This window comes from Notolepis coatsorum (assembly GCF_963971535.1).
Source record: "Notolepis coatsorum genome assembly, chromosome: 2".
In the NCBI taxonomy this organism is placed as follows: domain Eukaryota; kingdom Metazoa; phylum Chordata; class Actinopteri; order Aulopiformes; family Paralepididae; genus Notolepis; species Notolepis coatsorum.
In genome coordinates this window covers 165,280,834-165,352,922 of record NC_140166.1, presented here as the reverse complement: position 1 = coordinate 165,352,922, position 72,089 = coordinate 165,280,834, and the positions used below count along the sequence as shown (strand labels likewise).

The 72,089-nt window shown below is 43.9% G+C and overlaps 2 protein-coding genes across 2 annotated transcripts in view; one reads left to right on the top strand and one right to left on the bottom strand.

The window, feature by feature from the left end:
- Positions 1-10,303, top strand: part of LOC311223125 (protein shisa-like-2A) — a gene marked incomplete at both ends in the record, with an annotated part of 53,450 nt that extends 43,147 nt beyond the window's left edge. The window contains 2 exons of the mRNA XM_084307875.1: positions 3,922-4,058; positions 10,116-10,303. Coding sequence (XP_084164001.1) covers positions 3,922-4,058; positions 10,116-10,303 — 325 coding nt within the window. The remainder of the gene's footprint in view (positions 1-3,921; positions 4,059-10,115) is intronic.
- A 15,609-nt stretch (positions 10,304-25,912) lies between these two features.
- Positions 25,913-56,037, bottom strand: gpx7 (glutathione peroxidase 7). The gene is made up of 3 exons (XM_084309338.1): positions 55,830-56,037; positions 45,877-46,138; positions 25,913-27,182 (listed from the first exon to the last, which is right to left on the bottom strand). The coding sequence occupies exons 1-3, from the start codon at positions 56,031-56,033 to the stop codon at positions 27,019-27,021; spliced, it is 630 nt and encodes a 209-aa protein (XP_084165464.1). The 5' UTR covers positions 56,034-56,037; the 3' UTR covers positions 25,913-27,018.
- Between the last annotated feature and the right edge of the window lie 16,052 nt (positions 56,038-72,089).

Genomic DNA, 72,089 nt, shown 5'->3' with positions numbered 1-72,089 from the left:
GGAGATTGCGTTCGTCACCAGCCCCGGAGCTGAGCTGGATTTGCCTGTTCGAATCCAGCTCACAGCTCCGGGGTTGTCACCAGCTTGGCTGGCCGTCTGCACTGATACAATTGGCTGTATCAGAGGGTGGGAGAAGCTGGCGGGGTGGGTCCGGGTCGTTGTAAACAGCAGTTCGGTCGGGGCGCCTGCTAAGCGCGGATTGGACGTGAGGGGGATAGTGTGGTCCTCCCACACGCTACGCCCTCTCAATGAGAATCCGCGCTGCCAGGTGAAAAGAAGCGGTGATTGGCTGGACGTGTGTCGGAGGAAGCACATGGTAGCCTCCACTCTCCCAGATGATCTGACTGTGGGGGGTAAGTGCGCAGCGACCAGGAAGGGACTGGGAATTGGCATACGACTAACATTGGGATGGGAGAAAATCGGCGGAAAATGGAGGGGGAAAAAGACAAAAAAAAAAAAAAAAAAGGAAGGATGGGGTGACAGGGCTCCCCGCACCCCTTGATGTGGGCTTACGGGTCCTCAGGGGGTACATTTGTCGGGTCTCGCGTCCGCTCTTCCCCATATCTCATAAGACTCAGAGCGGGACGCGAAAGCAAATACGATACGATAGGTTATGTAGATAACCTAGTTATATTAGTATTGGCTGAGCGTCCCGCTCTGCGTGGCCCTGAGTTCCCTCTTGAGGGATCTTTTCCTGGGACGGGATTTGGCGAGGAAGGGTGTTTTGGTGACCAGAGTCGCGGTTATATGGGCGGTGCCACCATGGGGGCGGGGCCCCATACAGGTGGGTGCATGTAGTTGTTTCGTTGGAGATACAGTAGGTATCATAGGAGATAACGGGTATCTCATAAGGCTCAGAGCGGGACGCTCAGCCAATACTAATATAACTAGGTTATCTACATAACCTATCGATATCAGGAGCTATCGGTAGCTAGCTGGCTAGATAACGTTAGACAATGCCTCATGTATTAAACTAAAAGTGAATAGTTGACTGGGCAGGGAACAAACTTTTTGACTTACCAGCCATTTGGCTGGTAGATTTTAAAAACTACCAGCCGGGCAGATTTTTTACCAGTCAAAAATCCAATTAGTATTTATATTGTAACGTTTGGCCACTTTAAATCATTGAACAGAGAGAGAGGTAGATAGATGGATGGATAGAGAGAGAAGGCAGGCCTGAAAACCTACCTGTTCAAAAAGGCCTTTTATTTAAATTTTATTGCGCTTTTGTTTTTAAATTGTCTGTTTATACTATGTTTTTAAATGTTCTATTTTTATCTTTTTATTCTGTATTTTATTTTATTTGTTTTACTAATAACTATTTTATTTCTATTTTTTTAACTGTTTTAACCATGTAGTGTAGCACTTTGGGATCCCAGTGAACAAAAAGTGCATTACAAATCCAATCTATTATTATTATTATTATGTGTGGCTGCCGCCCTGGCGGACATCTGTGCTCTACTGAGTGCACCTTTCTAGTCTAGAGAGATTCTCCTCTAGAATCCTCTAGCGCTGGGCAGGGTTGCATTTTGTCAACACAAGTTGGAACCCTGGAGGAAGCGATATAAGGAAACGAATTGCCAATAAATGTGAAGTTATCTTTGAACCTGTTGCAGGGAATATGCCTCCACATATGTGCCCAGGTATGGACTTCAGGGTCATGTTGAGGGATCTTCATTTTTTTTTTTTTACATATTATGAAAGTACAGATTCATACCTTCAAAATAAGCCATCACTTGAACATTTGGGTGGGATACTTTGCAAGCTACTTCCTATGATTCATGGTGATATCACAAAACGTATTCAGAGATAATAGCCTTCAAGAGACGAGCAGGCTATTCGGTGACAATAGTGAAACAACTACAACACTACCCAGAATTCATTGTAATCCATGGCCCCCCTCTCTCTAGGGCAATTAACACCTGGCTCTGTCTGGTGACTGCAAACACAACACCCAGAGGAAAAAGGAAAAGTCATGATAGTTTATTAAAAAATTTGTGTGGTAGTGAAAGGTTAACCTTCTGTAGTGTGGTAGTGAAAGGTTAACCTTCAGTAGTGTGGTAGTGAAAGGGTTAACCTTCTGTAGTGTGGTAGTGAAAGGTTAACCTTCTGTAGTGTGGTAGTGAAAGGGTTAACCTTCTGTAGTGTGGTAGTGAAAGGTTAACCTTCTGTAGTGTGGTAGTGAAAGGGTTAACCTTCTGTAGTGTGGTAGTGAAAGGTTAACCTTCTGTAGTGTGGTAGTGAAAGGTTAACCTTCTGTAGTGTTGTAGTGAAAGAGTTAACCTTCTGTAGTGTGGTAGTGAAAGGTTAACCTTCTGTAGTGTGGTAGTGAAAGGGTTAACCTTCTGTAGTGTGGTAGTGGTAGTCGGGCACAGGTGAGTAGGACGATGGTGAGGCGAGAACAGGAAGAGGTCCATGTATGGTCATGTCTGTTGTGCAAAACAAGAAAGGGGCCAAAATACTGTTATTTCAAATGAACAAGGTGACTTTGAAGCAGTTATACTGTATGTGAAGATGTATCCGATTTTTTAATCACATCTTATCAAAATAACTTTATCAAAATGAATTTGTTAACATTCAAAATTATTTTCACGTTTTCATTATTTTCAAAACGTGCTTCATCAACAAAAGCAGGCTTCTCAGCTTCTCAGCTTCTCCTCACTCATCAGAAAATCTTCCTATGCTGCAAGGCAGAAGCTAACGGCAAAACAGGAAGCAACCTGGTTTATGGGAAATGTGGTCATGAATAGGGATGTCCCGATCACGTTTTTTTGCTCCCGATCCGATCCCGATCATGTGATTTTGAGTATCTACCGATACCGATCTTTCCCGATCCGATCCCAATTTTTTTTTTTTTAACAAACATGAAAGGCCTTAGTTTTGGTTTTAAATTGCATATCATCATTCATTTATTTGTTGTCACACAGAGCAGAAGAATTTTGCCAAAACAAACCAATAGTATCCAGCTGCAGAACGGCAGACCAGCCACACTCTCAGACCCAAACGCATTTCCTTTGATTTAATTATACATCAAATGATTTATGTCAAGGATTGCAATGCCTCGCTTGAATGAAGTAAACTTTTCACCTGGATAACGTCAACATTCAGGGTGAATGTAATGTGAGAAATTGGGATTAAAAAAAAATTATTAATTAATTTGGGTCTGAGAGTGTGGCTGGTCTGCCGTTCTGCAGCTGGATACTATTGGTTTGTTTTGGCAAAATTCTTCTGCTCTGTGTGACAATAAAGAAATGAATGATGATATGCAATTTAAAACCAAAACTAAGGCCTCAGTATGAGTTTAAGACGTGAACATGGTCATGTTTGTTAAAAGAAAAAAAAAATCCTGATCACGTGATCAGATCAGGACATCCCTAGTCATGAGGATTAGGCTACCAGCTGTTTCAGCAACGGTCGCATTTGTCTACTTTATATGAAGATATCATAACCAATATGACAATGATATATTAACAACATTGTCTGTCTCTCTGCGTGTGTGAGATTGTGTTTTCAACAGTGAACACATTATAGTTTCAGTGTAGTTTTCTCTCAAACTTCAGATTCTATTTGAGTTCACTAAAAGGTTTTTATGAGCCTGTTTTAGCTAATTAACTATAATGGCAATACACCCTGATTTCCAGTAAACTAGTGGTGTATGAATACTACTATCATATGTCTGGTAAATATAATATATAGTAAATGGTGCATTTATATAGCGCTTTACAATTTATCTTCCTCACATTCACCCATTCAAACACCGACGTTAGAGGCAAGGTGCCAACCTGCACATCGGGATGTGCTGCTTGGGAGGAGTGGGAATCGAACCGGGAACCGTCTGACTACCAGACAACTGCTCTACCTCCTGAGCCACTGTAGTGTTGATATATGACTGTTACATCCATTCTGTCTTTTCTCTCACAGCTTTGGAGCACTCGTGGGCCTGTCCATAGCAGCTGTGGTTCTCCTTGCATTCATCATCACCCTATGTGTCCTGTGCTATCTGTTTATAGCTATCAAACCCAAAGGTTTGGACAACGGGCTGCCCCTCAGAGCACCAGGTACTGACTAACTTTTTTTTTTTTTTTTACTGTGACCACCGACCAATCAGTGTATACATTGTCCCAATGTGTACATTGACCGTCCCAAAATATACATGTATTTTATTATTTACTATGTTTATACGTAGGTACTTCGTTTGGTAGTGTTGTGTGAATAAAGGACAACATAGGTAATTGCACAGTCTGCTCTTATCACCAGTGAAGTGCAGCAACATTATGTTACCAACATTAACGGTTGTTCCCTGTTGGTAATGTTATTGCTAGCTTTCGGAATCCTGTTAACGTTAACCAACCTAATCAAACATCAGGCTATCCAGCCCATTAGCAAATGCATCAGGCATGTTTTACAAAATATTAAATATCTTCGGAACAGTTTGTGATAAAGCTTTGCTTTAAATTGTATCTGAATCTGGATATTATCTTGTTTGGCTGAGTGCGGAGGTTCAGCTTAGAACTTACTAAAATCTTGAAACATCTAGATTGGTCTTTTTCTGTCTTCCGAATGCAGGCTAGTAAATCCACTGCATATATCTATCTCTCACTGAGCCTTTAGCCTATAGCTAAAGGAAATGCTAGAAATGGTCACATGGGCTGGGAGGACCAATGGAAAACTCATATTGTTTCTCCATACTCCAGCTCTGCGCTCTCACAGATCGAGCCAATTGGTATAGTTTCACATTTCACACGCCCAGAACAATATGGCCGTCACTCACTGAGGGAAAGGTTTACACCTAAATATAATTTTACGTGTTGAAAAAACTAAGGGTAGGTTCCCCTGAATAATAAAAGGTATAACACTTGATACTAACTCAAAGAACAAGTTCAGAATTGGCCAAAAATATAACACTATGTCCAGGCGAACCTTTGTCTATGTAGGCTTTAGAGTGTTAACTTCGAGAAGCCTATAAGAAAAATCAATGATTGTTAAAAGGAAAAAGTATCAAAGTACACTCCACGTCAAGAGGTTCCTTGGCAACATCACAGAGGTTGACTCACGTATTGGAACAGCTGTACAGAAGCTCCCAAAGGCAATTGATTATTGATTTTCATATGAATGGATATTTCTTTGGCCTGGCGGGGGTTCTCATTGGCCTAGTGGCCTCCCAAAATGTTTTAATACAAACAGTACTTGCTGACTGCTCCGGTCTGCTCATGAAGGATGCAGGGGACTGACCTACTCCCGAATGGTGTGTGTGGGGATAATTGCAGAATGCCACATCTTTGAGTGGGGCACAAAATATCTCAATTAAATGATCACTGCCAGTGACATCTCATGAACGTTACTATGGCGCGGCTCAGGTTAGTCGCCATTGGTTTTGCTCCGCAACGATTGTGCTTACTTTTAGTCATTATGTTTATTTTTACTACTTTTTTTATGGAAACAACACAGGGACGGCCAGTCACTTATTGACCTAAACTCCGGACTTAAAGAGGAGTTTAGAGACACTTTATGCCAAGATTGGCCACCGGAGATCAGGCAGGACAGAGACAAAGAGAAATGCGGCGGCAAGAAGAAGCATATAGGCAGGAGGAGCGGAATCAGATTAAGGTTAAAAAGATCTGCTTACCGTCCGGCGATCCCATCCATCTTTCTGGCGAATGCACGTTTGCTAGAGAGTAAGATGGACGATTTACGGGCGCGGGTCCGATTCCAGCGAGAGGTGAGGGACTGTAACATCATGTGCTTCACGGAGACATGGTTGAAACCAGCGACTCCGGACCACAGCGTCTCTCCCTCAGACTCCTTCACCGTCTTCCGAGCGGACCGCACAGAAGCCTCCGGCAAGAGCATCGACAGGGGTGTATGTCTCCTGACCAACAAAGGCTGGGTAAGCCCCAAGGAGATCAAGATACTCTCCCGTTCATGCTCCCCGGACATGGAACATCTCTCCATTCAATGTCGCCCTTTCCACCTTCCCCGAGAGTTTACCGCGATCATCATGACTGCGGTGTACATCCCTCCCCAAGCGAACACCGCCAGCCGCCAGGGCTCTGGCAGAGCTACAGTCGCATCTCAACATCCACCAGATTAAACACCCAGTCATCGCCGGTCATCGCCGGCGATTTCAACCAGGCAAATCTGAAGAAAGTGATGCCATCCTTTTTTCAGCACATCGCCTGCTCCACCAGAGGGGGAAACACGCTCGACAACTGCTACATCCCGCTCAGAGCCGGCTACAAAGCTGTACCGGCTCCTCCATTAGCGGGAGCTACAAGCACATCTGATCATGACTTCATTTTCCTCTATCCTGCTTACAGGCAGAGATCACGTGACGCCGTTGTGTCACGTGAGGTAAAGAGATGGTCCGACCAATCAGAGGCCATGCTTCAGGACGCCCTCGAAGACGTCGATTGGGATATGTTCGAGGGAAGCGCCAGTGACGTCAGCGCGTTGTTAGCTTTATAGCAACCTTAGCTGATAGTATCGTCCCCACAAAGAAGGCGAGGGTCTTCCCAAACCAGAAACCGTGGGTGGACAGTACTATCAGAGCAGCTCTGAAAACTCGCACAACTACGCAAGGCTGTTAAACTTGCCAAAAGGGCGTATGCTGACAAAATGGAGGCACAGATGGCACAGAATGACACAAGAGGCTTATGGCGGGGACTGAGGACAATAACTGACTACAAAGTCAGCGCCCCCTCAATGGGGAGCGACGCCACCTCTCTCGCGGACCAGCTCAACTTCTTTTATGCGCGGTTTGGTGCAAACAGTGGCGCCGCTAGCTCAACGGCTAGTGACGTCACTGGCGCGCCGGCTGTTGTGGAGGGGGGCATCCGTGGAGGGGCGGGGACGCTCTCTCATTGACAGTACACAGTGTGAGAAGAGCATTTATGCATGTGAGAAGAGCATTTATGCAGGTGAACACCAGAAAGGCTGCTGGCCCAGATGGAATAACAGGACGCATACTTAAGTCCTGTGCTAACCAGCTAGCCCCTGTGTTCACCACCATATTTAATCGATCCCTGGCGGAGTCAGTGGTCCCTGCCTGCTTCAAGATGTCTACCATTATCCCGGTACCAAAGAAATCCTCCCCAACAGGTCTCAATGACTACAGACCGGTGGCACTCACCTCTGTGGCCATGAAATGTTTTGAGAGGCTGGTCAAGGATCACATTTGTGCCTCCCTCCCCAGTGATATGGACCCTATGCAATTTGCATACAGGCCAAACAGGTCCACTGATGATGCGGTCTCCCAAGTACTGCACAGCACCCTCTCTCACCTAGACCGTCAGAAGGGGGGCTATGTGAGACTGTTGTTCATTGACTACAGCTCAGCGTTCAACACCATAGTCCCCACCAGACTGGTGGACAAGCTGATCGAGCTGGGTCTGAGCTCCGTTCTGAGCGCCTGGATACTGGACTTTCTGAGTGAAAGGCCCCAGGCGGTCAGGGTGGGGGGTCAGACCTCCAACACCATCACCCTGAGCATCGGGTCCCCCCAGGGCTGTGTTCTGAGCCCCCTGCTGTACTCACTATACACACATGACTGTGTGGCCAAGTTCAGCTCCAACTCCATAGTGAAGTTTGCGGACGACACAGTGGTGGTGGGGCTGATCTCGGACAATGACGAGAAGGCCTACCGGGAGGAGGTTGAGGTACTGGAACGCTGGTGCCAGGACAACAGCCTGCTCCTCAACATTGGTAAAACCAAGGAGCTGATCGTGGATTTTAGGAGGAGACAGCAGGAGACACACACACCACTGAGGATAAACGGGGCTACCGTGGACAGGGTGAGCAGTTTAAGTACCTGGCGGTCCACATCTCAGAGGATCTGACATGGACACCACACGTAGACTCAGTCGTAAAAAAGGCGAAGCAGCGCCTCTACCACCTGAGACAGTTAAGGAAGTTCAGAGTATCTGGGAAGATACTCCAGTCCTTCTACTCCGGAGCTGTAGAGAGCATCTTGACTGGAAACATCACTGCCTGGTATGGAAAAAGCGGCACAGGACAAGAAGGCCCTACAGAGAGTGGTGCGCTCAGCCGAGCGTACCACGGGTATTGCACTACCACCCCTGCAGGTCCTATACAACAAGAGGTGCAAATCCAGAGCCTGCAGAATAATGAAAGACCCTCACCACCCCAAAAACAGCCTGTTCATGCTGCTGCGGTCAGGCAAACGCCTGCAAACACCAGCAACTAGGACAGAGAGACTTCGGCTCAGCTTCTTCCCCCAGGCCATCAGAGCCTTGAACACTGAACTCTCCACACACAAGCACACACACAACACACACACTGTACACGCTCACACACTAGCAGCCACTTTAACATGAGCACACACACTCATGCTGCACACGCTCACACTTATGGTCACTTTACAAAAGGAAAGGTCACTTTAAGAATAGTATAACTTGAGATTGTATAATATAGCATTGTATAACAGTGTACATAAAGACCCAGTGCCTCATCCGTAGCTAACAGTGTATTGCACTACCACAGGACCTAGCATGTCCTACCATGCTCTGTAAATAACTCATGTACATATACCGATATGCCCTACTTTGTTTACTTGTTTTATTGCACAATGTCGTTCTATTGGATTATTATATATTACTATTGTATTATGCACATCGTTGCGGGCAAGACCCCCCGCATTTCATTGTATGCCGTGACAAATAAAACTCTTGACTTGAAGCCGCAATACTTGAATACTATGAATTCAGGAAAGCACGGATGATGAGATGGATGCAGATTTTTCTTTTTTTTACAGAATAAACTTGTTATTATCCTGAAGAAAAAAGGTTTATGTCATGAACTCCATTGGCACAGCACAGTCAGCCTAGACACCACCGCGTGTTTAGGAGAAGCCCTGGTCTGTTATGTTGGTGTAAACATGGTCTAATGTCCTATTGTGGAGCAAGCAACATGCTGGTGAAATTTATAATGAGATCTGAAAAAAACATCACACATCCCAGCCTTGAAATACAAAACGGAATTAGGAGACATTCGATGAATACAGTATGCAACCACATTCCTTCGATTTGGGGATGGTTCCTCAGCAGTTTTGGGACAAATATAACTGTAGTTTGGGACGGTTCTGACCAGGACATTGGGGAAAAAATATATACAGTATGGTTCCTTGTCTGAAGGAATCATAAATCAAATGTATTTGTATAGCCTGAGATCACATGGAATAGCCCCCATGGGCTGTACAAGTCAAGAAGAAACATCACAAAAGATCCACAAAAAATAAAAAATCCAAATATGCAACACTCAGACTTTCCCCAATGAAGATAAAAAAAAAGTACCACAGCCGGCGTGGAGGAGGGAAACCTCAGGTGGGCTGTTCAAAGGGGATCCCCCAACTGGATGTCGGTGATAATATAGTGTTGCAATGGAGAATAGAACAGGTGAATAATTGGTATGAATGTATTATTTTAGGGCTGTCAAAATGAATACTTTAACTTTGGAGATTAATTTAAATTATTTAAAGCATTAAAATAAATTAATCTAGATTAATCTATGGAGTGAAAAATCTTCAATCTTAGCGCCGCAGATATAAGAGAGGTCTAGCTGAGTCAATGTTGATGGTTTTGTTGAACATTTGTATTTCACAGGAGAGAAACTGTATTCAAAGAAAGCTATTAAAATAGTATTTGAATCTAAATATACTTTCTTTGTGTTGATTTTACATTAATTCCATGATTTTACTCAAGTAAATATCTGTTAAGCTTCGGTCTTAAGTAGAAACAATTTATTATTAATCTAGATTAATTACAGACTTGTGAGATTAATTAGTAAAGAAAATGTAATCTATTGACAGCACTAGTATATTTACATTAATTGCAATGGGCAGACATGGAAGCAATAAATTACTAATAAATTATATGCATACATAGTAGCTATAGAATCAAGGTATATAAGAAAATTATTAAAGTAATAAATAGAACTAAGAACAAAGAGGCAACTCAACTGAGGGTGACGTAGGGTGGATTCATCTCACCTGTGTGGTAGTCGGAACCGGTTTGAGGATGAATAGCCGCTGCAGTCATCATTTGTGAAATGCATTAATTTTCCAATTATGATGAAGAGCCTGAATCACTGTCTGTTTTCAGGCTCTGGAGGCAGCCCACAGGAGGGACCGAGCCGACCCAGTGCCCCTACAGGGCCCCAGGGCTTCCGGAAGCACTTCCTGAGGGCCAAACTGGACTGTGAAAACCAGCCACCACCGGACCCTGATCGACTTTTCCAGCGCTGCTTCATGGCTACTGTCACAACTATCAACGTGGAGGGTCCTGCATAAACCCTCACAGACGCCCCCCAAAAGGGGAATGGCACCCGTTTTTACAAATTCACATACAGTATGTGACCCCCGTGACCCAAGGGCAACCACTCTCTCCTAAAGCTAGGAATCAGACCGAACCCTCTAATTTTTTATGTCACCTGGATGTACAGTACAATCCGGGGCTGCTGTGTTGATAATGAATGGAGTTACTTGATACTGACTATATTGGTGTGAGCTCTCACAGCTACACGTGGTTTGTCTGTGGAGCAGCAGCAGAATTTACATCAAGGTAACATCACAGATTGGAGGGCTCCCTCTCTCTTAAAATTGCTGGTTGAATTTAATTCAAATGTTCTTTATTGGTATGAATGTCAAAGATTAACAATATTGCCAAAGCAGTTTACAATACATTGCAATGTAGAATGATTACCGGTATATCAAAACAAAACACAGCACATGTCGTTATTTGGCTCAATCACAGAACCACTGAGGATTCATTATGGGTCTAAGTATCCAGGTTTGATTGATTGAAAACTTTATTAACAGATTGCAGAATGGGTACAATACAGTACGGCTCAATAGACACAATTGTTAAGGGGATGCAGACCAGAGAAAGACTTTTGTCTTGTTTACATCAGGGTCCCCCATTTTCTATTCATCGTCACATTACGACATAAAGATACAGTACTGTTACATCCAGACATTTGACATACAAGATTTACAAATATACAGTACTGTTTAAGAGACCGAGTTTATAAAAGAGAGTATATACATTTGAGGGGGAAGAAACTACATTGGAGGGGTTTGGGTGGGGGATATTTACAGGGGCCAGTTTCGAATAGCAGCCTCCCGTAGGTGCTCTTTGAGAGCGGTTTTGAAGGTGGGTAGGGAATAGGGATTCACATAATTTTACGGCTGTGGGTAGGGCGTTCCACATTGATGTGACATCATTTCTAAACGTGTTTAGTCCCTTGTTTGTGCCGATTCTGGGTTGAACATGATTTGTGGAACTCCCTCTGGTGTTGTGGTTGTGGTATTCACTGACCTTTGGGAAGTATTTCGATGTACATGGGTACCTTAGTGGTGTAGTGTATCTTGTAGACCAGGCCCATTGCAAGTTGCTGTACTCTGTTGTGATTTGAGTGGTTCAGTGAATAGTCAAGTGCATAACAAAGGTTGGTAAACTGGTTGATTACATGAGAATATATAAATGAACATTAAGTCACAACACTGTCCCTCAGGCTATGGCATGCTGACTCATACTGGGCAGCTAGTCCAGCAGTGCCTCCCTCCCCAAGGAGAACTTGGATTTGTTCCTCCTCTCATAACGGAGACAAGTTTAGGATCTTTCTATAAATGTTAACATGAATGACTCACAAATGTTAATTGTTTCAGAGGTGCAGAGAAAGTGAACCTGGTTTTCAACCTCTCTCTCTCTCCCTCCCCCCATTAGGTTTGAGGGGTCCTGTTTGTTCTGTGAGGCATCTTTTGTGCTCTTGTAGCGCTCTGTATTGCAAGGGTCATATCTGCCATGTTCAGTCTAGGCAGAACAGAGGCAGACTCATCACTTGAAGGATCGGGAAAGGATGGACACGGTTTGCTAAAAGTCAAAGCACTCAGCCATCCTCAGTAAATATTATCAAACTCCTCTGACCTCCTCTGGTCTTTAAAAAAGACCCAACATGGCATGCAACAGTAATATATTTGTGGAAAAGGCTCTCTCTTGTCTAGTAATATTACACTCTTATACTAAACATGTAAAGGTACCTAAATTTGGTACCGATCGATCTAGCGTGAATCAGTATTCGGTAGTAGCAATGTAATTCGGCTGGTACCATCAAAAGTATAGAGTTCTGTACCCAACCCTTAACAAGTGGTAGGGGTTGACATCTTTACCTGTTCCATCATCAGCAGTAAAATTATTTTAAAGGACTTACATTATTTCTGTAGTGATATGTATATTTTGTAGAAGAAAAGATGAACCCCTAATGAGGAGTGGTAACCTCTGGTTTGTTCGGCTGAGCAGTTTCCTCGTGTCTGATCATTAAATCGGACCATCGTGCCCACCGTCAAAACATACCTATGGCCATTAATCTTTTCTTGATTTGGAGCGGTGGAAATATTTGTAATAACTTTTGGAACGGTGTGCGTCTGGAGAAAAGTGAAATTGAAAAAAAAAAGCCATGCAATTCAGTTTTTTTTTCTCAAAGGGAAAGGGTTTAATGTTCCAAATCTTCATGTTAAGGTTCCAAACCTCTGCTCTGAAACTGCCAACTCTCTTAAAAAAAACAGGACCAAGCTCTGTACCAGGGGAGATCAGGCTTTCTGCTCGCTCGCTCCCAGTCTTAGGTATTTATTTTATTACCTGTAGCACTTTGAGATGCCAAATATAAAGTGCAATACAAATAACATTTATTAAAAACCAAATAGGCTGATATGTAAAAAATATACACATCACTACAGAAACGTAAGTCCTTAAGTCCTCCCTTCTACCACGCGACTCAGTATCTGAAAACACTCAGTTTGGAGAGCCAGTTGGAGGGATACATAACCACTACCTAATAATAATAATAAATTGGATTTATAGAGAGAAGCGCCTTTCTCAGACTCGAGGACACTTTACAATGAGAGAAGCTATATAAAAGAGGGTACAAAGAACACACTGCGGCCTTGGTTATAGCACAAAGCGTAGAACAGAGTACGTCATCGACATTGATTGATTGATTGAAAACGTTATTAACAAATTGCAGAATGGGTACAATACAGTACAGCTCAATACAAACAACTGCTAAGAGGATGAAGACCAGAAAAAGCCTTTTGTCTTGTTTACGTAAGGGTCCTCCATGACAAAAGATGTTCTAGCTAGCAAGCACACGAACTATTTACCTTATTTATACAGGTAAAGTTAGCTAAACCAAATATGGCTGCATTTTGCTATGATTCTATCAAATTCTCTTTGGAGAGGTGGAGAGGGTGTCGGCATGGGGCTTGTGGAGGTTGTTCACAGTGGAGAAGAGGGCATGGGGGTTATGGCTGGAGTCATTGATAATGGTGGAAAAATAGGCAGTTTTGTAAATGGTGAATTCAGATGCACATTTACAGGTGGGTGAATAAGTGTGAATGTTAAAGTCACCACACAGCAGTAAACGTGAGGAGAGAGATGAGTGTGATGAGTTCAGACAGATCAGCCAGGAGAGATGAGTTAGGTTTGTGTGGCCGGTGTAGATGAGGAGGACATCATTGAGCAACAGGCTTTAAATGCAATTTAATTCAAATGATGAGACTGGGGAGAGTTGGCTTTCTGTGATCCTGAAATTCTAACTGAATTCTTTTTACATTTAGTCACTTTGCTGGTTTTATCCAAAGCGAGTCAGCAGGAGGGGTACACCTCTGGCAGCTAAGAGTCAGTGGCATTGTGTTACACTCTGAGAGTGTATAGTAGTACAGACCACTGCACTTCCACGTTACATTGAGCTCATGGAGGAGAGAGCAGCGGGAGAAAATGAATGAATGTGGATGAGAGCCTTGACATTAAGTGGTTGTAGCTACGGCAGAGAAAGTGCCGATCGACTTGGAATTGGTCCCGCCGTGTTCAGGAGACTCTGGCGTATAAAAGTATAATGGATCATGTCTCCAGCACCCCCATAGCCATAGCTACAACCACTTAATGTCAAGGCTCTCATCCACATTCATTCATTTTCTTCCCCCGCTCTCTCCCATGATTTCAGAATCCCAGAAGTGTTGCGGTGGTCTATAGACATATTACAAGATGGGTAGTAGTCTATAGTAAAAGACAGTAAGAAGTTAGTTTTCTTTTTTTTGTATTTCAGATATTGTTTGAAGAGATGTGTTTTTAGTCGACGGCGGAAAATTGGCCGGGTTTCAACTGTCCTGATTGTGGTGGGGAGTTCATTCCTCCATTATGGAACGAGGACCGAGAATAGCCTGCTTCGCTTTGATGACCCCCCAGGAGCTCGGATAGGAGCAGGTCTGAGGCGGCCGGAAGATGCGTAGGGTCTTGAGGGTGTGTAGTTAGTTAGAGACCATTCACCCACCAGAATCAAACGGCAAGACCGCCTCCACAACGATGATACTGTGAAAAGCCGTAGCAGAAGTGCAAAGGGCTTAGTGGATGACCGAGAATGTGACCTCAGCTCAGTGATGTACTGTATGTTATTTGCTCTCTCTCAAAGTGCCAAAGCAAAATTAAAGTGCTCTTTTCTCCTCCTTTTGTATCAGTGTGCAGTTTAAAGTCCCATGACTATATTGATATGCTTGATATTTGTACATTTTGTTTGTTAGTAAAAAATAAAAAAGTTAAAAATCTCCAGCAAAAAGCAATTCTGCAAGGCTATATTGACAGATAGTCCACAATTGTGTGTCAAGATAGATACCAATTTCCTCTCTGTGCATTCAGTAGAAAGCTTTCCACCTGCAAGCTAGCCTAGCATAGCACAAATGAATGGAAGCGGATAGGGATCAGCTAGCCTAGCTTAAAACTCCGGGAGAGGTATTTTTGGCCAACAGCTTGGCTAGCTGATCCGTATCCACTTCCATTCATTTGTGCTGAGCTAGGCTAGCTTGCAGCCGGATAGCCTTCCACTGAGCGCACAGCGAGGAAATTGGTATCTATCTTCTTGTCTGACTCTGGATAAAATGTTAAGTGCATTTCCCATAATGTTGGCATGTTCCTTCAACATGTTGTGATTTTCAGAGTGGAGTGTCATGAATACCAACGTTTCCCCAGACACAGGGGTAAGGGGATTATTATCTACCCCTTAGATAGGACCCTTTCTCTATTCCACCAGGGGCCGCTTGATTTTTTTATCAAGTGCCCCCTGGTGGAATAGAAATGCCTAAACTGCTGGGAGGACCACACTGTGATTTTTATATATTTCTTTTAAAGAAGATTATTATTTTGTTTATATATTTCATCATGCTATTTATCGCTGCCGCCAAAACTAGCATTATAATTAAATATTGTGTGAACAGAATATTTTAAAACATGTGATTTGGTTGTTGCATTTGAAGCGTTCTGGGGGGGCTTTGTTTAGGTCCAACAAAACTAGGTCCGGCTCTGGTTCAAGATTTGTTACCACATGTGTGCACTTACAACATATTTTTCTTCGATTGAAAATAAAGTGAAATGTGTAAAGTATAACTCACGTTTGCATGTTCTCCCCGTTTTTGCATGGGTTACTACCCTCAACACCAGAAATACACGCAATATTAGGTACATACCCCTGCCGTGGCCCTTGACCAAAGTACTGGCGGTACAGCTGGAGTTGGTCGCCGGGCACCATGTTTGTGACTGCCCACTGCTCACCGGCTCAGTGGCCTCGTGGGTAGAGTGTCCGCCCTGAGTTCGGGAGGCTGGGAGTTCAAGCCCCGGCCGCTTGTATCCTTTCGGCAAGCAACAAGCCCTTCCGCGTTGCTCTGATTGGCCGAGCGCGCGCATGCGCATGAGCCGCGACAAGCTCCTCAGCCAGGCAGGAATACTAAGCTCCGCTTAACGCAATTTATACAAATGGAAGTATTGATTTCGCCGTAACGAATCATTAAAAAAATATACCGTTAACACTTTAATCGCCATGGGTTAAATTCATAATTTACCATCCCTCGCCAGCTCTATTTGTCTATGGAGAAGTTCCCCTTCTTTGCAGGGCTATAACTTTTTAAATTCTATTGCTACATTGCCATTATTATGGCCCATTCAATGTCCTATATGTATTGTTCAGGGTGTAGCAACGTTAAACTTTTTCATTCACATATTCATACTAAAATATGGTCTAAAGTATAAGTATGTTTTTATCGTTTTCTGCAGCTTTCTTCAGAACGTGATTTATAGCCCTAAATGCATTATATTGATGATCAAATACAGTTTGGTAGGAATCTGTGCGAGATAAAAAGTTTCAACTAGACGTGGTTCTAGAAGTTTCTACGCATCATCTGATGATGACCGGATGGATCGTTTATAATTCCGTGGGCAGCGTTAGATGATTCATCCAGAGTGGGTCATATGTTCATCCGGGCCCTGTTTCATGTACGTGGTTCAACTAAGTCGATCAAGATGTCCATTATCCAGCTTCAGTTAACCCGATGTTCGAAGCCGGGATTTTCCTGTTTCACAAAGGTGGATTCAGTCTCGTTAACTCAAGCCAGACTTGCGAGTCAGGCTAAATGCGCGCGGCCGTTTTAGGTGAAAAGCCAGCACGTATCGATGGCAGAGATCCTGATTCTCAACGGCATTGATTGATTAATTGATTTAAGACTTTATTGACAGATTGCAATACGGCTCAATCGCCTCGCCGACAAGTTAAATGCGTTATCTATAGGCTAATTCTAAGTCCCTCATTACCTCAATCAATCAGATTATATTTCTTTAAACTTGCCTGCTGGATTGAATAATCAAATGAGATCTTGCTAGCGAAAATTATTAGTTAACTGTTATACAGAATTACGATACGGCTCTCTTACCCATTGATTGATGTATAGTCAATCTTTTACTTATCTTCTCTGTGGTGTAACGGGTTCTTCTTTTGACTTTCACACGGACGACCGGGGTTCAAGACCCTAGTCTTTTCCTTCTTTTTGCAATATAGGAATAATTCAATTTGGTGCACGTTGAGAGCTATATAAAGAATGACATCCTCAATGCATGTAGATTTATAATATTTTAACTTAAAACCAGGCTACTTTGGCGTATAATCATTAATATTATATTCAAAAAAATCATATTGGAAACACCGGGATTTGAACCCCGGTCGCTGGATTGGCAGGCTTGAGCACTACCGCTGGGCCACTGGGCCAGATGGGATAAATTCATTGTTTATACATTAATGAACGAGAGACCCGTGTTTAGAATATCCTTTGTTTTGAATGAAGTTTATCTCTTTATCCTCATTCATTAATGTGACGTCAACGGCTCGTTCAATTTCTCAAATCCGTCAAACAGCGCATCTCATCAGACATCTTAATCCCAGTTACAATTAAAATAACCACATCATGTGTACATCGCACGAGCGAGCGCCACCGTCGCCACGGTATATATAACGTGCATTATTTAGGACAAAGTGAATTTAATATCAGCATTTTGGGTCTATTTTACATTTCAAAAGCCCCCTCTGGAAGAATGGAGCACAAAAACGTAATTCAGAATGGTATAATGCAGATCGTAGACTGTGGGAATAGTTTCAGGAAACGGGCTGTCACTTCTTTGCGGGGGCGTGGCGATAGTTCAGGCTAACTTGAACTTGAACTCTGCTTTCGACCAGGCTCAAACTTTTGGATATGTTGTCATGGTGATTTGGAAAATCCAGGTACATGAAATCGGAAAGTCCGGCTAACCCAGTTATCCAGCTAAAGTTATCCGGCTAACTCAGTTATCCAGGTACAAGAAACAGGGCCCAGATCAGTTAGTATAGAATACGTTAGAAAATAACGCTGAATCTTACCGTGGCTTCCTCGCGCCGCTGGCAGATGAGCGTGGAACAGATTTTTTTCTATTATGGGATGTAGAAATGCCCGATCCATTTCCAGGTTGTATAATAGTATATACGTCCAAATAACGTTGTTTATTGAGTTAGGGCGAGCGATCTATTATCCAGTGTTTCAAGATGGAGTCGCGGGAGCTATAGCGAGTGGCCGGACCACATTTGGATGAGTACTACCGGTTCAAAGGTTAATATCCGGTTGGCGATCTGCCGATCGGCCACCAGATGGCGCTCTTGAACCGCTAGAGAGTTGAGAGGAGATCAGCAGTGTGTCTCAGGGCTCCGGAAAGGAAATATGATTTTTGAAATATTGACATCAAAGACGAGTTACGGCGTCTTCGGCAGAATGAGCATGGCTCGGAATGACGTGAAAACTCGTTTCCGGCGATCATAGTGTTAACTGGAATATGTTGTTTCTTTACACATATGTTGGATTATGTAATTGGTTTGTCATGACAAACCAATAAAAAATCGTGAATTAACCGGTGGCTACAACAACACACAGTAACTACATGCATCATTGTTTACAATGAACGGTGGGGCTAATCGAAAGGACTAGTCACGGACAAGTTAAACTAACCTAAAGTTAGTTGTTCACCAACAATCTACAGACACAAACAAACACAGAACCGGACTGTTATATTAAATTAATTGATTGCTGTTTAACGCGTCCGTGTCCAGTCCTTTCGATTAGCCCCACCGTTCATCGTAAACAACGATGCATGTAGTTACTGTGTGTTGTTGTAGCCACCGGTTAATTCACGATTTTTTATTGGTTTGTCATGACAAACCAATTACATAATCCAACATATGTGTAAAGAAACAACATATTCCAGTTAACGGTATATTTTTTTAATGATTCGTTACGGCGAAATCAATACTTCCATTTGTATAAATTGCGTTAAGCGGAGCTTAGTATTCCTGCCTGGCTTGCACGCGCTCGGCCAATCAGAGCAACGCGGAAGGGCTTGTTGCTTGCCGAAAGGATACAAGTGCCCCGGCCGAGTCATACCAAAGACTATTTAAAATGGTACCCACAGCCTCCCTGCTTGACACTCAGCATCAAGGGTTGGTTTGGTGGGAAGTCCTTGCCACATACTAGCGTCATGTCCAAGGGGTGTACTTGTACATCAAGCTGCCTCACGCTACGGAAACAGGAGATAGGCTCCTGCCCCATGTGCCGTTACGGCTCGAGAACCATTGGTTCTCAAAGGCAAAAAAAAACTGCTCTTAGGAACACGCCAACTTTTTGGGAAATGAGCTTATTTGCCATCTACCCTGGAGTTAGACAAGCGGATACATACCCTTTTCTTCTCTGTACATGCATTAGGCTTAGGGAACAGCCGCACCGTTAGCCTATAGCTTAGCGTCATTCACTGGAAGTAGGTTTGCCAGTGTAGCCTAGTTCCCAACAGTCACGAAATACACTCCAAATACAACTCCAAAACTCACCTCAAAAGCCCTGTTTTCTTTTTTAAATATGGCTTTTGAGGTGATGAAATCACTGCACCCAGGCAACAGTGGTTTGGCAAAAAATAAATCTGAGTATATTATCTCATATGGTGATATGTATACCTGTTCATCTTGTGTTCTAATGTATATGTGTTATTCCATTCTAAACCAATAAACTATTCTATCTATCTATCTATCTGCTTAGAAAACGAAAATGTCTATTATTTTTTATTTCTCCACGTGGTAAATACACAGGTCACAACATGTTTACAGGAATGTTTTGGAGTTGTATTTGGAGTGTATTTCGTGACTGTTGGGAACTAGGCTACACTGGCACACCTACTTCCAGTGAATGACGCTAAGCTAGGCTAACAGTGCAGCTGTTCCCTAAGCCTAATGCATGTGTAGAAGGGTGGATTATCCCTACTTTATGAGAGTGGATATGAACTGTCACCAGGTAGTGGGAGCACAGCAGATCTGGGTCCGGCTGAGCCCCCGACTGTAGTGTAAGAGTAGTAGAATTGGGATTTAGCAGAGGGATGGATGGGGCCTAGGGTTTACTAACCTAGGGGTTCTACGCTGGTCCTTCTTGCCCTCCCGGGCGACCGTAGTATTTCCTTAAACACCCGCACTTCCCTTAATACGTCCCACACCCTCTCACACCCGGTGGCAGTGATGGTAAATAATATAATTTCTCCCCAAAGCAGTACCTTTCCTTGTTGACTGGTGAAGACCTGTACAGAGCACCTGCCCCAATTGCACATAGACCGTAGGGAAGAAGGGGTTAAGCAGTAATACACATTCACAGTAATTGACACACAATGATCCCATTTCTACGCCTCTCCTTTTATATAAAGCGGGCATGCATTCAATACACGGCACAATGCATGGCACTTGGATCTTACACTCCACGGTAATGAAACAGGTCCCCGTAAGGGTTAATATTCTTTTCATTCACCCGTAGGGAGAGAGAGGGTAATGGCGAGCTCCGCGAGCTATTCAATGGGAAAAATTATCAATATACCTTAGTGCTGTCTGCACAACTTAATCACACAACACATGTAACCAGAAAAGTAAGTGGGCCCACAGTTGAAACAAAAAGCCTATCTAAGCCGGCATTACCTAAAACAACAAACGTTGGGGCGCCCCTAGTCACTGGTGCACGTGTCCGCTCAAAGTATTTATTCTCTTCGCCCTTAGAGGGCATGCTCTCGAAAAGGGGAATGTTCGCCGATAATGTTCCAGAGCACTTGGAGCGCTAACAGTACCTGGTGTGAGGGTACCAACCGAGTGCTGTTCCGTCCCCACAACGAATGTTTGGGGCATGGGTTGGCCTTCAAACGGCCCCGCGTGATACACAGGAGAGCTGGCTGGGCTGGTGGTAAACAGGTGCAGGCTGCAGGCGAGTAGAGCCCCGTGCCGTCTGCTTCGAGGGCTGGAAACGGCGTGGCGATGCGTGGAGCTAACCAGGTTACTAGTCCTATACTTGAAGCTAAGCTGTGGTCAGTGCGACCCCCTAGTATTTCGCCTATACATTCCTAAACGCAGCGCGTGGCATATCGACAGTACAGTCCGGCAGTCGAACGTCTTCTTCTTGGTTCAAACGTACCCTAAGCACTATACTGGGAAGCTAAACTTTCGCATACGACGTTACTATCCCACCCCGTGGCAGGACTCGTATTTCGCGTGTCTTTATTATCAGGAGCTCTTGGTCCACACGTCTGCTTCCTTCCCTGGAAAACGAAGAGGTCGTCCCGCTGTATGAGCTCCTCCTTCAGCCAGCCTCTTCTTCACCTGTTGTCACCAGGTCAACGTCGCACCAGCTCCCCCTGGCGATAGTCCAGCGCTATGTCCCACTACTAAATGTCAATATTAGGATATGGAGAATCAAGACGGGTCAGCGAGTTACACAACGTTATCATGAACACAGTAGAGTACAAGGAATTAGAGTTAGACACATTGAATTACGGTTGGACATATTCACGTGTCTACACATGCACAGAGAAGAAAAGGGTATGTATCTGCTTGTCTAACTCCAGGGTAGATGGCAAATAAACTAATTTCCCAAAAAGTTGGCGTGTTACTTTAAGTCCTTAGGATGGATTGAATGCAGGGGTTCCCTTGATTCCCCCCAACTTCTTTTTTTGGAGCAACAGCACTTTGCTCATAATTGCATCTTCGGTGAGACTCACAGCTGGTAAAGAGCCATGATGATAACTTTTTTCAATGTCCTAGAATTAGATGCAAGTGTTTTGATTGAGACTGTATTTACCCTGAAGCTTTTTTTTTTAATGTTACAATGCTCTTTGGAAAGGTTTTTGTTTTGTAAAAGGGGCAGGTGGGAGTAAAATTATTATTATTAAGATTCTGTAGGGGATGAGATGACACGTTAGACATGTGCAGTTTGCCATGTGCAGTTTGCCATGTGCATGGAATGTGGAAGGATCCTGTGTGGGTGGGCAGGTGGATTGCCTGCTTCCACACATACTTCCGTCTGTCTGACCTTGGGCACGGTAACACTAATAGCAACATACAAATGAAAAGAAACTTATGTTCAAAATGTGGTCCCTTTGGGTGGGTAGGTGAGGTGTTTATATATATATACACACAAAAAAAACAGACCGCTTTTTTTACTCTTGTTTATATCACACAGCCTGACTGACAATAGCAAGGGGAGAAAATACTTACGACCCTGGCTCAAAGGGACGCAACCTATGTGCAAACAGACACCAAAACCCGTGTTTAACCCAAAAGACTACTCTAACAATGAAATAATGATACAAACTAAAGAACAAAGAATGGGAGAACGTGACAACTCTCTGTTTCCACACACTCCTCTAGCCACAGTCAGAGTGCATGTGTGACTGAGGGACTGGTTTTAACCTGCCAGCAGGTATCCAATCAGCAGCAATTAGCTAATTAGCATCCCTCACCTGCATGCCCAGTGACACAGGAGTGATCAAGCTCATGGTACATAACAAATATAATGATATATCAATATATATATTAAATGGTAAATGGTGCATTTATATAGAGCTTTTATTTTTATCCAAAGCGCTTTACAATTTGTTCCTCATACTTTACCCATTCACTCACACATTCACACACAGACGGTGGAGGCCAGCATGCAAGGTGCCAACCTGCTCATCGGGAGCAGTTAGGGGTTAAGTGTCTTGCTCAAGGACACTTCAACATGATGCACGAGCGGGAATCGAACCGGGAATTGATCCGGATTACCAGAGGACGGCTCTACCTCCTAAGCCACTGTCGCCATATAACAATATGTATATATACATATAATAACTGTTTTAGGTGAAAATCCCCAAATCCATCCTTTAAAACGGAAGTTGTTGATGATTTTGAACTGATTAGAATTATGTACGTGAAGTGAACACAATGCCAAAGTAAGGCCGCCCACTACTTGTGTGCTTTTGTTGAGAGACACAGGTTTAGGTATAGCTGCTTGTAGAATTTGAACATCAATAATTCTGCTGCATTTGTATGTTACCTTGAAAAAATAGGAACTTTTCGGAATTCCGGTAGCGTTCGTGTATTCATAGATTATCTCCCGAGTTGGTGGGAATTCTGCCGGATTGCTTTACATTTTTCAAAGTGCACAGTTAGTTACAACTTCATCAGTAAGTCATGAGGGAGCAAAGGGCTCATGATAGCATGATGTTGATTACAGACCATAATTCTACTGATTTTGATAAAGTTAGCACTGTGCTGGGGTCCTACTAATCACCACAAAATACCCCAAAATATAGCCCAATATACCCCAAAATACCCCCAAAGTATCACAAAATATGCAAATGGAAAATGGACTGCACATATATAGCGCTTTCCTACTGTACCTGCACAAAGAGCTTTATAATTGCCTCTTTTTCACCAATTCACACATGCACTCACAGAGCAATGGCAGCCAGATGCCATGCAAGGTGCTAGCCTGCTCATTGGGAGCAATTTGGGGTTCAGTGTCTTGCCCAAGGACACTTCGGCATGTGAACAGAAGGAGCTGGGATTCAAACCACTGACCAAGCGATCATTAGTTGACCTGCTCAACCTCTGAGCCAGTATTTTGTGGTACATTGAGGTATACTTTGGGGAACTATGAGGTTCTTTGGGCTATTTCGTGATACTTTGTGGTATTTTAGGGTATACTTTGGGGTATTTTGGGGTACTTTGTGGTATTTTGGGGTATTTTGGGGTATTTTGTGGTGATTAGTAGGACCCCTGTGCTGCATCCTCTCACCAGGCTCCGGTAGAATTCAATGGGGCCAGTGTTTTAGCTGTCAAAAAACACAATGTTTTTATAAAATAGGAAGCTTGTACATTGTCATAATGCGATTCATAGTTTCAAGGCAGTGATACACAATAGTCTAGCCACCAGTGTACATTTAATTGCATCCTTGATTGATTGATTGAAAAGTTTATTAACAGATTGCAGAATGGGTACAGTACAGTACAGCTCAATGCATACAATTGTTAAGGGGATGCAGACCAGAGAAAGACTTTCGTCTTGTTTACATCAGGGTCCCCCATTTTCAATTCATCATAACATATGACACACACGACATATACTGCTACATCTATACATTTATGACATACCAGATCTGCAAATACAGTACTGTTTGTGATACAAAAAGTGTCCAGAAAAAGAGTGTATATACATTTGACGTGGAAACTGTACATTGGAGGTTGGGTGGGTGGGGGGGGGGGGCTGTACATTGGAGGTGGGGGGGGGGGGGGGGGGGGGGGGGTAGGGGGGGGACACTGTACACTGGAATACTGACAAAGCCATACTTGGTCATTTACTGTACAACTGGGTTAGGACATTTGTAGGGGCCAGTTTCGAAATGCAGTCTCCCGTAGGTGTTCTTTGAGAGTGTTTTTGAAAGTGGGTAGTGATTCACATTCCTTTACAGCTTTGGGTAGGGCGTTCCACATTGATGTGGCATAATTGCAAAACGTGTTTAGTCCCTTGTTTGAGCCGAATCTGGGTTTAACATGATTTGTGGAGCTCCCTCTGGTGTTGTGATCGTGGTATTCACTGACCTTTGGGAAGTATTTTGACATGTACATGGGTACCTTGGTCGTGTAGTGTATCTTGTAGACCAGGCCCATTGCAAGTTGCTGTACTCTGTCGTCTACTCTAAGCCATCCTAGGTTGTCAAAGTGGGCAGGGGTGAGGTGGGTTCTAGTCAGGTCAAGCAGTAGTCTGACTAGTTTGTTTTGAGATGTTTGTAATTTGGTTTTTAGTGCCTTTGAGGTGCTTTGGTACCATGAGGTGCAAGCATAGTCGTAGTACCCTTGAATGAGTGCTCCTGCCAGTCTTCAGGGTATTCTTGTTTACCAGAGAGGAGATCCGGTACAAGAATCTAGTTCGTTGGTTGACTTTTTTTTATTACATTGGATGCCATTTTGTCACAGGAAAGATTAGCCTCTAGGATGGAACCCAGGTAGGTAATTTCATCTTTCCTTGTGACAATATTGTCACCCACTGTAACTGAGAAGCTGTCGGTCTTGCTGAGTTTGTTATTTGAACCGAAGAGAATGAAATGTCAAGTTAGACCGCACTCTCAAGATTCGACACTGGGTGCTGAAATCCCATTAAGTATTATATAAAAAAAGAAGCAGTGAAGCTAGACCAGCACTCTCAGGTTCAAGTATTTAATGGCAGCCTGAAACAAACATGTTTCGGAATTACATATTCCTTCGTCAGTGTTATAGCTAGTCAGTGTTATAGCTTGCCAAGCTATAACACTGACGAAGGAATATGTAATTCCGAAACATGTTTGTTTCAGGCTGCCATTAAATACTTGAACCTGAGAGTGCTGGTCTAGCTTCACTGCTTCTTTTTTATATAACCGAAGAGAATGGACATATCCTTGACATAGGATAATAGGGAATAGGATAATAAATGATGTTGTTGCTGCAAGTAACCAACTACTTTTATTCATAGGTACCCTATAGACAACAATTCAACATTCATAGAGTCCTGCTTCTCTGGCACAGTTATCTAACATAATGTTTGTGCCTGATAATTAAAGGTGCTGTAAGTTCCAACAGCCGTCACTGATATAGAGTGTTTGGTCGGTAACATGGGTGTCACAGTCCTTCCACTCAGCACTAAACAGAAAAATTTATTTTCTGGTATCCCATTCCCACTTTATCCAATCAGGAGAGTTCCGTGAGGAAAAAATGGTCTGACAAAAATAAGAAATCAATTTTTTTTTAAGCAAATAGCCGCTTGAAACAAGTAGAATCATCTGCACATTTGGCTTGGCAAGATTTCTTGAAATAAATATCTAGGGTTCTCTCTCCTGATTGGGTGGGAATGGGATACCAGGGAATGTATTTAGTTTTTACTGCAGAGTGGAGCAACTGGAAGACCCATGTTACTGACCAAACACTCTATATCAGTGATAACTGTCAGAATATAGAGCTATTTAACACTTATTTTAACCATAAAATACCAATTACAGCTCCTTTTAACAAAACACAAACTATTAGTACCCTAAAACAGTGTGCCTCATAGATCCACAATGTCACTCTGTCGGCCCCTAGTGGCGGCTGATATGCATGGCACTTTGACTCACGTTGAGAGAATGTGGCCTGATGAAAGTAAATTCCCCAATTTAATACAGTGTAGTGTATTATATCAACTTGACAGATACCAATCTCATCACCGTGAGGGTTTATTTCACAAAGAAAACTGATATGTCATCAACAACAAACACAACAACATGACAAAGAAATATATCAATCACACGGGTGACATAACCAGTTTGGATGTATATTGTGGCTAACAATAACATAGCCTACGCATGTCAAGAAGCACAGGTGCTAAAAACATTTGACTTACATAGTGATTCAGATTCTGTACATGAGTGGTACAACCTGGTTTTTCTTTTTCATGGGGGGTGGGGTCTTGAAAAGCTATAGAAATACATGATCATGTTTCTAATGTTTGGTATAAATGTTTTTTCTTTCCTCCAATAATTGAAGGGCCACTTCACCAAATAACGATGCCGTTAATAACGATATTTATTTATCATCTCACGCACATCCCAACAACTCAACAAAAAAAATTGCACACATTCATTTCATTTGACAGTTATTGAGAGTACATTTGTTTGACTATGGCCACCAGTGATGTCATCAGGGACATTTAATCCTTGTTGTGTTAATTACAGCTCAATGAAAGGATAAGGTAGCAGTCCCTAAAACAAGGTATTGCTATGTTTTCATCTACATCATTTCACGGAGCTGTAATTAACACAACACACAAGGATCCAATGTCCCCGATGACATCACTGGTGGCCATTTTCAAACTAATTTACTCTCAATAACTATCAAACTAAACAAATGTGTACAAAACAGAACAGTGGGAGATTATGTACAAAATAAACCAGCATTGTTTTTTGGTGAAGTGCTCCTTTAATCTAGTAAAACAGCCTGAAAAGGGGAAATAAACATCATTATTTCATGTCAAGGTTCAACATTCTGTCTATGGGGGTCGCAAACAGGCATCCCCTCTGTTTTTAGGAGTCACAAACCAAACCGGTTGAGAACCACTGCTGTAGGTATTATTTTCATCAGTGCTTTCGAAAGGAAAACTGCCGTTTTGTTTTGCTCTTACACAGGTGGAGTGTACAAAAGAGGGCTTGCGTGGGTCCGGCATGTCTAAGCTTCTCTCTCACAGCGTCCCGATTCATCCTCAAGTGTGTCGGACACCATGTGCGTGGTGCGAGAGTAGGATCCTCTCGGTCTCTGGGGAAGACAAGGTTAAAGCTCTTCTTTCTTCTTCAAGATCAGCTGCCGTACCATTTCGGCTACTTTGGGTTTGACTTCACGGACAGAAACACTCGGTCCCCAAGCTTCAACTACTTTCCCGTTGACATCAATGAGATACTTCCAGAAATTCCAGTCGGGCTCCTTTCCAAAGGACTCTGCAAACAGGAACAAGAGAATTTCTCATGAAAACTCAGAATATCCATAAATACTGAAGAAGCCCATATCAAGAGAGAGACACCTTTTGAGTTTTAAAGCACTCATTCAAACGGTTGCATCGTCACTTTGATCTACGTTGACTTTCTCTTGACCACAGCTAGATGGCGTAGTTGTGGCTTCCAATACTTTTGCAGTATTGAAAAGTTTCAACGTCGGTTGTTCCTGCGTTGGTAAATCCACAATGGTTTTCTTTTGTTTGTTTGCCTGTTCTAATTCTCTAATGCTGATCTTCATTCTTTCAATTTACAAAAAAACAAAGAATGAAGGACGTATGGCATGTATATACGTTATTGTGTCATCTCCTGTGGCCTCATCAGGAGGTGTGCGAGTCACAACTGCTTTCATGCAGTTTATGGTTTTCATTGAGATTGATGTGAAAAAAGTTGTTTCCAATAGGAAACGCTAGCGTTTACGTTAGGTAGTCCACATGCTGTGGCCTCAACCCTTAAATCCTTGGAATCACTGCCCTCAGATTCATCACTAATGATAGATACGACACTCATCACTGTGTCCTTTATGAGAAGGTTGATTGGTTCTCGCTGATGGAGAGGTGCAACAAATACTGGTATTTGTTCTATTTTAAAGGCCCTTATTGGTAAACTACCTCCTTATACTACATCTGTATTGGAATGGAATTTTGGTACCTATTGAACCCGTCCTTAACACTTTGAGTGCCAACGACGCTATATGTCGTTAGTTCATGCCGACCATTGAATGCCAGCGACGACATATAGCGTTTGTTTGTCGTTCTTTTTTTTATTAGCGATTTGAATTCATATTTCATCAATCTAGTCTCACGTTAGTGCTGCAACCTCTCTCTGAGCTCCATTGGGAAAATGCCGCCCCCTATCTTCTCTCCCTGTTGTACTGCACCCCATTGGATTAGACTGATGGGGGGGGAAATCCAGTTTCCTCATTTTACTTATCCGGCAAGCCATCCGAAGAGATCCAAGTCTGTATTTCCAGTACCCAGCGCTGAATCAATAAACGCGATCGATATTTGGAATGGCGATCAGGAATTGGAATAATCTTTTTGGAGAACATCTGATCTGAGGTAAGGAATCTATTTTACCAGTCTTAGGATAATCAGACCTGTTTTCACAGAGATATCAGCGTGTGCCATGTGTGTGTGTGTGTGCTGATCAGGAAATGAGAGAATAGATTTCTCAGCTCGCTTCTCTAGCGTGCATAAGTACACATAACTATCGATAATCTAGCGTTTATTTGAAAACGTTTTTTGCGTATTCCAGAATATTCCAGTAAAGGCCGTTTATCACAGAATCTTTATATTTTCCTGAAACTTTCAAGAAAACAAGGGTTTTTCAAAATGGTATAAAACGGAAATGAACCGATTAAAAAACAATCCGTTTCGACAATGTTGACTGCAAACAAGTCATTGATAAGCGACGGCCAGATTAGACACATAGCCATAATTTAAGACATAGTTTATGCGTTCACAACGCTATCATTGAAGTGGGTGCTGGCATTCAACCATGTTTTGAGACGGGGACCCGTGGCAACCAAAGTGTTAAGGTCGCCTGAGTTTGATCTGAACAGGGTAAATCTGCATTTAGCTATGATGCCTCTAGCTCATGGAATGATCTCCAACAGTCCTCAAAGCTTGATATTCTCCTCTTATCTCTGTTGCAGAGTTTAAATCTTTGATCTCCAACCTTTGAAGGCGGCACAGTGGTGTAGTGGTTAATACTGTCACCTCACAGCTAGAAGGTCCAGGGTTCGATTCCCGCTTGGGGACCAGGTTGCCACGGTGCCAGTTACCCAGGTGGGGTATCTCCTGGGCCTTTCTGTCTGGAGTTTGCATGTTCTCCCCGTGCTTGCAAGGGTTTCCTCCCGATAAGATAAACATGCAGAACAGATCACCAACGCTGTCGTGTCCCTGATGAAGACGGACAGGAAATAAGTGGCCTGGCAATCTCATTGGGAAACCCTTATTTTGCACCTGCAAATGTTGTCACGTCACAAATCGCGTAGCTCCGTTTGAGAAAAAGCTGTATGCGAACAGTGATAAGATAATAAGATATTCCTTTATTGGTCCCCTTGGGGAAATTCAGGAAATGGAATTTGTGTTTACCTTTTTCACGAGAAGAGTCCAAATGAACGATCCACTGATGTGGTGTTCACAACGTTGTAAGTGGAAAATCCATTAGCCTCAGTGGCTTCAAGACACATTTCCCAGTTGCCTAGTGCCGGTGTCCTCACAACTTCAACCCACTTGATCACAAGACTTGCGAGTTCCATTTGAAGACAGCATTGAACCGGAAATGTTTTCATTAGCAAGGTTTTCGTGAAAATGTATGCGTTCATGAAGCACCGAGCATACAAATGGGTGAATGAGACTTGGATTATACGGCACAAGTTGTGCGGGAGTTCGTAAACAGATGTTTTGATATAGTTTTGCTGTTAAACCAAATCTCCATCAAATTAAATTCATCAAGTATTTCTACTGTCTTTGGGGGGGGATTCTACATTCATCGTGGAGACACACGAGAAGAAGAGAAACAAATCTTCATGAATCCAAGCCATTCTTAGTTTCTGCTTTTCTCCTTTGATTTATTCCCTACCAAAAGAGCACCTCCTTTCAATTTATGCACAAGATGTTTATACTGTATCAAGGCGGCAATCGTCTCTCCACTTGTGTGGTCTTAAGGTCAACTGCTGATTTCCATATCCAGAAGAGAGGACGCTACAATCAGTGTGACATTTATGCAAAGCGTGGGATTCTCTTCATCCCCGGTTCCAAGGAACGTTAATCAGGATCCCCATTAGAATAAGACAAGACCATAGATGGAAGCCTGCCGTTTATGCATACTGTATGATAACCTGAAGATGAATGCACATGCATGAGCACACAGGCGCTTTGTGTATGTGCTTTGATTGGAGGTTCAGTTTGTGAGGTCACAAAAGGTTAAACATGCATTACGTTGTTTTCAGAGAGTCAGAGAAGTCGAAAAAAATTCTATAGTATATATTTCATAAACAAATAAACACAAACATGTAGACAGGCCCGGACTGGCCATTGGGAGCACCAGGAGTTTTCCCAGGGGCCTGGCCTTCTAAGTGGCCTGCATGCCCCAACGTTTAAATTTGTTTACTCAGTCAGGCCAGTGTTTCTAGTTGCGATAGTGAAGATGAGTTGGTGGACCTCTCAGCAGACCCAGACTGGCCATTGAGCTGGTGCAGTGAAAGCAACACTGAGCTTCAGCTTGAGGCAGAAACAAGGCAGCCAGCCAGGAATGGAACGACGGCTGCAGCTCTTGTGTCGTCTCTCTCCTTAACACATTGAGTGCCAGCAGGGGGCGCACTATTTATCGCTTGAATGCCAGCCTTTTGGGACTGATTTTCCGATATTTCATGATTTTCGCGGAGCTATTTCTATATTCTATATTATGGCTATGTGTCTAATACGCCTGTCGCTTATCAATGACTTGCTTGCAGTCAACATGTACGAAACAGATTGTTTTTTCATCTGTACATTTCCGTTTTATACCGTTTTGAAAAACTGAAGTTTTTGGAAATGTCAAAAAAAAAAGATTCCGCAGGAATCGCCCTTTAGTGGAATACACACAACACATTGTCATTTTTCGGCTGATTTTTTTTTATCGTTTTCAAATAAACGCTAGATTATCGATAGTGTACACGCCAGGGCTCCAGACTAACTTTTTTCACCACCGTCCCAGAACCGTCCCAAAATACAATTTTAACCGTCCCAAAAATCAAATGTCGTTTCTTTACTTTGGTTTTGTCGTCTATAGTTGTGGTTTTGTCGTCTATAGTTGTTATTGCCATAAGAAACACCATTCAGAGAAGGGGAGAATAAATTGATTTAGTCAAAAGGCTCCCAGGTGGAAAGATTTCACAAGAATAATTATGATTAAAAATAAATAAATATATATATATAAAAAAAAAAGTGTTTAACAAGGTGCTAGTATAGGGATATTTGGTCACGGTGCTGTTATAGTCAACCAATTGGAGCCATGTTGATTATTCCTTCCATAGGAAAATATATTTAAATGTATTTGTATTTTATTTCGTTTTAGTTTTTTTTGTTATTACAAATGTGTGTGTTTATGGTTGAAAATGTTAGAGATAAATAAAGATCAAATCAAATCTAACTGAATAAGTTATCCCTCTTCTAACAAGAAAGAAAAACGTAGTTTAGCTTTAAACTATATAATGTCATTGCGTCCAGAGATTCCACCTTTGATAACTAAAGTAATGACACTTGACTAGTAATGAAACATGTCCCTTAGATCGCGCTGTCCTCCTGGTCGATATTGATAACTGCTGCTAAAATAAAATAAAATAAGTCCCGAGTCGAGACTCCGTGCTGCTCCCAATAGTATGCAACTGCAGAGCCGCAGAGCCAGGGGCGCTTTCAGGTCCGGTCACAGGCCCGCTCAACAGCGCCCCCCACCCAACGGCTGAATTGCCAATGGCTGAATTGGAGTATTGCACAGTGCAATACTCCAATTCAGCCATTGGCAATTCAGCATGCTATTCGCAAATCCAGCATGAGCCAGCTCCCGCTGCAGCCGTCGTTATCAGAACACTACACACATATCATAATGTTTACAGCAAACTGTAGTTGATCACCAGGTATGTTTTATTAACGTAGAATAATTCATATATATATATGCGCGCACTGACAGTCGGCTAATTGACATTTCCTGTGAAAAAATTTAAATCCTCTCCGTCCCGTTTGCGTCCCAAAAAAGATTTCTGTTAGTCCCAAATCAATATTTGATCGCCCCGGGACGACGGGACATCGTTAGTCTCGAGCCCTGGACACGCTAGAGAAGCAGGCTGAAAAATCGATTATCTATGACCTGGTCAGTGCTAACGTCATATACACACATAGGGGACACGTTGTGAAATATGTGAAAAAAACATCAGATTACCCCAAGACTGGTAAAATAGATCCCTTACCTCAGATCAGATGTTCTGCAAAAAGATTATTCCAATTCCAAATATCGATCGCGTTTATTGATCCAACGTTATGTACTCAAAACACATATGTGTCACCTCACAGCAGTTTGTGCCAGATCTCTACATTTTCATTTTTCAGATTATTCCAGATTGCTAAAGTACAGAATCTAAGCTTTCAAATGATGTGTCATATGTTGAAATCTGAGAATTTTTTGAACACGATGTGCTCAATTATAACTTCTAAAACTGGCTGTGTTCTAGAATACTTAAGAGGTGAAAAGGCCTCTCAAAGGAAGGCCACTTTTCACACTTCAGACAGTTTCAACTGAACAAAACCCCCTCCAGCAACGCCCCTCACCTGAATAGCATTAACATAATTAAGTGCTGTCATGACTGTGAAAAGCCTACATGACATCCATCCTCGGGACCCTGATGTAAACAAGACGAAAGTATTTTTCTGGTCTTCATTCTCTTAGCAGTTGTTTGTATTGAGCTTTATACAACGGCATGCAAATTTCTCGATTCTGATTGGCCATTAACACGTCTTTATTGGCAACAATCCACGCTGCTGGCCCAGGACCCGCCCACAACCGACCCACATCACATCACTCCGCCGGATCACAAGAAGGTGGCCAATAATTTTTACAAATGGATATGTTAATGGCGACTAAACGACTAAATATCAAGCGATTCTGTCACAGCGAATGTGTTAGTATTTTAAACAATGTTGGATGATGTAATTGATGGGTCTTGACTCAATCTAGAACAAAAGAAAAATCGCGGATTGATTGATAGATTAATTGATTGATTTAAATTTCTTCCTTCCTACTTTCTACAGACTGCAGCGTTCTCTCTCACACACTGTCCGACGCTGGCGTACCCACAAACACACACACACACATACACACACACACACACACACACACACACACACATACACACTGTGACACACACACACACACACACACACGCACACACACACACACACACTCCTGTCTGCAACAGCGGGGGAGTCAGACTGAGAGAGAAGCAGCGCTGTTTTAAGTGAGCATGGTCTATTGAATTGATTGATTGGTTGATTGCTAATTTTATTACTGTACCCCTGGTTTCCAACTGGTTAAGTTTAGGCTAAAAGAAATAAATAAAAAAATAGGGCGAAGAAAACGTTTTTTTCCTCTAGGGCAAAGAAAACGTTTTAATTTGTTTTACCTACTTTATATTCTGCATCTGGTAATAAAATTTTCAATCAATCATTCCAATAATACACAGTTGGATGTGTTAGTTGGTTGGATGCACTTCAAGCTGCTTCCACATGAGGCAACTTCTCTCAATCATTCCAATAATACACAGTTGGATGTGTTAGTTTGGTTGGATGCACTTCAAGCTGCTTCCACATGGAGTTGTGGGAACTACTTTTTCTGGCGGATGGTTTTTTCAATAAATCTTCGATTAATGTGTGTTTATTGTATAGAAATAAGGTTGGATGAATCTGGCAGTTGTATAAAAGCTTTACACCACGTGCAGTCGTGATTTGTGACCAATAAACCATGCCTAGGGGGGTCTAACGACCCTCGGCTGCGCCTCGGGCCTAACAACCACCCCTAGGCATGGTTTATTGGTCACAAACCACTCCTGCGTGTGATGTAATGCTTAAGTACTGTATTGTACCCATTCTGCAATCTGTTAATAAAGCTACACATACACACAGTCCTCATATCCCTCCTAGTTATACACACAGTAACACATACACGCAGTCCTCATATCCCTCCTAGTAACAGTTCTCATATCCCTCCTAGTAACACATACACACAGTCCTCATATCCCTCCTAGTTACACATACACACAGTTCTCATATCCCTCCTAGTAACACATACACACAGTTCTCATATCCCTCCTAGCTACACACACACACAGTCCTCATATCCCTCCTAGTTACACAAAGTGCTCATATCCCTCCTAGTTACACACAGTCCTCATATCCCTCCTAGTTACACACAGTTCTCATATCCCTCCTAGTTACACACAGTGCTCATATCCCTCCTAGTTACACATACACACATCTTAAAATAGCTGGACTCAGTGGTTAAGAGGTGATGATTCATCTTAAACTAGCTGGACTCAGTGGCTAAGAGGTGATGAGCATCTTAAACTAGCTGGACTCAGTGGCTAAGAGGTGATGCAGCATCTTAAACTAGCTGGACTCAGTGGTTAAGAGGTCAGTGGTGCAGTCGCGGTCACACCCGGTTACACGCCGTGTTACCAGATCACTGAGGCAGAAGTACGCGCGATCGCGCACGGATGTGTACTCGCGTGTACGCGCACACAAAAATGCGCTGTATCCATTTGTTGTGACTAAGTACCCGGCCACCGTTTTACATAACAAAAAGCGCAGGTAGACTAAGTGTCTGGGTGTTGGCTATCTGAATGCATCTCCCCCTTCATTCTGTGTGACACAGGCAGTGGAGGTGAATACTAATGTGGCTCGGAATTCGTGATGGGGGTCTACCTGCTTATGATATTGAATCAAGCGTCTGTGCTGCGCGCCAGCTTTCCACGCGCACATTCACACAAATAGAGAGCAAGAAGAGCTTGTATGATAGAAAGATTGCACTTGCGTATATGCGCTTGTGTGTGTGTGCGTGCGTGTGTGTATAAATCAGTTATGTGCGCATGCACGTACCCGCGCGTGCACGTGGCGTGGCGTGTTACCAGTTCCCATATTAGGACTGCACCACTGTAAGAGGTGATGATTCATCTTAAACTAGCTGGACTCAGTGGCTAAGAGGTGATGAGCATCTTAAACTAGTTGGACTCAGTGGCTAAGAGGTGATGAGCATCTTAAACTAGCTGGACTCAGTGTCTAAGAGAGCTGATGAGCATCTTAAACTAGCTGGACTCAGTGGCTAAGAGGTGATGCAGCATCTTAAACTAGCTGGACTCAGTGGTTAAGAGGTGATGCAGCATCTTAAACTAGCTGGACTCAGTAGCTAAGAGAGGTGATGATGCAGCATCTTAAATTATCTGGACTCGGTGTCTAAGAGAGGTGATGATGCAGCATCTTAAACTAGCTGGACTCAGTGTCTAAGAGAGGTGATGATGCAGCATCTTAAACTAGGTGGACTCAGTGTCTAAGAGAGGTGATGAGTGTATCCCTCCTAGTTACACACACAACGTAGAGAGAGAGAGAGAGAGAGAGAGAGAGAGAGAGAGAGAGAGAGAGAGAGAGAGAGAGAGAGAGAGAGAGAGAGAGAGAGAGAGAGAGAGAGAGAGAGAGAGAGAGAGAGAGAGAGAGAGAGAGAGAGAGAGAGAGAGAGAGAGAGAGAGAGAGAGAGAGAGAGAGAGAGAGAGAGAGAGAGAGAGAGAGAGAGAGATATTCCTAAGATGCCATAGGTGATGATGTCACACCCGGATTGTCAACACACAGAGTTGCAAACGGGAGCAGCTCCAATGGGTTAAAGCTATATGAAACTAATAGCCAAATAAATGTGAAGTTATCATTGAACCTCTGTTGTCAAGCCATGTCAATATACCCCAGTCACTAATGGAACTGTGCCGCAGAGTCACGTTAGAACGTTAGCTTAGCGGTAGCCCCTTTCGTGACTGTGATGCAAGCCTTGTCAAGTAACGTGCACTTACCTAGAAATGCCCCTCCACGAAATCCACTTGAGAACAGCTGTGTAACAAAGTCCAATATGCCCTCGTTCATTAGATCCAAAGCATCAATTGCTTTTCCTCGACTCTAACGCTAGTTTAGCAGCTAATGGCTAATGGCTAAACAGCTGATTTTGTAAACAAAGCACAACGAGCCGGCCCGCCTGGCCTGCATTCACATGTAGATCGAACTCCTCCCCTGCGAGGACAACTGAGCCGTGAGACAAAGTCTCTAAACAGGATGACTTTACACAAAGTAATCTTACCTTTATAGATACTAAAACTGTTCGCTTTTATAATAAACATGTTCTTAAAAACTCAAATTCATTCAATCTAAAAAAAAATTAAAAAAAGAGGGAGGGAAAAAAGAAAATAAAGTTTCAAGCCTGTCTCAGGCAGTTTGCCGACGGCCGAGTTCTGGTTAATAGCGCTGTGATCTGACACATATTCCACGCTGCTCTGAGGGTCCCCAATGAATGCAGTAGTCTCGGGTTACATTGCCTGAGAAGTAAAATATGGAATCCGGGTTTTTTTCCTCCCATGCATTTCCATTGAGTCCAATCCAGTGGGTGCAATAGCATCCAGGATGATAGGGGGCGGTATTTGCCCTTTTCGAGGTCAGAACCAGTCCCAATGATAACGTGAGGCTGGATTGATGAAAAATGAATGGATATCGCTAATAAAAGCAATAACGATTAAATAACGAGATTTCTCATGGCGAGTTCTCGTTGTTGGCACTCAATGTGTTAATGATGAATGATGAATCCCCCTACCCAGCCAGAAACGACTCAGGGCTGGGCGATAAAATGATAACGATAATTATCGCGATATTTTTTTAACCCTTTGGTTGCCGAAAACGGAGATCTACATTTCTGTGGCCCAGCGCTTGAGTGCCGGAAACGTAGATCTACGTTTCTGTTTCGGTATTTCTTTTATTCGCTATTGCCATTCAGAATTCATCGGGCAGCCTGTGCATGCTGTACTGAATGTGTCTGAGCTTGCAGACGGTCAATACTGCCCCCTAACGCCTTGTGGCCGCTATTGCACTCCATTTGAAACTATGTAGTTTATTTTCTCTACCGAGCTGCGGCATGGGGGCGGGTCCTAAACACTCCGGCAAAACAAGCGCTTGTAGGGATGGCTTGGACAACTGACCCCGCCCGCCCGTTCATGTGCAATGCCGGATAACGTCGGAGACAGGATCGCTGTGGATATCTGGAATGGCGATCAGATAATTGGATTATTCTTTTTGCATTACATCAGAGACAAGGTAAGGACTCTATATTACCGATCTTGCGTTGATCTGATATTTCCCCCCCCGCGATCGCTCTGTGTCTGTGTTTTATGTGTGTGGGCCGTGTACCGTTGGTCACATCACGGCACGGAGGTGCGCCCCGCTGCAAGCCCCCTTTCATCCGTGCATGATGAAAGATAATACCGATAATCTAGCGTTGATTTCAGATTGATTGTTGATCCAAGCGAGGAATGGCAGCGTGATAAGTGAATTCCAATAAAACGCTGTTTTCGCGTCTTTTCATGGGATTACTCAGAATCACTGAAACTATACTTAGGCCATGTTTAGACGGAAAAGCTTGCGGGTGAATCCGAAAAAAAATAATTCGGATGTGCCTTTTGTTCATACGGCAACAGCGTTTTTGCGGGGAGAATCCGCAAAAAAGTTAAACCACCTTCCTGGGTGGAAATCCTAGAAACGATACACCTTCGCGCTATCATCTGAACGTACGGTTATGTATATAACCATAGTTATATGAGTACCTTCACATACCAACATCTGTCTGGCCACACCCTCATCCACTACCTACATAAGCAGGGGTGTGGCCATGCACTCACCTCCTTCTCAATCTTTCACCACAAGGCAAGATCAAGGGCCGCAGTTGAGTCCTGACGCTGAGCGTCACTACACTCATATAACTATGGTTATATACATAACCGTACGTTATATTACGTGTAGCTCTGCTCAGCGTCATATGCACCACAGGAGCTGAGCAGAGCTGAGCTCGACAAATGTACCCCACTGAGGCCCCCCACAACCATCAGAACCGGGGAGGACCCGAGCCCCCCCCGACCCTCCCTATTGGAGGACGGGAGGGAGACGGATCCGACTGCACGAAGAGGAACTCAAGCAACTTAACGCACAGGGTGAGCAGACCGTGGGGCATACCCACGACTACACACACGCACAACCCGCATGCCACCAGGGAACGAACGGAAGGAACAAACCCTTGTTACCACCCCTAAAACAAGGGGTCAAGAGCAAAGCCCGACCCCGTGGCAAGGCCGTAGCAGAGGAGCGCAAAGGAGGACCCAGACCCAGAAGGGACAGGACCCCCCCGGAAAAAGGGGGCCTGGAGAGGCCAATGACGCCACAGCATCGAGACCTCACCAGGCGGTCACTAGTGACACCGCCCCCCACATCGCCAGCGTATTCGGACAGGGCCCATCCAAGAGCAGGCCCTTCCCCCCAATAGCACGCCGCCTGGCTCACTGCCCCTGGCATACTCAGGCAGTCACCCATCCAAGTACAACCCAGGCCTGAACCTACACCGCCTCCGAAATCGAACGAGATCGGGCGTGTTCAGGGTGGCATGGCTGTAACTCGAAGCACTCAAGAGGCTACACCTACAATGGGAGCAGGCAGCGCACCGGGGAGACGACCTCCAGAAGAGGTCGATCCCTCAATCAAGGCAGCAGGCACTTAACCTGAGCCTGGAGCACTGCGGACTAGACAGGCGCCAAAGGGGGTCCGCCGAAAACAGCACCCCAGCGGAAGGGGCGTATGCTGGCATTGTTGTGCACCATGTCACAGCCTCCACAAAACACCCCCCGACTCACTAGAGGGGCCGAGGCAGAGAAGGCCGACACGATTGGCAGACGTCATGAAACGTGCGGGGGCACACTCAAGCGGTCAACCCGGGAGTTGACTCCGCTCCAACACACCAGGGAACCAACCACCCTCTTGGTTAAACATGAGGTGGTTGTTCCTATAACCCCTCAGGACCCAAACACATCAATGGATAGTCAACAAGACACCAGACATTGTTCCTCCAAGCCGCTTGAGAGAACGACAAAAAGCTGTCGCGCTTTATTTCCTCTTTTCTATAAAAAGAGAAAAAAGAAGACTGACATGGATCCCATGTGACGCGGCTGAGGGAATTTTCTTTTATTAAAAAACAATACCCCGTCAACCTCTCCACAAGGAGGGGACGGGAACCCCCAGAGAGACTTCCCACGTGAGCCACAACTTGAAAAGTCAATGTAACATTGAGCCATGTGACCAAAAGGCTCAAGTTACACATATATCGAGCGTAGCAGAACACCAAGTTCCTACGCTCCGCCACGACAACTTGACAATAACAAAGAACCACACATGGGGCCTGTAAAGAACTCATGGAAGTCAGCGTCCAATAGAAACGTGCCCAGTGACGTATTCTATGACGGGGGAATCCCATGACTCAACTGCCCGTGATAGGTGCGGAGTCAGGGAATTCCTTCCCCCCCCTGTGCCGCACTGACCAATCAGCGCGGCAGAACCGAATGAAAAGAGGGTCAAACCCCCCGATCAATCAGAAGAGGGAAGGAGGGGTTTATCCGGTTACCCCCTTGCGAACCCAACCCTCGAATACGACAATAACAAACAGCCAGATGATACCTTTAGTAGCCAGCATGCTAACGAACAGCGTATATCCAAAGGATAAGCTACCCAACGCCCGCTAGTCATAGACGACAACGTCTGTGAACAGGGTTTATAACAAGGCCAAGGTTTATATGTGAACACGACACCCGTGTTTTATGTTCAAGAACACAGAAAAATTGATAGAGAGAGAGAGAGTGGTCTAAAAGACCGTGGCACAATTACACACACGAGCGCTTCCGCAGGCCAACATTACAGTGTTGTGGCTCAATATCACTGTTTAAGCAACAGAACACAGAACTAACCTCTACCTTTATAGGAAGAACATAAGTCTTCAGGCCGAGGAAGAAAAAACCCTTTCGACCGAGTGTTAGCCACAGGCCTTGCTAAGCACTCATGCATATATGTAGTGACCAACCAAAGACTAAAAGTCTAGCTCTCCTATCAACCCACACTAAGCGAAGGTCCACACCTCGTATCCCCATCATATGTAGTGAATAAACACACAGTTTGTAACAAAATACAGTCCCTCCTAGGAGGGACTTTTTATTTGTACAGCAAACACAGATGGGCCGGGGAAGGGAACAGGGGTAACAGGAGGGGAAAAAGTCACTTTATCAGCGGCGCCTGCCACGGGCCGCTCGTGGCTTGCCACCCCGGGGAGTTGTAGCCCCGGAGGGACGGTAAAGGAGTGGCTGGTCTCGACGATCCCTACCGTCACCTCCGAGCATGGATGGGCCGGCTGCGGTGGTCAAGGCGCCCTCTCTCCTCCTGGCCCTCTTCGCCGAAGGGCCAGCAGTGGCGGTGGTAGCGGTGGCGGCATCAGTCGCGGATCCCTGACGACGAGCCTTCCGTCTGGCTCCACCGGCGACATCGGGCGGGGGGAAATGGGGTTGGAGCACCGATCGCTCCTCCTGCATCTCCCTGCAGGTTGCAGTCATGAGCTGCAACGCCGACCCGAAGAGCCCAGCATCGGAGAGGGGTGCCGTAAGCAGAGGAAGCCTCTTCCTGTCCGGCACTCTCGCCTGCTCCAGCCAAAGATGGCGCTGGGTTAGAGTGGCCAGGGCGCGTATCTTCCCGGCGGCTATGGCCTGCAGCTGAATCAGATGCAGGATGGCTCCGGCCGCCTGGGCGTGCTAATTATGTTGTTCTTCAGTCAGCATCGTACCGCCCGTCATCATCCCAGACATAAACCTCGCTAGCTGCGCGATGTTGGACGTAGCAGCTAGGGATTGAGTACCGGCGATGAACGACTGGTCACTCCAGTTGGCCAACCGCCTCGCCGATTTCCCGTGGGGAACCGGCTTCCGCAACGGCTCCCACACCACCTCAGGACAAAGAAGAGATGCCATCGGTCTATCAAGCCGAGGCACCCCTTCCTTCATACCCTCGACCAGACCCACCACCCTCGTGACTTGCACGTAGGTGGGGGTGAGACCAGTGATGTGGGAGACCACCTGTCCCTGACGAACGTAGGCCTCCATTGAGGGGAAAAATGGGCAGACAACGCCCGTCTCCCTCATAGGACGACGTTAACATAAATGACCCATTAAATCATCAGGGACAGGCGCAGGCAGTGGCTGCGGCAGCGGCACGCCGTTTGCGACTGCCGCCGGCGCCATGAGCTCCGGGAACAAGGCACGTAGTTCCCCATGCGTACCTCCCTCCACTGATCCCACGTCCCTCACATACGAGAGGCTACTGCCCATTGCAGAGCCACCATCCGATGTGGCGGATAGCAGGGCATCTCGTCGCTGAGTCGGAGGTTCTAACCCAACACCAGAATACGAGGGACCCCAAGGAGACATATCACCCCCTGCCACATCCTGAAAGGGAGAGTGATGTGTCTCCACCGGAGTGTCGAACAGGAGTGCATCTGCCTCCACCATGTAATCCTCCGTTTCCATCGGCCACGGGGAAACAGACGCACCCTCATCCGGCTCCAGCAGCTCCCCGAAACCAGGCCGTTCGCACCTGCAAGCTACCATCCTACGACGGGAGCGAGCAGAAGCGAAAAGCTTGCGTCTCAAATCCTCCGCCACAAGAGGCGCCGGCTGCCCAACGGCAGACGACCCCCCGGCGGCGGAGGAACCAGAGCAGGAACCAGGCCATCTCACAGGAGATGCCGCTGGTGCACCAGCTCCTTGGAGAGGCAAGCTACCCATCGGACGCCTATCGGGCGTGAGTGACGTCCACGACAGCGGCGTCAAACCCGCCACAAGACGCACGACGGAGGAGGCAACGGAGAACCGCTGGTGAAGGGCGACGTTGCTAGCGCGACCCCCCGAGGTAAACATTATAGCTTAGTTATTTTCTTTTGAAATTATGAGAGAAAGAAAAGAACAAGAAATAATGTAAACGCTTTCTCAACTTTCTTCAGCTTAACGACTTACTTAAAGGGGAACTATCTTATAAATGGCCTTTTTGAGTGTTTAGCATTGTTTCCTAGCTATGTGAACTTATATTAATATGATCTATGTCTCAAAATTCTCATATTGGCGCATTCTTCCAATTCTCCTCTCACAATATTCACCCTCACTGAACTGAGTCGTTTGAAAATGTGCCTATATGTGATGTCATATAGTCACTGCTGCATGTTAATGTGGCTCCTCAGGCACCAGCACCTGCACCCCAGTCCACATCAGCTCAAAACGGCTTGAGATCTTGAGGTAGAAAAATGCTGTTTTTGAGGACTTGATTAGAAATACAAAACAATGAATAAAAAAAATATATATATTACAGAGGTGTTCCATAGACTCACAGGAATTGTGTAAAAGTGCCCAAATAGTGAAAGAAATTGTAAAATAGTTCCCCTTTAAAGTGATTGGTATACAAGGCACTTCCTTGAGGTGAAAGTGAAGAAGGAGGTGAGTGCATGGCCACACCCCTGCTTATGTAGGTAGCGGATGGGGGTGTGGCCAGACAGATGTTGGTATGTAAAGGTACATTGAGTTTTTATTCAGTGCACAAGTACTGAAGTGAAGTATGTGCATATGACGCTGAGCAGAGCTACACGTAATATAACAGTCAAACCGCATAAAACTATGACGAAAGGGTTCTCAAGGCTCTCGTTGCGTACTGCTTACATCACAGCAGTGGCGAATATTCCTGGAAGCCAAGGGAAGCCAGGCTTCCCCCGAAAATATGAACAGTAAAAAATAAAAATAAAAATAATTTATATATATATATATAGTTTACAATAATAATAAAAAATCATTATTTTTCATCTCTGTATTATATATTCTTTTTTTTTCTCCCTCTTCTCCTTCTCACTCTCTCTAACACTGGCAGACTCACTGAGGCAGGCTGGCAGTCACTCTGTGCTCACTGCAGCTCAGGCAGAATAGAGAACATTTGCAGAGGGGGGGGGGGTGTCTTTTTCTAGCGTCCACATTGTGGTTCATGGTTGTGGACTCCACAACCAATTATTAGCCAATAAGATTCAAGCTTAATAAAGGGGTTCCCACGCCTTAACACAGGGCCGTCTGACAGCCAAGTAGTCTAGCGTCTTCAAATTTGCCGCTCTGGAGGCGGGCCAGTCCAGAACGTTTCCACCTGACGTCCACCTAACGTGACAAACAACGTCTCAACGTCATCCCCTCGCGGGCACGTTCAAATCCTCAACATGAAAATATTCGCAATTAATCGTAAAAAAAATATCGCAGAATTTTATTTCAACCAAAAATGCTTAAACAATAATGTTAGTGATAGAAGGGAACTCATTTTGTGCAAAAATGGAAAGCTTTCCAATGTTCATGAGGCAGAATTGTTACAATAGCCGATAAACATTGTATCAATCATTAGCACTTTATTAGCAACTTATTTTTCGCCTGCGGGACATTTACTGAGGACCAGCACAGCACACCACTGTGGACGCAGTCACTTATTCCTCCATAATAGCCAGGTTAATTTGCACCACCAAGTACTGCTTAAAAGCTAGCGGTGGGTCCAAAATATATCAGATATAAATTTCAAAAAGGTACCCAGCGTTCCATTAGGGCTTCACACACACAAGCGGCAGGGTTTGAAAGCTCGGTGTTGCTAATAAACATTTTAAATAATTTTTTTAAACGAGTTTTTGATTGATTGAAAACTTTATTAACAGATTGCAGAATGGGTACAGTACAGTACAGCTCAATACATACAATTGTTAAGGGGATGCAGACCAGAGAAAGACTTTCGTCTTGTTTACATCAGGGTCCCCCATTTTCAATTAATCGTAACATATATGACATACATGACATACAGATAGACAGTACTGCTACATCTATACATTTATGACATACCAGATTTGCAAATACAGTACTGTTTGTGATACAAAAAGAGTCCAGAAAAAAGAGTATATACATTTGACGTAGAAACTGTACATTGGATTGGGTAGGTGGGGGGGGGGGGGGTGGGGGGGGACTGTACATTGGAGGTGGTTGGGTGGGGGGGTTGGGTAGGAGTGGGGGGGAGGTTAGGTAGGAGGGGTGGGTGGGGGACACTGTACAACTGTACAAACAAAACTGTACATTGGAATATTGACAAGACCATACTTGGTAATTTACTGTACATTGGAGGGGGTTGTGTTCGGACATTTACAGGGGCCAGTTTCGAATTGCAGTCTCCCTTAGGTGTTTTTTGAGAGTGTTTTTGAAAGTGGGTAGTGATTCACATTCCTTTACAGCTTTGGGTAGGGCGTTCCACATTGATGTGGCATAATTGCGAAACGTGTTTAGTCCCTTGTTTGAGCCGAATCTGGGTTTAACATGATTTGTGGAGCTCCCGCGATCCGTTGCCAATAACTCGATAAACAACATGATTTGGACGTATATACTATTATACAACCTGGAAATAGATAGCGTATTTCTACATCCCATAATAGGAATATTTCAGTTCCACGCTCATCGTCCAACGGCGCGAGGAAGATACGGTAAGATTCAGCGTTATTTTTGAACGTGTTCGATATAAACTGCTCTGATGATCATATCACCCCCACTAGATGAACTGCCCACGGAATTATAAACGATCCCCCGCCCATCCGGTCATCATCAGATGATACGTAGAAACTTCAAGAAGTACGTCCAATTGAAATTTTTTTTCTCGCACAGATTCCTACCAAACTGTATTTCATCATCAATATAATGCATTTGGGGCTATAAATCACGTTCTGGAGAAAACTGCAGAAAGAGATGAAAACATACTTATACTTTAGACCATATTTTACTATGAATATGTGAATGAAAAAGTTTAACGTTGCTACACAATGAACAATACATATAGGACCTTGAATGGGCCCTAATAATGGCAATTTAGCAATATAATTTAAAAAGTTATAGCCCTGCAAAGAAGGGGAACTTTTCCATAGACAAATAGAGCTGGCAAGGGATGGTATATCATGAATTTAGCCTTAGGCAATCAAAGTGTTAATACTTATAACAATATCAATAATTATCGATATAGAGTGATATGATAACATTATCATATTGTTATCGTGATATCATTTTTGGCCATATCGCCCAGCCCTGGGTCACAGTGCACCTTTAATGTTTAATGCTCTTTAACACCCTTGCCTACTAGCTGTGTGAACACCACTCTGTGCTAAAGTGGGACTATACTGTAGTGAAAGTCACAGTTCGGGTTCTTTCAAATCGACCGTGCCACTTCCACACACGCCTGAGGGCACTTAATCTATTCCAATGTTCTCCAAAAACTCACCACAGACCCCTTTCCCCAAAGTTTGTTGAGTTTGCAGTCCAATTAATTGTTTTCGTGACCACGCACTTTTAAAATCAACATGGCCCATGCACACTACAACAACATCATGTCCAACACCTGGCAACAGTGAGACTCCCTAAAAACATGGACCTCCCTATAAACTTGGTATCTGCAGTTTTTGGAGAAAATTGACATGACCGATTTTAAGGAAGCCAAACCTCGACTCTGTATACAGAGTCCCACTGTAGCACAGAGTCGCGTTCCGCTCACGCGGCTATATAGGGAGGTGTAGTCTGACATCACTTTGGACCGCCCGTGAGGTCCACCCGTATAGGGATTTATCATTGGGAAAATGGATTATCGGCTATTGTAACAATTCTGCCTCATGAACATTGGAAAGCTTTCCATTTTTGCACAAAATGAGTTCCCTTCTATCACTAACATTATTGTTTAAGCATTTTTGGTTGAAATAAAATTCTGCTATTTTTTTTTACGATTAATTGCGAATATTTTCACAGAAAGGTACACCATGAAAATGTTCATGCTTTATTTGTTTTAAACAAGATGATTTAGAAATGGGCAATGGGGAAATACGTTGCAATTTTGCGAGGTGGACCGGCCGGAAACAGCAATGACGTAACCACTACACCTCCCTATAGCCTGCACCCGCCCTGCCGACTCACCCGCTAAGAACTTGTACACATTGTTGGCCCCCGTTCCGACCACTGCGATTTTGCTGAAGAGAGGAAAGGAGACGCCGTAGACCCTGCGCACAAAGTTATCGATCTCCTTGTCGCTGCCGGGCTCCTGCTGGCCAAACTGGTTGCAGGGGAAGGCCAGCACGTTGAAGTGATACGGGCCGTAGTCCCGCTGGAGCTGCTGCAGGTCGGTGTAGTGCTGCTCTGTGAAGCCACAGTCACTGGCCACGTTCACCACCAGAGACACCTGCAGTCAGTGGAAAACACTATGTTTATGTTTATGTTTATTAAAAACATTATGTTTATGTTTATTAACACTTTAATCGCCGGAAACGCCGAAACTCGTCATTGCCCGCCATGCTCATTCTGCCGAAGACGCCGTAACACGTCTTTGATATCAATATTTCAAAAATCTGTGATCGAAATCATATTTCTCCTCCGGGGACCTGAGATATACTGCTGAGCTCCACTCAACTGTCTAACGGTTCAAGAGCGCCATCTGGTGGCCGATCGGCAGATCGCCCAACAGGAAGTGACGCGCCAAACAGGAAGTGCTCACCCATATTTCGTCCGGGCACTCGCGATCGTTAGCCAGACTCCATCTCGACACACTGGATAATCAATCGCTCGCCCTAACTCAATAAACAACGTTATTTGGACGTATATAGTATTATACAACCTGGAAATGGTTCATCTAGATCAACATCCCATAATAGAAAACTGTCTACTCCAAGCTGATCGTCCAACGGCGCGAGGAAGATACGGTAAGATCCAGCGTTATTTTCCAACGTGTTCTTTACTAACTGCTCTGATGACCATATCACCCACACTACATGAATCTACATTGCCGAAGACGCCGTAACTCGTCTTTGATATCAATATTTCAAAAATCTGTGATCGGATTCATATTTCCCATCCGCTGGCCTGATACCCACCAAAAAGCCCCACTGAACCCTCTAGCGGTTCAAGAGCGCCATCTGGTGGCCGATCGGCGCAATCGCCTAACAGGAAGTTACTTGGACGATGTGCTGTTCTCCCATATTACTTCTGGGCACTCGGTAAAGGTCCCGGCACTCTAGCTCGTCACAATACATAGCGATCCGTTGCCAATAACTCGATAAACAACATGATTTGGACGTATATACCATTATACAACCTGGAAATGGACCGGGTATTCCAACATCCCATAATAGGAAAATGTATACTCTACGCTCATCGCCCAACGGCGCGGGGAAGATACGGTAAGATTCAGCGTTATTTTTCAATGTCTTCTATACTAACTGATCTGATGAACATTTGACCCACATTAGATGAATGGTATAACGCTGCCCACGGAATTATAAACGCCCCCTCGCCCATCCGGTCAACATCAGATGAAGTGTAGTAACTTCCAGAAGTCCGTCCAGTTGGATTATTTTATATCGCGCCGATTGCTATCAAACTGTATTTGATCATCAATATAATGCATTTGGGGCTATAAATCACGTTCTGGAGAAAGCTGCAGAAAGAGATGAAAACATACTTATACTTTAGATCATATTTTAGTATGAATATGTGAATGAAAAAGTTTAACGTTCATTCACCCTGAACAATACATATAGGACTTTGAATGGGCCCTAATAATGGCAATTTAGCAATAGAATTTAAAAAGTTATAGCCCTGCAAAGAAGGGGAATTTCTCCATAGACAAATAGAGCTGGCAACCTATGGTATATCATGAATTTAGCCTTAGGCAATCAAAGTGTTAAAAGGATCCCCATTAGAGACACATGAAAGAGCCTCTAGTCTTCCTGGTGTCCTGGACAAAACAAATACAATACAAATGTACAACAAAAAATACGAATACAAAATTAAACAAAACACATAAATAAATTATAAAATCTAACATTCCAGTCAAACAAAACAAAAAGAGATAAAATACACAGATAAGTTACATACTTGACAAGTTTGCAAGATATAAGTAATTGTATTGTATTGTGGATGAGATGTTTTTTGGCAGAGCATTCCAAAGTACTATTGACCTATATATGCCAATGTTGTGCCTATGTTACTGCTGAGGCAGAGGAGGGAAAAAAGGCCACGCATTAATGGAGAAAACGCTGCAATACAGTACAGAGACTCAACAAACAGCCATACGCGTTAGCTCGGAGAGTAGGCAGACAAGCTTGCGAATACAATTGAGAATATTCTGAACATTCCATGCAAGCTGCTATAGTTAGTGCTGTGGCCTGTGGGAGAGATGCTGTGAAGCTGGGATTTCAGACAGAGGATGAAGAGTGAAATGGAGCCTGGTGGTTCAATAGTGACGTTAGAGTTGTCAAGTCAATGCTTACCTGATTATCTATCACCTTATTACATAGTAGAATGAGTCCAAGCCCAGCAGGCCCTCTAATCAGAGGCTTTGAGCCGGCCCCACAGTTTAAAGTTCAGGTGGACGGGCGATCCAGCTTTTGCAGTAACAGACCCAATTTTGTAGAACTACCCTCCTTAAAATATTGATTGATTGAAGTTTATTTCAAATAACAACAAACAAACAACAAGTACACATATAGCCTTAAGCCATTCAAATAATAAATGTATATAAGAAAAATTTAAAACTACTACGAACTACATTGTTTTGTCATCACATATTTGAAAAGGAGTGGGAAGAAGTATACACTTAATCCCACCCCTTTTTACTCATTATCAAATCATACTTTAGTAATTCATAACTACATGCTCTCTTTATTGTCAGACTTATAATGCAAAAATTTACTTAGTTAAAGGGGAACTATTTTACTATTTCTTTCACTATTTGGGCACTTTTACACAATTCCTGTGAGTCTATGGAACACCTCTGTAATATATATATTTTTTTTTATTCATTGTTTTGTATTTCTAATCAAGTCCTCAAAAACAGCATTTTTCTACCTCAAGATCTCAAGCTGTTTTGAGCCTGGGCTCCTAAACCACTGCGGAGCGTCGTCTTCGCCTGAACATTAACATGCAGCAGTGACTATATGACATCACATATAGGCACATTTTCAAACGACTCAGTTCAGTGAGGGTGAATATTGTGAGAGGAGAATTGGAAGAATGCACCAATATGAGAATTTTGAGACATAGATCATATTAATATAAGTTCACATAGCTAGGAAACAATGCTAAACACTCAAAAAGGCCATTTATAAGATAGTTCCCCTTCAAAACATTTTGATTAATTCCTTATTATTTTCCAAAACTGTAGGTTACCCTGTATATTTCGTCTAGCCATTTTATATACATATATATAACTACATATGCACATATATACATACATATACACACACACACAGCCAGTTATATTTCATATGGCTATCGCGTCCCGCTCAAGCCTATTGAGATACCCCTTATCTCCTTGTACCTAGTGTACACCACCACGAACAATTTATGCACCCACACCTGACCGGGTCCCGCCTCTATGGAGGCGTAGCCTATAAGACCATGGTACTGGTCACCAAACACCCTTCCTCTATTTTCGTTCCATCATACTGGATGCAATGCACCTTATGTAACTAGTAGTATGAAAAAGATTGGAGGAATTGCGTAATGTTGAAAGCTTACCGGAGGTTTGCGTGCCCCTGGCATCTTCGAGGCATGTTTCAGCGACACGACGGGCCTATGTTGATGTTCCTCATCTGTCGGCAGCCAGATCAAGGTGCAGCGTACAACGTTGGCTATCGAGCCGGGTTGTACAACGGTGAGCCCTGTGTCATTAGGCACGGGTATTAGTGTTAGTAATGCTGGGTTCTTGTTACACAACCATGTTGTGTATTGGCGCCAGGGGGGGATGGTTTGGTGAACGTTCACTGCAGTGAACAGGTTCCAAACGGTCCTGCAAGCGTGCTGTTAAACAACTAATGCTAGCTACATGCTAATACTAATGCTACATGCTGAACTCTACTGCTACGCTGTTCTAATGTCTCCGCCGTGAGATGTCACTTCTCCCTCCTCTTGCCCGGTTCATCAATGAAGGTCAGTCGGTAGCTGATGTGGGGGTTTTGCTGAGTCCTATTTACCTTTTTACGGGTAAATGGGTTGACAACAGGGTAGGCCGTGGCTAGGTAGCCTAGCCAGGTACGTTACCTTTGTGTTCCGGCGGGGTCTGTTGAACGGTGTCCCCATCTGGGAGCCGATGCGTGAGCTCGGCGGTGTAGCAGTAGAGCTATACTACTGCAGGATGGGACTTAACGGCGGGTTAGGGCTCAGCTGGCTAGTTCCTATCCACATTGGCGTCGGGTAGTGGGGCTATGGGTCCAGCCGACATTGTAAACATGTTGCGTGTTGTGCGCAGGCGGTTGTTAATCTGGATTCCACATCGCCCCACGCTAGGCTGTAGTGTAGTGGGACTGTTTTGTTCTGTCACTCTGCTATGAGAAGGTCTGTCTATGCTACAGCTTTCTCTCCTTTCAACCATTCATGCTGAAGGTCAATCAGTGTCTATTGGGGGAGTATGCGGGGGGGGGGGCTTTGTTTACCTTTTTGGTAAATGGGCTAAGCTAGGGCTGGTGTGCTGTTGTGAATATTTTGAATGAAGGCGGGACTAGTTCGTTCTGGTCCGCCTCCCCTTAACGTTGTGTATATGGGTTTGCTCATTCTACAGTTTTGTGGTTTAGTTCTTTTATTCATTTAACCCTTTCATGGTGCACACCACAGTGGAGGTTGCTGTTTGCAACCACCAATGGTGCTCCGTGTTAACATCAGTCCTTTGCTTTTGACATATTGAAACAGTGCCCCGCCCGGCCGACGCCATGGGTGGGTCGGCCTGGCGAGTGGCTGGTGGGCTGCTAAAGCCTGTATCCGCCATGGTATGGAATTGGCAGCGATTAGAACTGGGTTCGAATTGCTGTTTTTTCTATTAAAAAAATGGTGTCTGGTGGCGGGGCCTTGAGGGCCAGCCGGCGTCGACACATCGCGCGAGGTTGTTGACGTTATTAGCTTTGACCCAGCCGCAAGCTATAACCGCTCAGGGTTCCCCTCTCCGCAGGGGATTTTGGTCTTCTGCTGGAGCGCGGCGGTATTGTCCTAGGCCCCACACCGCCTCACACCGCGCAGCCAGAAGAAGAGAGAGCTCCTTGGCTCCGACTTGGGATCTTCAATTGGTCCTCGGTCGGTTGTCCTTGGCCCCGTTTGAGCCGCTCGAGCAGGCGACGTTGGAACAGCTGTCGTTCAAGACCGCGTTCTTGCTGGCCGTCACCTCCGCTGACGCGTGGGTGTGCTTTGTGCTCTCTCGGTACGTCCAGAGTGCCTGTCTTTCGTCCGATTGCGGTGCCACTCTGCGGCCTAATCCTGCCTTCGTGCCTGTAAATATCCAGAGTTCTTCCGCTCCAGGGATATTGTGGTTCAGGCGTTTCATCCGCCTCCTCACGGTAGTGAGTTAGATGTGGGCCTTCACCTGTCATGTCCGGTCCGTGCTTTGGGAATTACCTCAGCCGTACTCAGGACCTCGGGGTCACCGTTCAGCTTGTTGTCTGTCACGGTGGTTCTCATGCCGGTGAGGCACTATCAAACAACGCCTGTCCCATTGGTTGTGTGAGGGCATTGCCCTCTGCTACACGTTGGCTGGGCAGGATCCCCCTGGGGGCGTCAGGGCGCACTCCACTCGTGGGGTGGCTGCCTCTGTCGCTCTCCTGGGTGGGGCTTCGGTGGAGGATCATGGTCCTCCCCGGGCCCCTTTGCAAGGTTTTACCTCATGGACATGACCGGGGGTTCTGTCTCCCAGGCGGTTCTGGGGTCTGTGGCCTTTCCTGCTTCCCGTCCGTTGGTAGGGTAGCAGGAGTGTGTGGGTATGGGCCACAGTGTGTTAGGTCACACGTGGTTCCGCCTGTGCTGTGTGTTCAAGGGGTTCTAGTTCCCTCTTGTTCGCACTCAGGTGGAGTTGACTGCGCCCCCCCTTCGTTAGGAAGGATGGGGTGACAGGGCTCCCCGCACCCCTTGATGTGGGCTTACGGGTCCTCAGGGGGTACATCTGTCGGGTCTCGCGTCCGCTCTAACCCATATCTCAATAGGCTTGAGCGGGACACGATAGCCATATGAAATATAACGATAGGTTATGTAGATAACCTAGTTATATGAGTATTGGCTGAGCGTCCCGCTCTAAGCGGCCCTGAGTTCCCTTTTTGAGGGATCTATTACTGGAACGGGATTTTGGCGAGGAAGGGTGTTTGGTGACCAGTACCATGGTCTTATAGGCTACGCCTCCATAGAGGCGGGACCCGGTCAGGTGTGGGTGCATAAATTGTTCGTGGTGGTGTACACTAGGTACAAGGAGATAAGGGGTATCTCAATAGGCTTGAGCGGGACGCTCAGCCAATACTCATATAACTATCAAACCCCTTCCTCATCTCTGTACCTCTGGAAAACCATTTGACTATATTTTATTTTAAACTGTTACATGTTTTGACATTGCTTTAACTCACAACCATTCCATAATTTTCTCCGCAAATTGAAATACAAAGATGTTTCATGGTTGAAAATTGTATCTTTTAAAATAAGATTTTCCCCATAAATTGTAACCCCCATCTTGCATGTTGAACACTTTTTTTTTTATATTTCCTGGGAGTTTATTATTTTTTGCTTTATACATTATTTGTGCAGTTTGATACAGTACAATATCAGTACATTTGAATAGTTTTTACTGTAAGAATAGTGAATTAGTATGGTCCAGATATCCAACCTTGTGAATGATGCGCACAGCTCTTTTCTGTAGGATGGTTAATGGGCATAATGAGCATTTGTAATTATTTCCCCAGACTTCAACGCAGTAGGTTAAATATGGTGAAACTAGTGAACAGTGATGTGAAGTGATTTGTGATCCAGGACCTGCTTTGCTTTGTTTATAACTGAAACGCTCCTTGACAATTTGGTTTGAACGTGTTTAATATGTGATTTCCAATTTTTTGGTCAATCGTGACACCAAGAAATTGTATTTCAGAAACTCTTTCAATATCCACCCTATCTACTTTTATCTGTATACGTATATCTTTACTACAATTTCCAAACAGAATTATTTTGTTCTCGGATCAATTTTATGACAATTTGTTGAAATCAAACCAAATTTGAAGTTTAATAATTTCCTTCATTGCTTCATAATGTCCTCCTGCAATTTATTTAAATTATCCCCAGAACAGGAAATATAGTGTGAGAGTGTACATTTTCCTTGTATAAGGTCTGCGCTGAATGGACGATGGATTCCCCTAGGCCTAGGAGTTCACGTTATACACTTTGTGACATTTTAAGCTTTAGTTTTGTAGATTGATGAATACATCCCCACATGTATGACATATTTGTGCAACATATTTGTACACATATATATAAATTCTTTGTTTATTTATTTTTCCACTAAACTACTCTATTTGCCATAGCCTACAGAATTTTGTTGGCAGCATATGGCAGTTTGCAAGTAAACATAAACTATTTAGTGTTTAGCTATGAGCCTATGACTAAGCCAACAAAACAAAAAAAACAGAAATGTTTATATCGCTGCTGGCGGAACAAAACCTCGTAACTCCATTTTTTTTTTTTATCAACTCATTAGATCATCCTCCATGTGTGTGGTTTTACAAAGTCTACACAATGGGAAAGCATTAAACCAATCATCTGTCTAAACCTCGTAACTCTATTCGCCCTCAAATCTGTGTTCGTTTTTTTCATCTGCTGAAAAGTTGGGTTTTTGGAGTTACGAGGTTTTGTTCCGCCAGCAGCACTCCCTCACAGCATTTCTTAAAACTACGGGTGGAGACCTGAAATGGTTTGTGAGCATGATTCTGGTGGGGCCCCATGAAGTGACAAGAATATGATTTTGAAAAAAATACTAAATCATTTTTAGCTTTTTGCCCATTTTCTCTAGAAACTGCTGATCAGAAACATTTCCGAGGCACATAGGGATCTCTAACCACTTTTAGGAGTAACTTTGGTTCATTCAAAGAGCGGTGTTGTGGTTTTTGAGATATCGGAAGAAGCTAATAGCATCTGTCAGGAATGCTAGCGGAAGTTAAAAAAATAATAATAATAAATAAACATGACATAAAAAAAATAGGACACAGATGCAGAAGTGTCATAGATGCAATGCCTTCCAGGCTCTTTGATTGAACACAATGTGTTGTGCACGTGAGCCACCACTAGGGGGAGAGTGCCTATCTGTGAGTGAAGGAATGAATGAATGAGTGACTGAGTGTGGTTGCCAGTTATATAGGTACTTTGCATCTAAAAAACAACAACAAAAAACACATTTAGCACTTTTTATTTATTTATATATATATAATATATTGTAACATATAATATAACTGATAGGGCATACATCACCTGCACCGTTGTTTACACTGTTTATTTTTCTCATTTTTATATTCAGAGTTAATGATATTGTAATTGTTTACCTCATATTTTTATATTCAGATACAATTATATTGCCTATATTTATGTCTTTCTACTATTACCCTACCCATACCTATACCTCCCCCATGCTGCTATGATGACCAAATTTCCCCAAGGGGGTCAATAAAGGAATTTGACCCACGGGCGAGTCCACTCATGCAATACAGAACCCCTCTAGGATCCTGCAGTGCCTGCACGGCCACAATTTGACTTTTTCAATAGAACTCCCCAATCTTTAAATGCACATATTGATCGATAAACAGAATTACCAACTAAAGATGGCAAGGATATAAACTTGGGTTGTCACAAGCAAGCACAAAGATGTGAGATCATGGGTGGTTGCAGTTATACACACATCCAACAGCATGAGGTGAATGTGTTGATTGATACCTTTCTTTTGAATCAGAGGTCCCAATAATGTGACCAATCCTCTTCTTTTTTTTTTACCCTTTGAGTTATCAATCGTAAGTGTTAGTGAAGATATCGAGAGGGAACCTGTACAGGTACAAGGCAAAGAAAGAGGAGTTGAATACGGCAGGGTGGGTCACATTACTTCATATACAGTTTCTAGTGACTCATACAGGAGTGAGAGAAATAAGTGAGTCTTTCTTTGTTTATGTTCCACTTTCATCATTCAACTGCAGTGATGGGTTTAGGTGATTCCATTAATCTGGTGTTGACATCTAGTGTCATGATGAAGTAATCACAGGTTGTCTGTTCCCTTACAAACATTTGAAAAAGTATCATGGTAGTTTAATGGTAATTTCTGTTTTTACCATTGTACTGGCAATTGTATAAATACTTTACCATGTTACTGCCATGGTAAAAGTAATGTATCAATGATATATACAATACAATGATGTTTTTTTGCGTGGTTAATTCAAATGTTATAACGTAATAGCTATACTTCATAGAAAAAGAATCACTGAAATGTTTCATATTATTATGGGAATAATAAAAGAATGCTGATACTACTAGGTTACTAATAATAACTGCTGCGACTACTTCTAGCCTACTAATGTTTCTTAACAATATAAGGCTATATCGTGGGAAATAATATAGCAGTCTACTGTCTAATTAACCAGCAATTTACCTGAAATAAACAAGATTGCCATTACAGGCAACTAATGACCAATCCAATAAAACATATTAAAATGCAAATTCCACTGCTTAGTTATTGGTTAAAGTATAGTATGGATAGGCTGAGTCTTGTCCAAACTAGACAGAACAAATATAAATGTCTACTGCATCACAACCTCTTTGAATGAACATCTGGCGAGCTCAGGGTTGCAGGCAGACCTATTGCCACGTAGGCTATAGCCTACAATATGATGTGCACAAATAATCTAGTCAAACTGCTGCACTACTAGATCACCATGTTAGTACGACATGTTCAAGTGTATTTTTTTTAAAGCACAACATCCCATTCTTGACAGAAATACATGCGTGCATATACTGTAAGCTGTCATGCAAAAGGATACTGCATGCAAAGAAATCGGTACACAGGATAGTATAGCCTACTGCTGACGCTCGAAACCCAGACTTACCGAACCCCGATACTTCTCCAGGGATATTAATCTCCCTCTGCTGTTAACTACTTTGAACGTGTAGAAATCTTTCTGTTTGGTATCGATGATGTTGACTAGAGTAATTAACAGCGTGAGCGCCCCGAGAAGCATCATTCTAGTTCCAACAGCCAACTCAAGTAAATAAATAAGTGTCTTGCTCTCGTCCCGATCGCACAATAACATTGGGTTCCACCGCTGCAGAAAGCTGTGCGCCGGGTGGGCGGGGCTTAGTTCGCTCCAGCAGGACGATGAAGAGTTTTGATTGATTGATTGAAAACTTTATTAACAGATTTCAGAATGGGTACAATACAGTACAGCTCAATACACACAATTGTTAAGGGGATGCAGACCAGAGAAAGACTTTCGTCTTGTTTACATCAGGGTCCCCCATTTTCAATTAATCAGGACATATATGACATACATGACATACAGATATACAGTACTGCTACATCTATACATTTATGACAACAACATTGTGATACAAAAAGAGTGGGGGGGGGCTGTACATTGGAGGTGGTTCGGTGGGTGGGGTGGGGGGGGGGGGGACACTGTACAACTATACAAGCAAAACTGTACATTGGAATATTGACAACCATACTTGGTCATTTACTGTACATTGGAGGGGGTTGGGTTAGGACATTTACATGGGCCAGTTTCGAATTGCAGTCTCCCGTAGGTGTTCTTTGAGAGTGTTTTTGAAAGTGGGTAGTGATTCATATTCCTTTACAGCTTTGGGTAGGGCGTTTCACATTGATGTGGCATAATTGCGAAACGTGTTTAGTCCCTTGTTTGAGCCGAATCTGGGTTTAACATGATTTGTGGAGCTCCCTCTGGTGTTGTGATCGTGGTATTCACTGACCTTTGGGAAGTATTTTGACATGTACATGGGTACCTTGGTCGTGTAGTGTATCTTGTAGACCAGGCCCATTGCAAGTTGCTGTACTCTGTCGTCTACTCTAAGCCATCCTAGGTTGTCAAAGTGGGCAGGGGTGAGGTGGGTTCTAGGAGTAAGGTCAAGCAGTAGTCTGACCAGTTTGTTTTGAGATGTTTATAGTCAAGTTAGACCGCGCTCACAAGTTCTCACACTGGGTGCTGTAATCCCATAAAGTTCAGTATATCAAAGCAGGGTAGCCGGACCAGCACTCACAGGTTCAATGTTTTTTAATGGCAGCCTGTATCAAAAGCAGACATGTTTCGGACTAATGTCCTTCTTCAGTGGTATGGCTAGCCTTTGAGGTGCTTTGGTACCATGAGGTGCAAGCATAGTCGTAGTACCCTTGTATGAGTGCTCCTGCCAGAGTCCTCAGGGTGTTCTTGTTTACCAGAGAGGAGATCCGGTACAAGAATCGAGTTCGTTGGTTGACTTTTTTTATTACACTGGATGCCATTTTGTCACAGGAAAGATTAGCCTCTAGGATGGAGCCCAGGTAGGTAATTTCATCTTTCCTTGTGACAATATTGTCACCCACTGTAACTGAGAAGCCGTCGGTCTTGCTGAGTTTGTTATTTGAACCGAAGAGAATGGACTCTGTTTTGCCCATGTGTAATGATAGTTTGTTATCAGCGAGCCAATAGATTCAAAAGTCAAAAGATTGAGTAAATGAACAGTAGGTGGCGATAATGCTCAGAGTGGTTGCGATTCGCCATTTAAACACAAAAGAAGAAGAAGAAGAAGAAGAAGAAGAAGAAGAAGAAGAAGAAGAAGAAGAAGAAGAAGAAGAAGAAGAAGAAGAAGAAGAAGAAGAAGAAGAAGAAGAAGAAGAAGAAGAAGAAAAAGAAGAAGAAGAAACGTATTCTCAGCTCGTGCCTAGTCTGCTTTTATGTCAAATTCAACGCAGCCGCGCCGACATTTGCGCGTCGAAGACGAACAAAACGCGGCAGTGTGCGTTCGTGAAAAGACTATAACACAACAATGCCATAGTTTGTTAGTTACGATGTGGTAAAATGCCCAGACAGCTTTGTATTTGGATTATTATTTCAGTAAAGAAAACACACCGGAATAATAATTCAAATACAAAGCTGTCTGGGCATTTTACCACGGCGAGTGCGTCCCGCGCCACTGTGATTTTTATTAATGAGATAATAACGGGTTATACATGCAAAATGGACAATTACAGAATAGAACACTGGAACTGGAAATCTTTTAAAAAAAATCTTCAAACAGGGACTTCGCATATAGACTATAGGCATTTACAGCTGTTCCAATGTATATCCGCGTGCTTCCGCCTGCTCTGAAGTCGGACTCGGTGTGGACGAGGGGAAAAGGGACTAAACACGTTTAGCAATTATGCCACAATAATGTGGAACGCCCTACCCACAGCCGTAAAATAATGTGAATCCCTACCCTCCTCCAAAACCGCTCTCAAAGAGCACCCATGTACAGTTTCTCCCCCTTCAGATGTATATATTTTTCTTATGATATTTTTTTTCTTTTCTTACACAGTACTGTATATTTGTATGTCATAAATGTCCTGATAAATTGAAAATGGAGGACCCTGATGTAAACAATACGGTCTGCATCCTCGTAGCAGTTGTCTGTATTGAGCCGGCCCGTACTGTATTGTACCCATTCTGCAATCTAACGTTTTTTTCAATAAATTCAATCAATCAAGACGGCCACGCGAGCTGTTCTCACACGAAACACACGCTTGCCTTCGTGCGCCCCTGGCGTATGACCCCAGTCATCACACACATAATAAACCTCTCCATAAAACAGGGACACTTACCCAAAGACTTCAAAATTGTGAGAGTAACCCCCCTGCACAAAAAGGGCAGCAAATTAGACCCAGGCAACTACCGCCCTGTTTCTATTCTTACCTCCATCTCGAAAGTCATGGAAAAAATTGTATACGAACAGGTCGAAAAGTACCTCGCGGAAAAAAATTTAATCTACGAATTCCAATCTGGCTTCAGAACATCCCACTCCACTGACACATGCCTTCTCTATTTGAACGACCACATCAAACAAGAGGTGGACGCGGGCAAATACTGCGGCATGGTCATGCTGGACCTACAAAAGGCCTTCGACACTGTCAATCACTCCATTCTGATTGACAAGCTAAAAGCAATTGGTTTTGATAGTAACGTAACTATCATAACGTATAACGTATCTCTGATCTATCGTTCTGAACTCGTATAGTGGAATTTCCCTTTCTCTCTGCGTTGTTCCATTCAATTGGTTTTGTTTGCAGGAAGTAGGCACGGACGAGATGTTTTGAAGAAAACAGCTGTGTTTATTCATTTCCAATAAACACAAACTAAATTAATTAAACAACCACTTGAATTACTTTCTATGTCTAACAGAGGTCTGGCTCTGCAATTCTCTTCGCCCGTCTCGTTCTATCTGGCTCTGTTCTCGAACCGTCGTAGTGGTAGCGTTCTCCGGTTTGTTGATTCAGGTTGGCCTGGCAACACGAGGCTGGTTCTTTTGTTGTGCTGGTTGCAGGGGCATGGTATTATATTTATATACGGACTATTTTTATTATTTCTTCTCGTTATATGGAAAGCCTCTGGTTTTAACGGCCCTCTCTCCTAAACCGACATAGAGCATGAGTCGTTTTCCTAGTTTAACAGCTAAAAGTACTTTGCCATGCGTTTATTGTCTTTAAACTTTAGAGATGATTCTTTATTTTGACTAGACAGTTACTAAAAGTCTTTTCTTGAGTTTTGTCCCCATTTGACTATCTAATTAAACCTATTGTTGCTTTTTAACCATGCTTTGTTGTATTTCTATATTCTAAAGTAATCTTTAACTTTGTTTTAGCCTTTTTTTTTTGTCCACTTTTTCTCCCATTTTCTATATTTTCTCCCATCCCAATTTCGTATCATCCAATTCAACCCTCCCCTGTCACGAACGCTGTTTCTTGCCTCCCACAAGCCGGCTGCAATGTGGACTAAGTCATACATAGCACAAGTCCCCTCCGGTACTTGAGGTAACAGCAGTCGCATCTTTTCACCTGCCCAGCTCGATCTCTCAGTGGCGAGGAGTAACGCGTGGGAGGCTCACGCTGCCCCCAACACTTCCTGATTCTACTGCACAGGCGCACCAATCGACCTGTAGGAGTCGCTGTCCACAACGCCCGATCCCCACCCATCAGTTTCCCACCCCCTAATACGGCCAATGTGTATTAGTATGAACGACCAGCTAAACTGAAAGCAATGTGGAGCGCTGGGCTCGAACAGGCAAGCCCAGCGTCTCCGTCATTCGTGGTGAGCGCCTTGCCCACTACACCACGTAGCCGCTAACTTTGTTTTAGCCTTTTAAAACACTAAACATCTTGATCTGACTTCTAATCTTTGGTTCATAATATTTTATAGCGTAACTCAACTTTTTAAAGGATAAATCCGTATCTTTATAGTCTTATACTGAGGTCACTACCCTCTTTCAAAACCACTCTCAAAGAGCACCTACGGGAGACTGCAATTCGAAACTGGCCCCTGTAAATGTCCTAACCCAACCCCCTCCAATGTACAGTAAATGTCCTAACCCAAGTTACCCAATAATACACGAGACCCTCTTCTTGGGACCAAGTAAGGTTTCGTCGATAATCCAATGTACGGTTACCCCCCCCCCCCCCTAACCACCTCCAATGTACAGTTTCCCCGCCCCACCCCACCTACCCAACCCCCCCATCCACCCCACCTACCCAACCTTTTCCAATGTACAGTTTCTTCATCAAATGTATACTCTCAGGGCGGCTAGGTGGCGCAGTGGGCAAGGCGCTCGCCACCAACGCAGGAGATGCTGGGTTCGAGCCCAGCTCTCGGCGTTGCTACCAGCTTGGCTGATCGTTCATACTAATACAATTGGCAGTATTAGGGGGTGGGAAGCTGGTGGGTGGGGATCGGACGTTGTGGACAGCGACTCCTACAGGTCGGTTGGTGCGCCTGCGCAGTAGAATCAGGAAGCGACGAGGGCGGCGTGTCCCTCCCACGCAGACCCTCGCCGCTGAGAGAAAGCTATATATTTAGGTTATTTTAACTTCACTGTTTTTTACACTTCTTGTTGTTTATCTTATTCTTTTCTTAACCTTGTCTTTTAACTGCCTTGCTTACTGGGCATACTCACTATAACTGCACCCTGTGTGCCACTGTTTTATATTTCATACGTTTACATTGTTTGTCTTGTTTTTAATTCCACTGACACTTTTGCCAAGATCATTGTTTTAATCTTGATTGGCCCTGTAAGGTGACCTTGGTTGTTTTGAAAGGCGCCTCCAAATAAAATGTGTTATTATTATTATTATTATTATTATTATTATTATTATTATTATTATTATTATTATTATTATTATTATTATTATTATTATTATTATTATTATTATTATTATTATTATTATTATTATTATTATTATTGTATTATATGAATGTTTATATGTTTATTTGTATAACCTTACTGTTGACAGAGTCACCTATGGAGCGACAATAATTTGGCCATGACGACAAGGTTTCTCTCTTTACCCTTTGGCGTGGTTTATTATTCCCATTGCACACATCAGTACACAAGACCTTCTCCTTGTGAGAGGCGATGGAGGAAGAGACAGAGGGGGAGGCAACATCTCCTTTTATACCTCTTACCTGGCGTCAGCTTCAATAGCTACGCCTATAGCGCCCTCTTGTGGAAACAGTTAAGCAGTTACATGCAATCGTATATAACACATAACTTCAACACTCCCACTTACGGCTGTCTTGTATACTGTACAACTTTTCCAAAAACAATTTTCAAAGAAAATAATACAGTTCAGAACATCAAAAAGGATATGGCAGTCAATATTACATAACAGGCAATATTTACACACCAAACATGACCTCTGCAAATCTTCTCAATTTCAGTTTGGAGACAGGCTTTGTCATAGCGTCTGCTACCAGCTACCAGCTCGGAACTAGGCAAAATCTGCATATGGCTCGCTGATAACAAACTATCATTACACATGGTCAAAACAGAGTCCATTCTCTTCGGTTCAAATAACAAACTCAGCAAGACCGATGGCTTCTCAGTTACAGTGGGTGACAATATTGTCACAAGGAAAGACGAAATTATCTACCTGGGTTCCATCCTAGAGGCAAATCTTTCCTGTGACAAAATGGCATCCAATGTAATAAAAAAAGTCAACCAACGAACTAGATTCTTGTACCGGATCTCCTCTCTGGTAAACAAGAATACCCTGAAGACTCTGGCAGGAGCACTCATTCAAGGGTACTACGACTATGCTTGCACCTCATGGTACCAAAGCACCTCAAAGGCGCTAAAAACAAGATTACAAACATCACAAAACAAACTGGTCAGACTACTACTTGACCTTACCCCCAGAACCCACCTCACCCCTGCCCACTTTGACAACCTAGGATGGCTTAGAGTAGACGACAGAGTACAGCAACTTGCAATGGGCCTGGTCTACAAGATACACTATACGACTAAGGTACCCATGTACATGTCAAAATACCAAAGGTCAGTGAATACCACAACCACTACACCAGAGGAAGCTCAACAAATCATGTTAAACCCAGATTCGGCTCAAACAAGGGACTAAACACGTTTCGCAATTATGCCACATCAATGTGGAACGCCCTACCCAAAGCTGTAAAGGAATGTGAATCCCTACCCACATTCAAAACCGCTCTTAAAGAGCACCTATGGGAGGCTGCAATTTGAAACTGGCCACCGTAAATGCCCAAACCCCCCACCACCTCCTAATAGACAGTCTCCTCCCTACCGCATGTATATATTCCCTCCCCGCCGTATGTATATTCCTCTCCCACCCACCCACCCCCTCCAAATGTACAGTCTCCACCCCACCGTATGTATATTTCTCTCCCACCCACCCACCCCCTCCTAATGTACAGTCCCCTCCCCATCATATGTATATACTCTGTCTCGGATCTATGGGTAACAGTACTGTATATTTGAATACCGTTTATGTCACAAATGTATGAGTACCTGTATGTCCCTATGCCATAAATGTCATGTATGTAGTGTATGGCATAAATGTCAATATTAATTGAAAATGGGGGACCCTGATGTAAACAAGACAAACGTCTTTCTCTGGTCTGCATCCCCTTAACAATTGTGTGTATGGAGCCGTACTGTATTGTACCCATTCTGCAATCTGTTAAATAAAGTTTTCATTCATTCATTCATTCATTCATTCATTCATTCATTCATTCATTCATTCATTCATTCATTCACCATGTCGTCTGTAGGACAATAAACAAGTGTCATCCTTTCTTCCCTGATGACAGATCTGATGAAGTGATATTTTATATCCACATGTTTACACCTCTGTCGGCACACAGGGTTTCTAGCAATTGCAATGGTTCCCTGGTTGTCTTCATAAACAACAGTTTTCTTATATACATAGGTATCCATTCCTTTGAGCAGTTGTTCTAGATAAATACATTCCTGTATTGTCATAGCTAGAGCCATGTATTCGGCTTCACAAGTTGACAGTGCCACTGTGGGCTGTTTCTTTGTTTTCCACGAAACCAGTGAGCTGTTTGTGTTCAAACTCACACAATATTTCAAAGGTGCTGTGCCGTCTATACAGTCACCTGGCCAGCCCTCTGGTACTCAGTACCGTCTATACAGTCACCTGGCCAGCCCTCTGGTACTCAGTACCGTCTATACAGTCACCTGGCCAGCCCTCTGGTACTGCACGATCCATCTATACAGTCACCTGGCCAGCCCTCTGGTACTGCACGATCCATCTATACAGTCACCTGGCCAGCCCTCTGGTACTGCACGATCCATCTATACAGTCACCTGGCCAGCCCTCTGGTACTCAGTACCGTCTATACAGTCACCTGGCCAGCCCTCTGGTACTGCACGATCCTCTGCTGCAGTTCACAAACTTGGTTTGTCTCGGGTAAGTGGATGTAATCTAACTAGCTTTTTGACGCTAACGTGTGTGTGTGTGTGTGTGTGTGTGTGTGTGTGTGTGTGTGTGTGTGGTTGTGTGTGTGGTTGTGTGTGTGTGTGTGTGTGTGTGTGTGTGTGTGTGTGTGTGTGTGTGTGTGTGTGTGTGTGTGTGTGTGTGTGTGTGTGTGTGTGTGTGTGTGTGTGTGTGTGTGTGTGTGTGTGTGTGTGGTTGGGTGTGTGTGTGTCTGTGTGTGTGTGTGTGTGTGTGTGTGTGTGTGGTTGTGTGTGGTTGTGCGTGTGTGTGTGGTTGTGTGTGTGTGTGTGTGTGTGGTTGTGTGTGTGGTTGTGTGTGTGTGTCTGTGTGTGGTTGTGTGTGTGTGTCTGTGTGTGTGTGTGGGTGTGTGTGTGTGTGGTTGTGTGTGTGTGTCTGTATGTCTGTGTGTGTGTGTGTGGTTGTGTGTGTGTGTGTGTGTGTCTGTGTGTGTCTGTGTCTGTGTGTGTGTGTGTACAATGCAGTGTTGAAGAGATGTTCCAAGTTCCAACTAGCAAAAGTAGATGTGTAAGCAGATGAAGTAAAAGTACTCTTGTTACTCTAGAGTTCGACACCTACATGTAAGTGGGGCGAAGTGCTCCTTTTGGGCTTGTTTTCATAATCCTGGTTGCTTTTTTTCTCTCGCCAAACCTGGCAACACAGACAACATGGGGCCGCACGCAGAACTGTTGTTTATGACGTTGTAAATATTTTGTACTATAGACTATCTTGTATGGAAAGTCTGTAATGGTAAAAGTGTTTCTCATGGCGTTTGGAGCAGGCAACAAATGTTTTTTACCACTGTGTAAGAGCACAGGCCAGAGTGAGTTTGATTCATTGAAAGCAAGGTTATGATCAGATCAAGTAGATTGCATATTATGAACATTCCTTAGTTCTGTTACTTTTAGTGTAGGGGTTGAAGATATACAATTATTTCAAATATTTGAAAAGGTTGAGAACCACTGAGCTAGGTCCACAGTCTGTGCCCTGCCTGTGGTCTAGGTGTTGGAGTGTAATTAATAATAGTGAAATAAAACTCACTATGAGAACCACAAACACTGTAAACACTGAATGCTCCCTTTTTTTTTTTTTTTTTTTACAACAGACTCTTCAAACCCACTCTGCGACTCCTGACGTGACAGAGGAGCCTATGAATATGATGATGGAAGCGGAGGAAGCTGGCCCATCATCCGAACCCTATCTTCCACCCTCTGAGTCACAAAGGGAATCGGCACACAAGGCAACTCAGTATAGCTACCGGAGACCACCACACCGGTCTTTGGGTAGGTTTTAATTTGCTTTGCACGTCTTAGCCAACACAGCCTTTTATAGAGAATGGTTACCCTTAAATTATATCACTTGTTGTTTTCTACAGGCATCCAGGTTTTCCCCCAGATGTTGTCCTCAGGGACACAGGCAGTGCCCCAAATGGTGTCTGTTGAAACACAGACATACATTTCAAGCTTTGAGGCCAGTCCAATGCAAAGCCAATGCACCATCTCTCAGAGTGATAGCGAACAGTTAGGTGAGGGGCCATGCAACCATTTCATGAAAAAGTTACATAGTGCAGCTTTAATATGTCACTTCCAAATGTGTGTATGTTAGGAGACGGCATCGCTCATTGTGACCCAACAGAGCATCTTGATGTGATCAATTCACCAGCTGAACCAGTTTAACCACAGCTCAAGGCTTTGACCGACTCCCATTTGTATCGACTAATCATTTCAGCACCAAAGAAAGGTGATGCCAATTGGGTTCCAGAGACTGAAGACGAGCTCTTCTCTGAGAACTCTGATGACTTGCCACACCTTGAAGCATCCTCTGCCCCTTGGTAAGACACACTACACAGTTACACTAATCTGTTCATGTCACGATACTGACTGTTCAGTCTTAATCAAACTTTTGTTTTGTTTTTCTTAATTTTTTCTCAGCTATATCGATAAGTATATAGTGTGTCACAGCCAACTCATGGAGCTGTTTGCCACTTGCCCGAGCTGCTGTGAGACCACACAAGCCAGCATACAGAGACAGGAGGGGACATTTGTGAAAATCCAACAGGTAAGATTTCATCCTGCATTGAAGCGGTTTATCACTTTGCATTATGCTAGTGCTTTCAATCTGATTTCAGCATAAAACTAGTGTCTTATGCTGAATTTGGTGGGGGGTTTTCTTCAAAAACATGTTTTCTCAATTTATTCCTCAGCCATAAGAAAGTACACACAGACAGTACACCACTGATCATTTGAATATATTGCATAGGTCTGTTCAGCATGTGAATTCAAGAGGGTTTGGCGAAACCAGTCAATGCTGCACAGAAATATGCCTGAGTGCAACCTGCAGCTGAGTGGAGCTGTACACTTTTCAGGGTGTATGCCCCAACAGACATTCAGAATGCTCCAGCTATTTGGCCTACAGTGCACCAGTGTGAACACCTACTTCCGCCATCAGCGCTACTACACCATTCCCACCGTCATCCAGGCCTGGCAGAGCCAGCAAGCCAGTATCCTCCGTGAGCTGCAGGAGATGGAAGGGGGATTGATTTTGTCTGGAGACTGCAGGTTGATTACCATGTTCATTGTTATATTAATCATTAGAATATACACATAAGTATAACATTAATAATTTGTGGACATTTGGCATCTATCCATAATTTTGCACTTGCCTTGTGCTTTTTACAGATCGGACAGTCCAGGGCACTGTGCCAAATACGGGACATACTCCCTTATTGAGGACCGGCTGAATAAAGTCATTGACCTTCAGCTTGTACAGGTCTGTTATTCCTGCCTCATGTACCTTCTGCCATATCTATGCGGCTACATTCTACTTTGTTTGTGTTTGGGATTCCCATTTGTTTAGGTTTGTTTTTTGTTTGTCTGATTGTGCTCCAGAGTTCAGAAGTTGCTAACAGCAACTGGTGTGAGATAGAGGGCTTGCAACACAGCATCAAGCTACTGAAGGAGCAGGACTTGAAAGTCGCAGTCCTTGTCACTGACAGAAACCGCCAGGTACAAGTGACAGACACACACACACACACACACTTTCTCTGGTGATAGTTGAATTGGCAGAAAAAACATGGGGGATATTGGTGTAAACTAAGGGAGGCCACGTCAAGGGTAACCAAATAAATGTTGGCAGTGGAATTGGGGATATTTACCTCTGAAAGCTGTTGAATAAAGTCTCCTGTGTTTATAAGATGGCAATTTGGTCACTCTTTCCGGTCTCCAGATCTTCTAGACAGGGTTGCCCTCTGAGCCCGGGACTGTTCGCGCTTTCCCTCGAACCTTTGGCCCAATTTATTAGGCAATCGGAGGACATCGTCCCCATAATGGTCAATAATACTCCACACAAAATTGCTCTCTATGCGGATGACCTGCTGATTTTCATGGACGACCCCTCCCGGTCGGCCACAAAATTATTGAGGATAATCGACGACTTTGGTAAATTGTCAGGCTTTAAGATTAACTGGAACAAATCAGCCTGCCTACCTCTTAATGAACTGGCCAAGGCGGTACGACTACCAGCTGATATCCCCATAGTAGAACAATTTAAATAATTGGGCATAGAGATATTCCCCACGCTGAACCAAACTACTAAGTACAACTTCACGGGTACTTATGATAAAATACGCCAGGATCTAGACAGGTGGTCGTCCCTTCCTAACTCCTTACAAGCCCGGGCTTCCATAATCAAAATGAACATCCTGCCTAGGATAAATTTTATTAGCTCAATGCTCCCCCTGCCCCCTCCAATAGACCACTGGCGCAAGGTACAATCGATGGTATCTAAGTTTATCTGGAATAACAAACGCCCGAGAATCAAAAGGGCTACTACTCAACGTAGAAAACAAGATGGGGGCCTCGCAATCCCTGATTTTAAACTTTATTTCTGGTCCTTTTCACTGAGACCTCTGATGTGCTGGCTAGACCCTGTAAAGGCTGTATCGTGGCGCTCCTTAGAAGCGGCGGCGGTATCTCCGCTAAGATTGCAGGATGTAGTGTACTCCACTGTCTCTATTTCGAAATGCCGGCTGAGGTATGGACCGATCATAACTCACGTGATCCAAACGTGGCGTAATGTACAGAGGTCGTGTGGGGTTAAATGCCCTTGGCACCTGGACTCTCCAATTTTTAATAACCAGCAATTACTTGTTGGACACAAGCCGGTTAATATTCCTCAATGGCAAAGGAGGGGAGTGCATACTCTGGAGGATATTTATGATAAGAACGGCCTCTGTGCGTTTCAGGACTTAAGAGAATTTTATGATCTTCCCGGCGAGTCCTTCTTTCTTTACCTTCAACTAAGGTCAGCACTGAGGGCGCATGGCGTACCGTGGGCTCAAGCCTTGCACCCACACCCCTTCCTCAGGCTCATAGTGGACAGGACGACATCCAGAGGGTTTGTCTCCGACTTTTATACGCTCTTAATTCAATCCACGTATAAAAATGTATCATTGGATACAATCTGGCGTGTGGATATCACGGAGTTGGACCCCGAGTTTGACTGGGATGATGTTTGGGCAAATGTGGCATTATCTTCCCGCAACCCCAATCACCAGCAAATTAATTTTAATTATATTCATAGGACCTATCTTACACCTAGGAAGCTATATGCTATGGGACTGATAACCGACTATCGGTGCACTTTGTGCTCTCAAAAGGCCACGGGCACTTATATGCATATGTATTGGGATTGCCCACCAGTGGCCCGCTTCTGGAGGTCAATAACGGACAAACTTTCAGATCTGTGTGGCTTAACTATCCCATTCACAGCTGTTACGCTACTCCTGAACAATATAACGACACTACCCGCTTCCGTACAACTGAAAAGGGTTGTCCTAGCGGGCGTCACAGCAGCGAAGAAGCTGATAGCAATGAGATGGAAGGAGCCTGAGAAGCTTACAATGATTAACTGGTCCCTAACTCTATTGGATGTGATTTATCTTGAGATATCCACAGCCCGGGTGATTGGGATAGGGCAGGCTGGAATTGACCTCTGGTTCGCAGCAGCTGAGAAGGTAAAGACCGCAGTGTGCGGCTGAGCGGGGTTGAGGTGCGTGTTCGGGTGAGTCCGGCGGTCTCTTGGGAGGGGGAGGAGGAAATGTTTGGTCTGTCTTGTCTTTTGTCTTGTCATCTTGAGTTTAGCTGGGGATATTATGGGGGGGCAGCTATTTAACTATTTCTTCACTGTTTGGCCACTTTTACACGGTCTCTGTGAGTCTATGGAACACCTCTACAGGTTTTTGTTTTTTCATGAAGGTTCATTGCTCTGTTTTCGGGTCGTGTTCTCAAAAAATGGTCCTTGTGGTGGATTGGAGATGTACGTTTTATTAATATAGGGTCACACGGCCGGGAATCGGGGCTGAACACTGGGAAAGACCATTTATTAGATAGTACCCCTTGGAATTAAAATTTAGAAGGTTGAACTCTGTTTTCTTTTCTCTTTGTCTGTATAATTATTAGTCTGTATTATTATTATTGTTTTTGTTATTTTCTTGTGAAGTTCTATGTATTGTGATTGTGGTTAATGTGTTGTCTTGTTTCATGTGAATAATAATAAAAATGTGATCAAAAAAAAAAAGATGGCAATTTGGTTACCATGGGTCTCATGTGGCGATCAACTTCTGGCGATCAAGAAACGGTGAGAGGGGCTCTGTGGTGATAGTTAAATAACTTTTTGTATTTTTGTTCACTTTAGAAATAGAAATATTTGAATGTGAATGCATTTCAAGTTTACTTGAAGGGTTAGTTAACTCATAAATTCTGCCATATATCTGTACAATTCAACCGATTCTGCAGGTAGCAAAATGGGTGAGAGATGTGCTGTGTGCTGAAGGAACACAACACTTCTTTGATATCTGGAATATTGCCAAATGTAAGTATTTGTCCTTGAAAATGCATGGCTACATGGAAGGCAAGACCAATCACAGTAGTTCAATTTTGTCAGTCCGATTTTAAAGTGTGTGGTGTGTTTGTGTGCCGATGCAATAACAGCCGTAAGCAAGAAGTTGGATGCCCTTTCAAGAGAGCGTGACTGTGACGTTATAAAGCTCTGGAAGCAGTCTTTCGTGAACCACCTCTACTGGACCGCCGGTTCTACTCCCAGTGGCAATGCAGACATGAGGCAAAGTGGAGAAGCCTGGTCAATCATGCTCAAGACATACATGAGCATGACACTCCTGCATTCCCTGCCTGTCAGCATGAGCCATTGGAAGGAGAGGACAGAAACAAGGAGTGGCTTGAACCAGGTATATATCGCTCAGGAATGTGCACAAGTTCACTTTTTCATGATCTGTTAGTTGATTGTCTGAATGAATATCCATGTGAATAACCTTTTGTGTTACAAAGGGTCAGATTAAACCGAATATATATATTTATTGCCTGAGATCCCATGTATAATATTTGTATATCGTTTGATATCCCCTGTATATTCCTTGTACAATATGCACTGAATATCCCTTTAGTCTACAGGACAGACAATAATATTCGTTCTCCTATTGGAAGCGATCCCCTGGCGCCACTGCCTTACCCCCTCGAGCTGACTTCAAAGGTACCGACGAGATATGTCTGTACATGCCCAGCTTCTGCCCATGAATACGGCTACTGAAATACGAATGGTACTATTTGTTCACAGCGCATATATATATGGCGCAAGTAAAGTAGAACTTTCTCTTAGTCTCTTAGTCCATTGTCCCGTTCAGTCTCGTTCGGTTCCAGTTATCCAAGCAACGTCTCACCCACTACGCAACGTGGGCAGAGCAGGGCTCGCATTGCCCCAAGATAGAGTCTCGTGTTATCCTAATACGTCTGTTTGTCGTATCGTTCGCTATTTATTAGTAAACCTTCATTACGAGTCAAAGACCACGTGAAGTGGGTAATTGTGCGTCTATAATAGAGCACTTATAGCCGCGTGCAGATAGGATAGAGTAACGTCAAGTTCAACTGTGAACCACGGACCAACCGGAGGATTTACACCGGACCAGCAGCACCACGGAGGATTTACACCCCGCCAGCAGTGCCACTTTTCCGGCAAGGATTATTATTCTTCATTCTTCACCAAGCTGCTGGAAGCAGAGAACCGTCTACACCCACTGCTGTGGGATCCACGTGCCCGTGGGGACATCACTCAAGCCCGTCTTTGTCGTACCAGAGACTCCACGGCTTCCACCTTCCATCTGCGCGGAGCGCACCCTGAGATTACCACTGCTTTTCCCCGCTGACCCAGGGGTGATATCGCCTCCTTGAACCCTGGACTTGCATAGAGCTTTGCCCCCCTCTGCTGGCTTACAACCGGTAGTACCCCCTTTCCCAGAGTACCATAGAGATCATCCTTAATATTCATTATTGATTTGCCTGCACATTCTATTTGCCTTATAAGCGCATCTAAAGTGACAAAGTAATGTAATCTAATATCCCTTTTATGTAATAAATATTCTAACCGAGTATTTTGTGTGGAAAACCGTGTTATTGTGGAAGTGTTCTAATCTAATATACTTGTGTACAGTATTGGCCAGTAGTACATAGACGGTAATAGTTTAATGATACTAGTACTTGATTAATACAGTCAGGGAATTGTACCCCTCAGTTACAATTGGTCCTTCGATAGCCGGAGAATAATTAGCGTAATATTAATATAATATTAATATTGACATGGCCGATGACGAACACTCCACAAACGGTTCTCCTAAGCTAGATCGCCCGCAGCGCAGACGACAGCCACCTCCCTATCTAGAGGCATACTCTGTCAGTCCAATACCTAGCTTTAAAGGAACGGTAAACGCGGTAAAAGTAGAAAGTAAAATTATGTCTGACCTTAACGACCAGGTTACCCCGACCACAGAGGCCCTAGTGGGCTCTAATGTAACTGACCAAGCTCACGGTGGGGACCAGGAGGGAACTGACACGACTTTACCCCCAGACAATACCAAAGAAATAGTCCCAGATCACCCCCGGGAGGAAGACAACCCTAAAGAGACGCGCACCCAGGAGACGGATCTCCTCGGTACGCAACCGGAGAACGGATCTCCAACAAGTACTGCCGGGAGCCGATCGCCCCGAACGGCGTCTTCCCCCAGCGAGGCGGACAAGATGCTGGCGCAGGCACTCATCGCCACCCTGGCAGCCTCCACCGAACGCGATCGACTTCAAGCGCAACAGACGTGCGAGCGCGAACATTTCGCAGGTGAGCGAGAGCGCTTCCAGGCGCAACAAAGGAGCGAAGACGACCGAATAAGACTGGAGACCAGACGCCTCCAGACAGAAGAGAACATCGAGAGAAGCCGCGCCGACGTCGCAAATGCACAGCTCCACGCCGCCCATGCCAGCGCCAATGCCCAGCGCGACGTCGCCAACGCACA

Excerpts from the sequence above, each read along its gene's own strand:
- gpx7 (XM_084309338.1), bottom strand. The coding sequence starts at position 56,033 with ATGTTATTGTGCGATCGGGACGAGAGCAAGACACTTATTTATTTACTT. Across the intron at positions 46,139-55,829 it reads TGGAGAAGTATCGGGGTTCG|GTGTCTCTGGTGGTGAACGT; the intron begins GTAAGTCTGGGT and ends CACTGACTGCAG. Across the intron at positions 27,183-45,876 it reads TGTGTACAAGTTCTTAGCGG|AGTCCTTTGGAAAGGAGCCC; the intron begins GTGAGTCGGCAG and ends TCCTGTTTGCAG.